The sequence below is a fragment of the Rhinolophus sinicus genome, chromosome 11 (assembly GCF_057876585.1).
Source record: "Rhinolophus sinicus isolate RSI-liver-muscle chromosome 11, RSI-T2T, whole genome shotgun sequence".
NCBI classification, from domain to species: Eukaryota; Metazoa; Chordata; class Mammalia; order Chiroptera; family Rhinolophidae; genus Rhinolophus; species Rhinolophus sinicus.
The window spans coordinates 17,147,049-17,219,137 of NC_142511.1; the positions used below are offsets into that span (position 1 = coordinate 17,147,049).

Sequence of the window (72,089 nt, forward strand, 5' to 3'; positions counted from 1 at the left end):
AGCCGGACAATTAGCTCTAATGTGTCTTTTGGAGAAAAGTTAATATAAGATTAACTTATATTAACTTTTATTATAAAAGTATTATATTATTATATTATATCATATTATATTATATTATATTATATTATATTATATTATATTATATTATATTATATTATATTATATTATACCTGGTCTTATAGTAAAATAAGACTGGGTCTTATATTAATTTTTGCTCCAAAATACGCATTAGAGCTGATTGTCCGAGTAGGTCTTATTTTTGGGGAAACACAGTAAAATCAAGTGCATGTTTTTCCCATGGAAAAGAAAAATGGCAGGATTAATTTTTCATGACTTCCTCTTTTCTTTTTTTCCTTTCAACACATGTCAAGAATGGAACTTTTGTTTTTTTTTTGTTTTTTGTTTTTTTTTAAATTTTATTTTATTAAATTTATTGGGGTGACAATTGTTAGTAAAATTACATAGATTTCAGGTGTACAATTCTGTATTACATCATCTATAAATCCCATTGTGTGTTCATTACCCAGAGTCAGTTCTCCTTCCATCACCATATATTCGATCCCCCTGACCCTCATCTCCCACCCCCCACCCCCCTTACCCTCTGGCAACCACTAAACTATTGTCTGTGTCTATGAGTTTCTGTTTCTCATTTGTTTGTCTTGTTCTTTTGTTGTTTTTGGTTTATATACCACATATCAGTGAAATCACATGGTTCTCTACTTTTTCTGTCTGACTTATTTCGCTCAGCATTACTCTCTCAAGATCCATCCATGTTGTCACAAATGGAACTTTTGTTTTTTAATGATTAATCCAGTCCAACTCATTTATCCTTCACCTGCTTTCGTAATGCCCAGACACGGAGTTGACTTGTCATTCATTGTACCTGCTGTGATCATTGCAGTTCAAGAAGCAGCAGGTGAAATTGAGCAGGACAGTTCTCCTGATTTACCTCCAACATATAAACAAATTAAAATGACTGCCATGCTTTTGAATGAGCCTTTTCTCAAGGAGTTTTCATCCAGTTTTAGCAGTTAGTTCCCGAGGATATGAGCAGTGATTTTTTTTCCTTATTAGAGCTCGTACTTTCAGTAGCTGTGTCTCCAAGCACAGCCCCACTTGCTAAGCCCCCCTCCCCCACCCCATCCAGCCCTGGGCGGGGGGGGGGGGGGGGGGGGGGGGGGGACTAAAGACAGGACGACCAACTAAACAGAAGAGCGGAGTTCTGGTACTCAAAGATCTTATCTCATTTGTTAATTCTGCAAATATTTACTGAGCACTTACTATTGGCCTGTCTCCCAGTTAGTCACTGGGGGTAGAGTGGTAGGCAGACACTGTCCCTGCCTTCGCAGGGCTACCTTCCTGTGAGGTAGGCAGAGCAAGTGTTACTAATATTGCCAGTATGAGATAAGGAAATGGAGTTAAGGGAAAGACACAGCCCTAGCACAAGACTGGAGTCCCTCTCTGTTCTCCTGAGGCGTAAATACTTGGCTCACTGTGCTCAGTGGCTCTCAAACTGTTCTTACTAATTCCACAAAGGAGCGTTAACAATGGACCACATGGGTTTCTGTTCCCCACCTTGGACATCATTTGTTTCTGTCCTTGCCTTTGAAGAAACAGCACATTTCTTCACATAACTTTAGACTATTGTTGTAATTATTAATACTGATAATACCTCAGCTTTAAAAAAGTAATTTGCTGAAGTCTTTAAATCCATCTTTCCCTAGAGTTGGGTAAATGAAAACAAAACTATAAAAAAAAAAGTCTTTCTTTTATAAAACGATCGGACATCCAGGTATTCAGATAAGCATGCTACATCTGGATCTCTCCTCGGGGAACTCTGAGGTCACCTGCCTTTCCTGTCTGAAGCTTTTTCAAAGGACAGCCCAGAAAGAAAGGGTGTTTTTCCTAGGAGGATTTTTCACTCATTTCAGCTGTTAGCAGCTGCTCTGTTTCTCCAGTGTGCTGAAATGCCCGCTGCTTTGTAAACATTCTCTCTAATACCGGCATTACTCATAGTTTGAAAATCACTTTGACTCCTGAAACATAATGATGTTAATGTCAGATGAGTCAGCAGGTCAGCACGCTGCTCCTATGGCAGCCGTGCCTCCTACCAGCCTCTCCACCCAGTGTCTGGGGCTTCAAAAGTAAAAAAATAAAAATAAAAAAGAGAGAAACCCCCTTTTGGTGGAAGGGTACAGACATTTTGTCCATGACTCAAAGAACAGCTTCAAAGGTGTAGTCAATTTCATTCTCAGGAACCATGAAAGGGAAAAGCAAAGTAAAATCCCTAACCCTGTGTTAATCGATTTACGTGAAGAATGAACAAGGAATTTAGCGAGTTTCTAGAGGATCTGTGATTTTCCCGAAGGGATAAGTCGACACTGACCAGTCTGGTATTCAGTATACAGTTGTGATCTGTTATTTCCAGGACTCCTCCGGGAGGTGTTTTCACGCCCGTGGGAAGTACACAGTGCAGGAATATTACCGTGAGCATCCATGGGAAATGGGAGGCTGCTTGTTTACACAGGATTCTAGACCCTGGCGGGGCTCCCCCACTGCCCTCTTTGCTTTGGTGCTGTGCCCATTCAGACAAGAGATTGCAGCCACTCTCCTGGACTGTTTTCAGCATCATTTACAACCTCTCAATATGTCTCCCCTCCCAGAAATGGTGGGAAATGACCAGGAACTGAGCAGGACACGGTTGGAGTATTTCATAGCCTGGCTGACCACAGCCCTCACCTCCTCATGCTCCCAGCCCCGGTCGCAGTCTGACCTGCCAATAAGTAACCCTAACTGTCCCCTTCAGCTCACCTTACCCCACCTTCCCTTCCGACCTCAGGGCATCATTTCAATACACTTACATTGTGCCTCCAAAAAGGCTTCCAGGTTCATTGTGTCACCCCTGTCTCATAATAATCCATATTTTGGAAGTGGGAAAACCTTGTGAAGGTCACATTGTGAGTGGCAGAGCCACACACTCAGACCTCAGGTCCTTTCTACTCTGCAACAACACAACATCAAACCCTCATTTAGAGGACAAGCATGCCAGTGAGGGTTGGAAGGATTGCAAGTGCACACACACTATTTTCACAGACAAAAGGAGTAACCAAAATCTAAAGAGAGGCAGTGACTTGCCCAAGGTCACATGGCTCGAAATGTGGCACAAACAGTTGCCAAACTAGGTCTCCTGACCCCTGGTCCAGGGCTTTTTCTCTCTTAACTTCTTCTTCCTCACTCTGGACTTACTCCAGTTTAGATACGAGTCTGTACTTCCCAGTTAACCCATGTACCTTACAATGCTGATTCAAAGCATTGTGTTCCCAAAGCACAAAGCCCCACAGAAATGCCAAGGAGGAGAACCAAATCCAGTGGCTTTCCATTATGATATGAATAATCAATACCCCAAATTAACGACGGCACCAATCAGTGGTATCGTCGAACTATGGCTTCATGCTGGCTAATTTCAAAGACTGAGATAACATCATTGCTTCAAAGCGGTGCTGATCTGGCCCCACGGTTGTTATGTAACCTGTAAGAGATAAAATGCCTACTGCAACCCAAAAATTCTGCAGCACCCTAACTCCAGGCCTTTTCAACCCCCCTCCCTCGGGCCACTTCTTTGGGTGCCATAGAGACATCATGTGGCTGGTGCACAGAACTTCTCACTTTCCCATCCCTCTACAGGGCATGGTAGATATTCCCCCAGCTGAAGGCTTCCTGAGCAAACACCTTTCTCCCATGACATTTTTCCTTCTTGGCCCCAAAGACAAAAAGTCAAGACTCACATTTTGAGGGGAGATGCCGAAAATCCTTAGAAAACTGTGGAACATCCTATTGAGAGGAGACTCTGCCTTTGTCATGTGTTACCGGCTGATTCTATTGAATTTATCCTGGAGGTATGGTTAGTCAACAAAAACTGACCCCGCCCCTGCCCCCTACAGCAACCAACAGCTGTTACTATATTGAGTGGCAATATGAAGTCATAGCATAGGTGACTAACCCACCAAGGCTTCCCTACGAGCCATCATCTAAATATGACAGCCTTCCATCATCCTGACCTTTTCACAGGAGAAAGCTGAGTGAGGGGCTTGACACTGCCTCCCAGGGCTCAAGTTCATGTTTGACCTTCTGCAGCCACCATCTCTGACTGAGCATTTGAGGACACATGCCCACTGCCACACACAAATTCCCTTTCTAGTAGAAGGTCACTTTACGCAAGACAGCTTTTCTCCACTGGCCTGACTTTGAAATGAGTAGCCATCAGAATGTTTAATAATCAGTCATTAGGGAGGAATCAGGATGGGGGTTTGTGTATATTTACCATGCTGTATATCCCAGGTGCTGGGTTAGACTCTTTACACATAGTTTTTCATTTAATTCTCAAAACGCTCTGATGAAGGCATTACAGTCCTGTGGGTTGAGGAGAAACTGAGATCAGAGGCAACTTGCCAGAAGTCACAGAGCTGATCACGATGGGACTCCAATTCAAGTCTCTGTGACTCCACGGTGGACCAAACCTACATGCAGAAAGCTGCAATCACTTCACCTGGATTTTGTTAAAAATAGAATTTAATTTGTAGAGCAGTTATAGGTTCCCAGCAAAACTGAGCAGTAGGTACAGAGATTTCCCACAGAGCCTCCTGCCCTCACAAATGCACAGCCTCCCCTATTGTCTACAGCGCCCATCAGAGTGGTACATTTCTTACAATGGATGAACTTTTATCGACGCATCATTATCACCCAAAGTCCACAGCTTACATTAGGGTTCACTCTTGGTGTTGTGCATTCTACGGGTTTGGACGAATGTATAATAACAGCATGTATCCACCATTATAATATCTTACGGCGTATTTCCACTGCCCTGAAAATCCTCTGTGCTCTGCCTTTTCATCCCTCCCCAAACCCCTTGTAACCACTGATCTTTTTACTGTCTCCATAGTTTTGTCTTTTCCAGAATGTCGTATAGTTGGAATCATACAATATGTAGCCTTTTCAGATTAGCTTTTTTCACTTAGTAATACGCATTTACGAGTAAGTTTCCTCCATATCTTTTCATGGCTTGATAACGCATTTCTTTTTAGTGCTGAATAATATTCCATGGTCTAGATATACTGTGGTTTGTCCGTTCACCTACTGAATCACCTGGATTTTAGAACTTCATTCTAGTGTGGTTTATAGTGAAAACAGAGATGGCCACAGAGCCTGGTTATCCTCTTCTGGACCTCATACCTGCCTCCTCACTCCTGCCACCTACACAGCACCTGTGACGGGGGGAAGGACACCCCTTTGGCATCCATTGCTTATTTCAGCAGCCTGGGAACCAGCTATTCCTCCAGGATGAGCTCTAGGGCCGATCTATGGAGAGCTCACACATGCACACCTACTATAAAATCAGGATATTCCCTTTTCCCTCTGTGCCAATTATACTCTCATGTTTCCCTCCAGCCCCCAATACAGTCATTCCAAATATGTCTCACGAGCTACCATACAGGTTTCTCTCTCTCTCTCTTTTTAATTCCATCCATCTACCTAGCCAGCAAGTATTTATTGAGCACCTAATATATGTTGGTCCTAGATGTAAGTCCTTAGAGGACACTGAATGTGTTTACATAAGTTTGCATGCAGAGTTACGCCCATCACAACACCTCACTCCATTAATAAATACTTTTGAGGGGCCAGGGGTGGCAGCAGTGGGTGTGCTAATGGAGATAAAAAAGACAAACATAGTGAGGGACTGAAAATAAGCGTGTGAGACCATCTGAATTATTACTATCATCAAATTATAATATTATATTTATTATATAACAGTATAATATAATTATTTTATTTTTTGAGAGTAAAGGAAGGATAAATTTAATCAAGGAAAAGAGAAGAAAGAAGCAGGCTACTCTGTAGACAGAGCAGCCTCGCTCTTGCTGGGGTTTGAGCCTATTATTGGTGCCCCTTTAATTAGGGACTTTACATTCAAATTTGTAGGATTATTATTATTAGGATTGTTATTATATTGTTTTATAATAATATTAATAATGGTATTAATATTATTATGAAAAACCCTTATATAGCACTTTCTGTGTTTTAGGACCTAAGTGCTTTTACATAAATGGTAAATCTACTTGTTGCCTGACAAGGCTGTATAGGCTGAAATATAAAAAAAGAAAGTTTCAAATACATTCCTGGAGGGCAGATCTATAACAAGTTATTAAAGTGGAGTTAGGAATAACCAGGGTGCATTCCTAACCAATGAGAATGATGTCATGAAGGCTGAGTGCTCTAATCCAGCCCAAGCCATCTTGGTGGCTCCATCCGAGGCAGGCACTTAAGTGGGACAGAGCTCAGGCTGACCCAGCGCTGATGTGCGGACCACTGCTCAGCCTCTGAGTTTCCACTATGTTGGAAGCCTGCCGAATGGCTTCTCCCCCATCCTTCCACCGCTGTCAGCAGCTGTGTGTGCATGTCCACCTCTCTCCCCCTGTAAAAGCAAAGCTTTGCTTTGTGTCATCCAGTGAGTCAGTGGCACAGTTGGGAACAGACCCAGGATTCCTGCTCATTTCTTTGCTGGGGTTGTTTGCTGGAGATCATAATCCTTCCACATTACTGGCCAGTTACATTTATGGCTCTTAACGATATTTAATGGGGCTTCTGGGATTAGAAACTGATGGGAAGTAAAGACTGGGAGATAAAAAATCAAAACCTGAAATGACACATAAGATCTGGATTACTGAAGGTTTAAAAATGGCAATCCAATTCATCGTGTCATTCCATTGGGAAATGATTCCTAGGTCTGAGGAGAAATAACCACCTCACCTATCTTGAGACTGAATAGGAGAGAGACGAAAGGGGAAGTCGAAATAGCCAGGGGTCCTCAGAAATTGTGTTCCCCAATTCTTCCCTGTGGCTTCATCTCTATATTTACTTCAAGTCCCCATTTTTCTTTCCTTCTATGACATGTTACAATTTACCATACACATTTATGCCCACATTCCACCTGAGACTTATAACAGAGGTGTGATCCATGGAAAGAGCAGTGGGCTGCAATTCAAGTGACTGGGGCTTTCTACCTAACAGGCCAAGTGACCCCAGGCAGGTTACCTCACCTGGACCTTACTTAGTCCCTTATTTATAAAACAGGGGCTGGCCTGGTTGGCTTGAAGTTACCATAGTGGTTTAAGCTCCCACGTCTGTGTGTCTAGCTCCAGTACAGAGAAAGAAGCCGCTGCCCCCACAGCTAAGGCTGCCTGTGGTTTTCTCCATTTCCTCCCAAGGCTGCGGTGGGGGCACATGCAAGGTGTTTGGGGACAGGCTCCAGAAAGCCTGGCAGAACAGGAAGAACAGTGGGTAGTGACTCCACTAGAGGGGACAGGAGCCAGGGGACACAAAGAAGAGAGCTCGGTGGTGGCTGGAGACTGGGTACAAGGGAAGAGGGGTCCGTTTTAAATGCCTCCACGAGGTGAGCCGAGGGAGGAAGGTACTCCTGGTAGACCTGGCATGTGTAGCCTGAGGTTGGGGCTGTGACTCTCAGCCAAGGACCAGTGATGATTGTCGGAAGATAACAGGGACCGCACCTCACCCACTTGGCTCCATTTCCAGTACACAGTCCCCATCATTTTGCTCAAAACTTTGAGAAGCTGTTGCCTCTCATTTGTTTTCGGCAGGACTATGCTATTCCAACTGGAAATTTTCTGTTGCTTTATAGAGAGGGGATAATAATGGAGGAGAAACACTTCTGCACTTGAGTAGAGCGGGCCCCTGATGTGCCAGGTGCGTACACTTTAATTAAGCAGGGTGGTCGCTCTAGTTTCAAGAGAGGAAACACCGAGTCAAGGGTAAGGCCTGGCATGGCTGGGACTAGGGTGGGGTGAGTGAGGTGCCTGGAGTGCCCACCTTAAAGACTTGTTCTCAGAGTTGGGCAAGTGCAGGAAGTAGCTGAGAGTGAGCATCCTCACTTGCCTTACCCTGAGGCCTGGCACCTCCTTCTCTGGGGGTCTTCTGGTGTGGAGTGGGTAACTTGTGCAGCGGCACTGGGCTTGTGTTAAAAGGGAAAAAGCTAATTCTAGGGGACTCCACATATCCAGAATAAAACGTACATTTCATAGCCCAACTTGATCTCCAAAAACAGAGACCTGGAGTCCAACTGATCTGGGAATGACTTCCAGTTTGCCATTCTTTAGCTGTGTAAGCTAGGGAAACGTACTTCACCTTGCTGTGCCTTGGTTTTTGTTCCTCATCTATACAATGGGGATGATAATACCAACCTCTGAGCTAGGAGGATTACACGAGGGGGTGTGGGAGGATAACGAAAATGTCTGCCCTATAGTAAACCTCAGTACATTTTCAGTTCCCTGTGAGGCGGTGATAATGCTACATTATCAGCTGTTGGACAGGGTTCCTGCCTCTGGAAGCTTCCACAGGCAATATTAGCATAAGAGGAGATGTTTGGACACCAGTTCACAAATTTCACACCCAGAGAGTTAACTAACTTGTTTCAGGTCACACTACTGATGACAGAGTTTGGACACAGTCAAAAACAGTGATAAAAAGGCCAAGCTGGCCCAAGGTGATGGATTATATAAACAGTCAAACCACAGCCTTTATGCAGTAGCAGAGGTACAAGCATGAGAGGAGGGGCTGTAAGTGAAGGGGTTGGGAGTCAAGGGCCATGGAAAAACTTTTTGAGTCAGGATCACACTTTGGTTAATCAAGGAGGGCTTCCAGGAAGAGGTTCTGGGGTTTCAGAGAGCCTCCAATGAGGCTCAATTGCTCTCCATTTTTCATCATCTCAACAGTCAACACTTGTCAGTAGAAAGGGATATAAGACGGGCTCTGATTCTATGGATAGGTGAGTGGAGTCATCGCTCAGATCTTCCAACAGAGGCCTGGGCCCTTTAAGGCATGTGAACGTTCTAGGGTAACCCTGCGGCCTCCCCCAGGCGCGCTTACGTCATCCTTCAGGGAAGCGGCTGACGTCAGTGCGTCCTCAGCGGGTGGGGGCGGGGCCGTGACTCACCCGGACCGCGCCCCCGGCCCTGCCAGACAGCGGGCACGTGAGCGCGTACCGCGCTGCTTTCTAATTTTAGCTCCGGCTGCTCTGGTGGGGTGAGGCGAGGTAAAGACGAGCAGAGGGGACTAGGGGGCTGGGGGTGCGGTTCTCTCGGTCTCCTGGGTGCTCTCCGTGCGTCCTCCTGGAGGACGGAGCTGGGCCAGATGGCGGGGCCCGCGGGGCTACTGGAGGTGCAGGAGCGGGGGCCTCCCGAGGCGCCCCCTTCGCGTGAGAGCCGGCCCCGAACCTGCCTGCCTCAGAGTAGGCGCTTAAGAAACGAACCAGGCTTCCCTCCTGGACAGCGACTGGGTACTTGCTAGAGAGGGCCAGGGTTCTGGAAAGTTCCCTGGTGGACCAGGAGTGGTGTGGGCTACAGTCGGAACAGGAGCTGGGTCAGCGAGGACTCGGCCGGCGGAATGGCCACGTGGAGCCCTCCCCGAACCCGCAGCCTCGCTGGCGTTGCCATCAGAGCGGGTTGGGGGCGGCTGGGACCCCCCGACTGAACCGCCAAGTCCGAATTGCGTTTGGCAGTGGGGAGGGAGGTGACCGTTCTAGGGTCGCGCCAAGCACAGGGGCCTGAAGGTCACCAGTTGAGGACCCAGTGCTGATGCCACAAAATCCAGGTGCTCCGTCCCGAGCCCGGGGCATACCAAGGTGACCGGCCAGGAACCGGATAAAAGCCAGACATCCTATGAAATCCACACTCACCCGATCTTTGCGGGGAGGGGGGGGGGAGAGAATTCTGGAAAGAACCTCTGTCAGCGTAAAGTGAACTGCAAGTTGGACTTTGCAGAGTGGGCTTCCCTGTCACAGTGACCTGCATTCTGTTGTTGGTGTGGTATCCTCAGGTTTCACGGGGTTTGTCTCCATAGGCAGCTTATAAAACAACATTTGGGGAGCCTTTGACCTTGTTAGATGAAGGGTGTTGGATGTTACAAAAGAGTTAAATATAAAGATAAACAGAGTGTCAAATGGTAGGATGGGTACGTTTTTTAGTGGTTGGGGTGTTAAAATTTTCTATTTCAAGGCTCTGAAGGCTATAACCTTAAAAGAAAAGTAAAGAAACGAAAAGAAAAACAAACAAACAAAAAACTCCTCCTGTGCCCTTAGAAAGAAATGATAGAAAGTTGTGGAATAAAGATACTTTGGAGATTATGACATGAGTGAATAACAAATCTGTCAGCCCAAACGCATAAGTTTTCATTTGTTTTTCAAAAACATCACACTGGCCTTTGTAAATTGGAGATTTTTCAGAGATAAATATGGAAGCTGCAAGTTTTCAGGGCTTTAGTCCTCATTCGGAATCCATCTTAACTGCAGTTCAAATAGAGGACTGATGGTTACAATCTAACAAATGTTACATTGTTCATAACAACAACAGAAATTTCTTATCCTAATTTTGTACAGTCGCTACCACATTTTCCTCAATGTAATGCCTATTTTGGGAGGGTTTTAACTTGGGCAGGTGTGAATGATGATGAATCATGTTCTCAAACTGAGCTAATTTCCCTTTGGGTTATTGTATGTGTATATGATGTATAAGAACTTTAACATGAAAGTCCTCATGTTCAAAAATTAAGGTTTTTAGTCCGGAAATTGAGTTTTTGCTTGAAAAATAGTTAACCTTGGAATGGGCCACCTGCATCCTGTAGTATTTCATTACAATCATCCTTGACCTCAAGTTGTACCTACTCTTTTTGAGCGACATCTGTTGCTCAGTTATTGTTCACTGTGTTGTGATTGTTTACTTACAGGCTAGTTTCACCCACTACACTAAGCTCTTGGGGCCCAGGCACTCGTGTCTTTATCTTTGTATCTCTGGCACCTGGAATTGTATTAGCATATAGTCAGAGCCACATTTTTTGGTAGCGGTTTGTTTCATTGAATAAATGTGGGTTACCAAAACCAGATTGCACGTTTTGGGAAGGGAGAGTTTTTTATAGTCGAGAGGATGAAGCTGCAGACGTAGATATCTGGGCTAGGGGAAAGAGTTTCCTTTTTTTCTAAACCCACCCTAATACCTCCCCCACTCCTTCCTTGAGGAAGAAACCAAGGAACATAAAAGCAACAACCAAACTAAATTTTGGGGGGATCTAAGTAGTGTGGTGTACCTTCAAATTTAAGATGGTGGAACTTTGTCCTGCTCTCAAGGCCATAACTGTAAACCACACACTGGTATTAGTCAGGTTCTTGTCACAGAGCCGTTGGCTAGTCTTCATTTTCTTAAAAAATAGGAATTTCGGGACCTCTGCTGATTCTATGACTAGTTAAAACTGGTTACTACCGTGTTTCCCCGAAAGTAAGACCTAGCCGGACCATCAGGTCTAATGTGTCTTTTGGAGCAAAAATTATAGTAAAATAAGACCGGGTCTTAACATTATTTTTTGCTCCAAAAGATGCATTAAAGCTGATGGTCTGGCTAGGTCTTATTTTTGGGGAAACAGGGTAAATGCAATGTTTACATTTGAACTAGAATCAGTTTCTTCTGCACAATGATACATCATGCCGTCCCTGAGAGAAGATTGGAGGATATAAAATGAAGAGATTGTATTTATTCTCTTCCTTAGAAGTTAACCATTGTCAGAGGGGGACTTTTACAGTAAAGCTTTTCCAACTAGAACTCTTAGCAAACTGGAATTGATGCCACACTTAATTTTATGAAAGGCTAATTAATGACAACAGATTAACTTGCTCTCAGAGACTTCATTTTGAAAATAATATGTAGTATGTTACAGTGATTAATATTTTCAGTAATAACCTAGTACCTCTGCAAAATTCCTGAATCACAAGGTCCGTATTTGTATACCCTATGTTTAATTAAGTCAAGACAGAGTGACGTGTGTTTGGAAGATGTCTAACAAAATTTTTAGTAGGGTTTTAGTTCCGCTAAATTTTCCCATACAAAGAGTTACATGCGTGTGATGAAACACAGAAAGTAGCTCTCATGAAAATAGGAGAGAAGACTAGAAGGAAAGAGCAAAGGACACTGCTGTTGGCTAGCTTAAGCTTTGACAATTCCTACTGACTTTCATACTGACTACCCTCTTCACCAAGAATACATATGTAGGCCCTGTTTCACCTGGATTTTTTCCTCAAAATAGAGCCCCCTATAATAATAATAATAATAATAATAATAATAATAATAATAATAAATAATAACTATTGAGCATTATGTGCCAGGCCCTGTGCTTAATGCTTCATGGAATTATTTCAATTAATCCTAGTTGCAATCCTATGCTGACTGGATTATTAATTATTCATATTTTATAGGTCCAGGCAGGTTAAGGAGCTTACTTAAGGTCACATAACTTAAGAAACAGCCATGATTTTCAACCCAGTTTATATGAGGGTTCTCCAGAGAAACAGAACCAATTATTTATCTTTCGCTTGATCGATCAATCGATAGATATAGAGATACATAGATATATAGATATATGGAAAGAGAGAGAGAGACTTATTGTAAGGAATTAGCTCATGTGATTATGGAGGTTGACAAGTCCAAAGATCAGTCCTGGCTGAGTCGGCAAGCTGGCGACCCAAGGAAAGCGATGGTGTAGTTCCATTCTGAATCCAAAGGCAGGAGAAACTGATGTTCCAGTTCAAAGGTTGTCAGGCAGGAAGAACTCCCTCTTATGTGGTGCAGGGTGAGCCATTTTGTCTCTTCAGGCCTTCAACTGATTGGATGAGGCCCACCTACATTATGGAGGGCAATCCACTTTACTGAGTCAACCAATTCAAATGTTAATCTCACCCAAAAACACCCTCACAGACACACCCACAATAATGTTTGACCAAACATCTGGCCACCCTGTGGCCCAGTCAAGTTAATAAATAACCATCACACAGATCTATTTGATTTCCAAAGATCATGCTCTACACATTATGTCACAGTGTCTCCCATAATGTCCCAGCTTTAACCCTGGGTCTTTTCCCCCCTCATCTGCAGTGACTGTCAATGTTCACACCTCACTCATACCTGACAAACACACCTAGTTAGTGTAGGTCTTCAAATATCAGTAACCGACTCAGAATCCCCTTCCCCAACAGCACAAACAGCACAGCCATTTCCTTCCTTAGAATAACTTCCCAGCTTTTTTTTTAAACTCAAGTTTATTGGGGTGACAATTGTTAGTAAATTTACATAGATTTCAGGTGTACAATTCTGTAATACGTCATCTATAAATCCTATTGTGTGTTCACCATCCAAAGTCAGTTCTCCTTCCATCACCATATATTTGATCCCCCTTACCCTCATCTCCCACCCCCCAACCCCCTTACCCTCTGGTAACCGCTAAACTATTGTCTGTGTCTATGAGTTTTTGTTTCTCATTTGTTTGTCTTGTTCTTTTGTTGTTGTTGGTTTATATACCACATATCAGAGAAATCATATGGTTCTCTGCTTTTTCTGTCTGACTTATTTCGCTTAGCATTATAATCTCAAGATCCATCCATGTTGTCACAAATGTTCCTATATCATCTTTTCTTACCGCCGAATAGTATTCCATTGTGTATATATACCACAACTTCTTTATCCATTCATTTATCGAAGGACATTTTGGTTGTTTCCATGTCTTGGCCACCGTAAACAAAGCTGCAATGAACATTGGAGTACACGTGTCTTTATGGATAAAAGTTTTCAGATTTTTTGGGTAGATACCCAGTAGAGGGATTGCTGGGTCATATGGTAATTCTATTCGTAATTTTTTGAGGAACCTCCACACTGCCTTCCATAACGGCTGCAGCAGTCTGCATTCCCACCAACAGTGTATGAGGGTTCCTTTTTCTCCACAGCCTCTCCAACACTTGTTACTATTTGTCTTGTTGATGATAGCCATTCTAACTGGGGTGAGGTGATTGTATTTGCATTTCTCTGATGATTAGTGATATCTCATTGTGGTTTGTATTTGCATTTCTCTGATGATTAGTGATGTTGAGCATTTTTTCATATGTCTGTTTGCCATTTGTATGTCCTCTTTGGAGAAATGTCTCCGGGTCCTCTGCCCATTTTTCAATTGGGTTGTTTGTTTTTTTGTTGTTGAGTTGCATGAGTTCCTTGTATATTTTGGATATTAGCCCCTTATCGGAGGCACTGTTCGCAAAAATCTTCTCCCATTCAGTTGGTTGCCTCTTTATTTTGTCGATGGTTTATTTTGCTGTGCAGAAGCTTTTAAGTTTGATACAGTCCCATTCATTTATTTTAGCTTTTACTTCCCTTGCCTTTGGAGTCAAATTCATAAAACGCTCTTTGAAACCAAGGTCCATAAGTTTAGTACCTATATTTTCTTCTATGCAGTTTATTGTTTCAGGACTTATGCTTAAGTCTGATCCATTTTGAATTAATTTTGGTACATTGTGACAGACAGCAGTCCAATTTCATTCTTTTGCACGTGGCTATCCAATTCTGCCTGCACCATTTATTGAAGAGGCTGTCTTTGCTCCATTGTATGTTTTTTGCTTCTTTGTCAAAAATTATCTGTCCATATTTATGTGGTTTTATTTCTGAGTTCTCAATTCTATTCCGTTGGCCTACGTGTCTGTTTTTCTGCCATTACCATGCTGTTTTGATTATTGTTGCACTGTAGTACAAGCTAAAGTCAGGGAGTGTGATACCTCCAGCATTGTTCTTTTTTCTTAAGATTGCTTTGGCTATTCAGGGTCTTTTGTGGTTCCAAATAAATCTGATGATTTTTTTGTTATATTTCTTTTAAAAATGCCATTGGGATTTTGATGGGGATTGCATTAAATCTGTATATTGCTTTGGGTAATATGGCCATTTTAACTATGTTGATTCTTCCAATCCATGAGCATGGAATGTCTTTACATTTCTTTGTGTCTTCTTCAATTTCTTTTAAAAATGTCTTGTAGTTTTCAGCATATAGGTCTTTCACATCCTTGGTTAAGTTTATTCCTAGGTATTTTATTCTTTTTACTGCAATTGCAAAAGGAATTTTTTTATTTATTTCTTTTTCTGAGATTTCATTGTTAGTATATAGGAATGCAATGGACTTTTGTACATTGATTTTGTAGCCGACAACTTTACTGTATTCACTGATTGTTTCTAATATCTTTTTTGTGGAGTCTTTAGGGTTTTCTATATATAGCATCATGTCATTTGCAAAGAGTGACACTTTAACTTCTTCATTCCTACTTTGGATGCCTTTTATTACTTGCCTGATTGCTCTGGCGAGGACTTCCAACACTATGTTGAAAAGCAGAGGTGATAGGGGACAGCCCTGTCGTGTTCCTGAACGTAGAACAAAGGGTTTTAGTTTTTCACCATTAATTATGAGATTAGCTGAGGGTTTGTCATATATGGCCTTTATTATGTTAAGGTATTTTCCTTCTATACCTATTTTATTAAGTGTTTTAATCATAAATGGATGTTGTATCTTGTCAAATACTTTTTCTGCATCAATTGATATAATCATATGATTTTTGTCCTTTATTTTGTTTATGCGATGTATCACATTGATGGATTTGCATATGTTGAACCATCCTTGTGCCCCTGGGATGAACCCCACTCGGTCATGATGAATAATCTTTTTAATGCATTGTTGCATTCGATTTGTTAGAATTTTGTTTAGGATTTTTGCATCTGTATTCATCAGAGATATTAGGCTGTAGTTCTCTTTTTTTGTGTTGTCCTTACGAGGTTTTGGTATCAGGGTAATGTTAGCCTCATAGAATAAGTTAGGGAGTACTGTCTCTTCAATTTTTTGGAAGAGTTTGAGCAGGACTGGTATTAGATCCTCTTTGAAAGTTTGGTAGAATTCACTAGTGAAGCCATCTGATCCAGGACTTTTGCTTTTGGGAAGGTGTTTGGATGACAGATTCAACTTCGTTACTGGTGATTGGTCTGTTTAGATTTCCAGTTCTTCATGGTTCAGCCTAGGAAGGCTATATGTTTCTAAGAACTTGTCCATTTCTTCTAGGTTATTGAATTTGGTAGCATATAGTCCTTCATAGTATTCTTGGATGATCCTTTGTATTTCTGTGGCATCCATCATAGCGTCCCCTTTTTCATTTCTGATTTTGTTTATTAGTGTCTTCTCTCTTTTTATCTTAGTGAGCCTAGCCAAGGGTTTGTCAATTTTGTTAATCTTTTCAAAGAACCAGCTCTTTGTCACATTAATTTTTTCTATTGTCTTTTTGTTCTCTATTTCATTTAGTTCTGCTCTGATTTTTATTATTTCCTTTCTTTTGCTGACCTTGGGTTTCATTTGTTCTTCTTTTTCTAGTTCTTTAAGGTGTAACGTGAGGTTATTTATTTGGGATTTTTCTTGTTTCTTGAGATAGGCCTGTAATGATATAAATTTCCCTCTTAAAACTGCTTTCTCTGCATCCCCAAAATTTTGGTAGGATGTATTTTCATTCTCATTTGTTTCTATGTATCTTTTGATCTCTCCTCTAATTTCTTCTTTGACCCAGTCGTTCTTTAAAAGTATGTTGTTTAATCTCCATGTATTTGTGGTTTTTCCTGCTTTCTTTTTGCAATTGATATCCACTTTCAAAGCCTGGTTATCAGAGAATATGCTTGGTATGATTTCAATCTTCTTAAATTTGCTGAGGTTAGTTTTATGTCCCAATATATGGTCTATCCTTGAAAATTTTCCATGTACACTAGAAAAGAATGTATAGTCTGATGTTTTAGGATGAAGTGCTCCATAAATGTCAATGATGCCCATTTCATCTAATGTGTCATTTAGGGCTGCTATTTAATTATTTATTTTCTGTTTGGATGATCTATCCATAGCTGTCAATGACGTATTTAGGTCCCCTAGTATAATTGTGTTTTGGTCAATTTCTCCCTTTAGTTCTGTTAGTAGTTGCTTGGTATATTTCGGTGCTCCCTGATTTGGGGCATAAATATTGATGACTGTTGTGTCTTCTTGTTGTATAGTCCCCTTTACTATTATGAAATGTCCATCTTTGTCTCTTGTTACCTTTTTCTCCCAAAAGTCTGTTTCATCTGATATCAGTATAGCTACACCTGATTTTCTCTGGATACCATTTGCTTGGAGTGTCAATTTCCACCCCTTCACTTTGAGTCTGTGCTTGTCCTTGTAGCTGAGATGTGTCTTTTGGAGACAGCATATGGTTGGGTTTAGTTTTTTGATCCAATCTGCTACTCTGTGCCTTTTTATTGGTGAGTTCAGTCCATTTACATTTAGCGTGATTGTTGATAGGTGAGGATTTCCTATCATTCTATCTTTGGCTTTCTGGTAAGACTGTGTCTCCATTGTTTCTTTGCCTTTTTGTTGTTGTCTGTTATTTCTATATGGTGGTATTCTATAATGTTTCCCTTTGTTTCTTCTTTTTTTACAGTATATATTTCAGTTCTTGATTTTTTTTTTTTTTTTTTTGAGTGGTTACCCTTAAGTTTATGTAAAAGAAAGTTTGATATTTAGAGTATTCAATTTTCTTCAGCATGCCTACTTTCTCCATTCCCATATTCCGGTTCAGGCCTTTACTCTCCCCCTTTTTATGTTTTGGTTGCCACAAATTGTCCCTGTTGATGGTGGTAAAATAGCCTCCTTTAGTATTTCTTGTAGTGCAGGTCGTATATTAGAAAATTCCCTCAGCTTTTGTATGTCTGAAAAGGTCTTTATTCTTCCTTCATATCTAAAGGATATCTTTGCTGGGTATATTATTCTTGTCTCATAATTTCTTTCTTTCAGTAGTTTGAATATTTGGTTCCACTCCCTCCTGGCTTGTAGAGTTTCTGTTGAGAAATCTGATGATAATCTAATGGGCTTTTCCTTTGTAGGGTACTGTCTTCTTTTCCCTGGCTGCCTTGAGGATTCTTTCTTTGTTGTTGATTTTTGACAGCTTCAATACAATGTGCCTCGGAGAAGGCCTATTGGGGTTGAGGTAATTAGGTGTTCTATTTGCTTCTTGGATTCGAGGATCTAGTTCTTTCCACAAGTTTGGGAAGTTCTCATTGACTATTTGTTTGAATATACTCTCTGTTCCCTTCTCTCTTTCTTCTCCTTCTGGTATGCCCATTATTCTTATATTGCTCTTTCTGATGGAGTCAGAAAGTTCTTGTAGAGTTCTTTCATTTCTTTTAAGTCTCAGGTCTCTTTCTTCTTCCATCCGTGTCATTTCCAGGTTTCTATCTTTGGTGTCACTGATTCTTTCCTCCATCTGGTCAACTCTACTACCTAAACTGGCTATTTCATTCTTAATTTCTTCTATTGAGTCCTTAATCTCCAGAAATTCTATTTGGTTCTTTTGTAAAATTTCAATCTCTTTGGTAAAATGTTCATGTTGTTCTTTGATTGTGTTTCTGAGTTCATTAAACTGCCTTTCTGTTTTCTTGCATCTCGTTGAGTTTTTTTTAGAACTGCGATCTTGAATTCTCTGTCATTTAAGTCACATATTTCCATGTCTTTAAGTTCATTTTCTGAAGACTTTTCACTTTCTTTCTGAGCTGTCTTGTTGCGTTGGTTATTCATGGCAATTAATGATTTATTATTTATCTTCTTAGACATCTACAGGAGTGGGTTCTATAACAGGTTGATAGGAAGAGGTCTTTCTTTTGTTTTCCAGTACGTGTTGGTAGAATGTTTGATTTTCTCTCCAACTGCAGCCTTTTTTTCTCTCTCATGCTGTAGTGTTATGTCTTCTCTGCACTATTCCAGCTTCTCACACAATGAGGGGGATTCCCTGGAAGGCGGGCTTCTCTTCTTAACAGTTTGCCTGCATCATAGGGCACCTCGTCCCTGTGGGGATGCGGAGAGCTTTTGAAGTTCCCAAGCTCTTCCTGCACCAGATTCAGAGCCGTATGTCTCAGCAGTTCTGTTTACTCCTGCAGGGATCTGCCCAGATAAGTGGGGACAGGGGCGGGGTGAGTTGTGAGAATTGGCCGTGACCACCACCACATCAGGGCCTACTTCCACAGCTCCCTCCCCTTTGCCGGAACTAGTTGGGCTGTGAATCTGTGTCTGCGGTCCACAGCTCTCAGAACACCAAATATTCTGTTCTTTTGATCTGACACTGCTACTGTTCCACTTCTAGCACCGGGCAGGTGGGGGCAGAGCGAGCTCTGGGAGGGTAAGGAGGGGGTGGCTAGTCTCAGTGCCTAAGGCTTCCATTCTCTGCTCGGCGGTGAGGGCTTACACCACCGTTTTCAGCCTTCTTCCCTCAGTCTTTTCTCTGACGTCTCTGCCGTGTGCGTTGGGTTCAGCCGTGTTATATGCTGCCCCCTCAGCCTTGGGGACCATAAACAGAGCCCTAGCAGTCCGAGTTCTTCCCTCTCCCACAGCTGCGGTAGCTCTGGGAAGCAGCGAGCTCAGAGCACTTAGCTAGGTCTGCGTCCTGCACCCATGGGGGCTCCATCTCCGCACTTCTCCCTTCCCACCTACCCTGCTCACATAATTTGCCCACCTTTAGGTGAATTCAGTGGTGAGACTCTTTGTCTTGCCTGTCTGCTGTGCAGGGAGTCCTTTGTGAAGTTATAGTTTTTCAATTTGTTGTAAATTCCAGGTGAGATTTCCAGAGGCTCACCTCACGCCGCCATTTTGATGATGTCTCTCCCCCAGCTTTCTAATTATACTTCAAGCTTTCTAATTTTCTATTCACATAACCCTTTGAAGTGACTAACCCCACATCAGCAAATCCTACCTGACTCCTTGTTCAGTACTCTTTGCTGACCTCTTTGAAGGGTGCCAAGCCCTGATGGTACAGTTCAGGGAGCCCAGGAACGTCCCTGCTCTGCCTTCTTAGCACTGGCCTTTCTGATTGCTTATTCTTGACTCTCACCTGCCATCACTGTCATTGTAGAACTCTACCCTCTCCCTCCACCAGAAGCAACTGTCATTGCAGGGACCTCACTTGGTTGAGTTCAGACTTGTCAACCCACCTCCCGGAGAATGCTTATTCAAAAACACTTCCGTGACCTATGTATTTTTAATAAATATTGTTTATTAAATTTATTAAGTTAGTTACAATTTCGGAAATAATAAAAATTCTTGAAGTAATTTTTGCCTAGTTGGCAATTGTGTTGCATCTTAGGACACCTTACATAGATACTGTGGATGTCATAATATCTCCTCTTCAGCAATTTTTTTCAGGAACAGCCTCAGCGCATTTGTTCTTAGTGGGTTAGTTGTCCTTTAATATCCAGAACATATTCATTCCCAGTAAAGTAATGCTTTGAATACTTTCTCAGCCTTTCAGATTTTAACAGTTTTTTCAGTGTCATATATTATTAAGGATAAAAACATTAGAGAACATTAAAAAAACACATGGACAAAATCAGATTTTATTGACACTCAAAAGATATGGTTGAACCTGTCTAGCTTTTAAAACTGAAAATTTTAAGATGGGTTTTGGAAGATGGGCTTCATTGGGAGAGGACAGTTGTTACAGCTAGTTGTCATATATTAAGTTATCACGTAAGGTATTTTTCATTCTTCTAAAAGTTAACTTACCAAGAACATGACACTTAAAGGGTATTTTTATTAAAGCCACAAGTAAAAATATACTCCTCTCCCACGTTAGAAGAAAATCAGGTGTGTATTTTTTGATTGACAGTGACATCTACCACAATTATATTACTTTAGTCAAGGCAAGAGAGTGCTCTCTGTTTACAGTACATTTGTTCCAGGGTTTCCAGAACTTGGAATTCCATTATGACTCCTAATTTAAATGGACTTGGTTGGCTTGGGTATGTCTGGTAGAATAAAAACAGGGTATGAAAGAAGAGACATCACTTAATTAACCCTCCCTGTGTTCTTAATTGTGTTGGTTTTTTTAAACCTAGTTTTGTTAAAAACAATCATTTTCCTTTGCCTTTTTAAGACACCGAGTTACATTTATGTTTTAGGATGCAATCAACTCTATCAATAATGACGCTAGCTAGTAATTCTTTGTCCCTAACTACAAGCATATTATGTAAGCAGAATTTATGGTAATAGTATGGAAGTTTAAATCATTAAAATTTTGAACAGACTTAGATTATTTTCTCTTTGAGTTTTTAAAAAAATACATAGCATTGCTTTAGCAACATTATGGTTATAATAAAGGTATCACCATACAAATCCTTAATTTTTAAAAAAATCTCATAACATTTTTCTTATGCCCTATTTTAAAATATTGATACTGATATATTGAATTGTATGATTGCAAATTGGATTATGAGCATTATAAAATAAAAAATTACTAGACCTCGTTCTCTCATGAAAAGAAAATTTGTTTTGCACCTAAATCATAAATTGTGTTTTAAATTTTATTTTATCTTTAACTGGGTAGTTAAGATTTCAGCCTTTCTGTTTTGTTTCTAAGTCATGTTTACTGAGGTAATTTACATGCAGTAAAATTCATCCTTTTAAGTGTAAACTTCTATGAATTCTGACAAACACAGTCATAATCTTTACCACAATCAGGTCAGAACATTTCTACTATCCCAGAAGGTTCACTTGTGACTCTTTGTAGTCAATATAAAATTTTAAATAAAATTAATAAAATAAGACTTGTAAAAAGATGCCTAATACACTGGCCTTGGGCCATTGTTGTAAACTGGATTATAACTTTACAGGGAAGGAAATGTAATTGAAACAAATTTAAGATTTTGAATATATTACTCTAAAATGATTGGGTAGAAGTGTTACAAACAAAACAAAGTGAAGGATTGAATTTATTATGTTTTATCACATCTCCCGATGTGTGTTTATGATGCATGTTTCTTCACCCTACGTTCATCTCCCCCGATATCTTGATATGATTAAATCCTTAAGGCATTTTCTCTTGCTGGCTTGTATTTCAGTCTTTTCAGTGAATATTAAAAGTGGAATTCTTTTTCTGCCTTCCTGAAATAAGCAACTTAAGGGCAAGGACCATGTCCTCATCATTTGTTTATTACCATCTAACTTTTCCGTACAAAGAGGCCTAAGTATTTGTTAAATGAATGAAATTTTCTTTCATTTGAATGGTTTCAGGCTGACCGGAGAGGAATCTGACAATAACTTGGATTTTCTCAAACATTGAGAGTATTGGTCATACTAGGTTAAAACAACTTGGTGAAAATCCTAGTTTTAGAGTTGGGTCTAAATTTGAATACCAACTTTGTCATTTAGCTGTGAAACTTCAGGCAGATTTATTTCTCAGGGTATCAGTGTTCCTCTGTAAAATCACAAAACAAAACAAAATGCATGTCCTATTAGAACTGCTGTGAGGAGGAATTTGAGGTTAAAGCACTTGGCACAGTGTCTTGCTCACAGCCCAATTCTTTCAACTTGAAATCTTCAGAAGTTCCTTTAAAACCTAATCCCACAGGTGTCCATGGTGGAAGAGAAAACTGTCTCTTAAGACTGCACGTGCAGGTGTCTGGCTCTGGCCTGTGGGCTAAAGGGGAATAATTACTCTCCTAATTTATCTTTCAGTTAATTAGACGTTTTCATTTATTGGGTTTTCTCAGAGGAAACAAAGAAGAGTGGCAACGCAGAAGAGAAAGGAAACGATGAGGAAATTGAGAAAGGGAGAGATGTTTATTGAATAAATGATTGTACGAATGCATGAATGAATGAATGAATGAATGAATAGCAAAACACCAAAAAAGAGTAGTATTGTCCTATATAAGCCACCTTGTCATATGACACCTATAATAAAAAAGGGAAAAAGTAAGGAAGTTTTACAAACAACACACAAACAATAGGTGTCTAAATGTTTTGGAAAAATAAAGTAAGAATGCAAAAGTTTCTTTTTATACATTGTTAATTTGTATCTATTACATAGTATTAAAGTTCAGAAAACAGTGGTTCAAAGTTGCTTGCTTTGATTTCCTAAAGATGTTAAATAATTTGACCAGTATGATGATATTAGAGCAGCTAAATTATGAATATAATGAAACAAAAAATGCCACTTTTTTCTTCCCCAATGAGCACAGAAAAAATAATTTTCTATGCTCAGCCAAACTATCAAGTTTGAGAATAGAATAAAGACAATATCAAATAAACAAGATCTCAAAAAAATTACATCTCATTTGCTTTTGTCTCAGGAAGCTACTGGAGGGGGTGACCTATGAAAATGAGGGAATAAACCAAGAGGAAGGTGTGAGATGCTGGACTCCAACTAGTTGTTACAAAGGAATAGAGGTAACTTTAAAAAATATTCATAATATGAAAGATTGAAATAAAAAAAATTGAGGGAGTGCAGGTGAGAGAAAAAATTAGATAAGAAAATAGAAGGTAGAAATAAAAAAGAGAGAGAGATGTATTCTGTGAGCCTCTACAGTTTCAAGAGTGGGATGGCAAAGCTGGCTGTTAAGTTTCCTAGCATCCAAAGCAAAAGGGAAAATGTTCTCAGTTGTAAGTCGCATAATGCTCTTATGATAAAAAACAAAGCAGTTGTTTCCCAACAGACTTATTGTATATATTGTGAAAGGATCTTTTACTCTTAATTTTATCCCTACAATAGACTATTGTGTTTCATGTGACTGTTTCTTACAGTGTACCTTATGGCCCCAAGCATTATTAAGTGAAGGCAATTCTATAGTACTTTCCAAGGTCAACCAAGGGCATGTGATTAGCTGGTTAGGTTATTATTAATTGGCACCCCATTGAACTTCATGGAAGGCTAGAGGCTGTTGGCATGTTAGTCTTTCTATTATCCTGATCAATTTAGCTCTTGCCACACAGTAGCTCCCTTAAAGCCAAACAAGATCTCTTGACTACATTTGTCCCTGCTTAGGAGGCAGTTAGCAGCTCTGGTTACTGGAGCATGTTCATTTAGGGTCTCATGCCCCACCCCAGTGGCTCATCAAAGTATGATGAATCCTACCTTAATTTCTGAAAAAATCTTGGTAAATACACTCCTATCTAATGCACTACATTTTCAAAAATGTTTTCGTATCTTTAGACTGGATTTTCTGGCCCTCTTATTAATCTAATTCTGAATGTAATCTAGATATAAAACTTTCTGATGGCCCTGTTCCTTCAACAGGTAACATTTAGGATCGCATGTCCCTGAAATAATCTTTCATAAGGATTTATTTCCTACCACCAGGTTTATATTAATAATTAAGACTGCATTTGGTTAGAAGCTATAAAGTTTGGACAACTAACTAGAATTTTCAGTTGTCTATCATATATCATGCCCCCGACCAATGATAAGAATTTATTGTACTACCTGTGTAGTTCTCAGTTTTGAAAAATTCAACCCTTTATCCTTTCCTTTGATATATTTTCCATTAATAATAATTCTTAATGGAAAATGAAGTATAATTTTTATAACTCAGTGAGTGTTTGCCACTATAACTAGTTCACTAGTTATTGAATAATGATTGGAAAGAAATATATTTTTAACTGGCTTTTGAACTAATCTTTAGAAAAATAAAATTGTGTGTTATTATCTCTTCTGTGTCTAATAGAATATTTTTATTTACACATAAATGGCTAAGTCTCTCCGACATTCTAAAATTCAAAACCTTAAGAGTAGTTTGTATAGTATTATTAACTGCTATTTTCCAGGAAGCTTATTAATAGGATTATTTTTCAAAGTTATAAACTCCCTGCGTGCCACTTACAGGTCAGTTATTACTATGTTAGCATTTCTGTTGTCTGTAATAAAAATACTTGAAATCGAAGCCTAGAAAATGCCTTATCCTGATAGAGTCCATGGTAACATTTTTATTTTGACCTAAAGTAATTACCATATGTTAAATGAAGATGCAATGAAATAATATTTCCTCACAGTTAAGTCTACATTTAGCATTGCCGTAAAATTAGATTTAGCCAGTTCTTTTATTTTTCATAACTACTGTTATTTTTTCATTCTTTTAAAAAACAGAAACATGTTTTTCTCAAAATTGATATGATTTATAAACAGTGGTCTCTGAAGTACTGAATGTTATAGTCCTGTAAGTAGAACTGTCATAAATCTAGAAATAATTTTTCTGAGAAAATAATCACAGATGAAGTTTTTTCTTTGTAAAATTTTTTCCAAATTTAGCAAACTATTTTGACATTAGAAAATTCTATACAATAAGAATTTTCAGGAGTGACATCAGCAAGGTGGCAAAGTAGGAAGCCCTGGAGCCTTCTTCCCCACAAACACAACAATTCAGCAACAATTCATGAACAAATTAACTTTGTGAGAAATCCAGAAACTAATTGAAAGGTTCTTGCATTGTGGGCAAATGTGAAACCAGACTCACCAAAGGCAGTAGGGAGATTCAGGATACCCTCTCACCAGAGTCCCTGCCCCTCCAGCTCTGCGCCATATAATCAGGGAGACACCCCCAGCTCCCAGTTTCTCCCAGAGGAGGGAAAAAGTTGTTTCAAGCATCTAACACCCCAGCTTTTCCAAGGGGGTTCCCCAGAGGAGTGGCTTCTGCCTTGTAAGACTTGGAACTCTGATGGGTCTGGCATAATCTAGCCACATGTGGGAGAATGGAAACAATGGCATGGGCTAGTAGATATCATAGATCCTCCCTCCTGCTTAGCACCTCTCACTTACCCCTTGGGGAGGGAAAGAGTTAATCCATGTGTCCAGAGCCCCAACTTCTCTTGGGCTGACCAAAGAACTAGAATCTGTCTTGCCAGGCATGGAGCTCTGTTGACTCTGGTGCAGTCTAACTACCTGGGGAAGAGTGCAGACAGTGATTTGGGCTGATAGATGCAATAGTGACCCCACCCCTGGCTCAGCACAGGGCAAGTGGACAAAACCACAGATTCTTGCTTCTCCCTGGGAAGGGAAAGAGTTGGTAGAGGCCCCCAGAATCTCTGGTGAGGATGAATGATAGGAATCTTTTCTTATGCAAGGCCAGCCCATGAAGATTGGGAGAGGGGCCTGCTTTGTCTCATGCACAGACACCGACATAGAGAGAGACAAGGAAAATGAAGAATCAGGCAAAGGTGTTCCAGAGAGCAAGATAAATCTCCAGAAAATGACCCTAATGAAACAGTTATTTACGTGACAGAGAATTCAAATAACTGTCATAAAGATGCCTACTGAGGTTAAGAGAAAAATGGCATGAACAAAGTGAGAAATTCAACAAAGACACAGGAAATATTAGACTACCAAACAAATCATGGAGCTGAAGAACAAAATAAATGAACTGAAAAATTCACTAGAGAGGTTCAACGTTAGACTAAATCAGCCAACTCAAAGACACATTACTGGAAATAATTCAATCAGATGAGCAAAAAGAAAAAAGAATGAGTGAAGAAAGCTTAAGAAACTCATCGGACATCACCAAGTAGATTTAATATATGCCCTATGGGAATCCAAGAAGGAAAAGAGAGGGAAAGAAAAAGGACCAGAAACCTTATTAAAATAAATCATGTGTGAAAATTTCACAAATCTGGTGAAGGAAATGGACATGATCCAAGAAACCCCAAAAAATACCAGTAGAGATGAACACAAAGAAATCCACTCTGAAGCACATTATAATCAAATTGTCAAAAGTCAGAGAGAATTTCGAAAGCAACAAGAAAAAAGCTATTTGTCATATACAAGAGAACTCCATAAGACTATCAGTGGATTTTTCATCAGAAAACTTGCAGGTTAAAGGGAGTAGAATGATATATTCAAAGTATTAAAAGAAAAAAAAGCCAATCAAGAATACTCTAATCAGCAAAACTGTCCTTCAAAAATGGAGAGATAAAGCCTTTAGCAGACAAAAAAAAAACCCAAAAAACAAACAACCGAGGAAGTTCATCACCACTAGATGTGCCTTACAAAAAGTGCTAAAGGGAATTCTTCAATAACAACATAATAGCATAAGAAAGTATGAAACTTTGGTAAGTATATAGAGAAATACAGAATACTGTATTACTGTAATAGTGATTAGTAAATCACTTAATTCTAGTATAGAAGTTAAGAAATTAAAGTATTAAAATGAATATAACTTAAAAATATGTTAAAAGATACACAAGATAAATAGATGTAAATTAACATAAAGTGTGTGGGGTGAAGTTAAAATGGAGTTTTTGTATGTGATTGAACTTAAATTGTTATCAGCTTAAAATATACGCATAACTATAATATTTTATGTAAGTTGCAAAGTAATCACACACGCACACAAGCACACAACACACAAAAATATTTCTATAGGATTTACACAAAAGAAAAAGAGAGCCTCCCTTTTGCCGCTGTGGCCACAGCCCTGAGTATGCTCAGGCTTCAGAAGAGGCTTGCCTCTGGTGTCCTCCGTTGTGGCAAAAAGAAGGTCTGGTTGGACCCCAATGAGACCAATGAAATCGCCAATGCCAACTCCCATCAGCAGATTCAGAAGCTGATCAAAGATGGGCTGGATCATCCAGAAGCCTGTAACGTTCCATTCTTGAGCTCAATACTGGGGAAACACCTTGGCCACAGGAAGGGCATACGGGTGGGCACAGGTAAGCGAAAGGGTGCCTGAGAAGGGAACCTGGATGAGAATTCTTCACCGACTGCTCACAAGGTACCGTGAATCTAAGATTGACTGCCACATGTATCACAGCCTGTACCTGAAAGTGAAGGGTAATGTGTTCAAACACAAGCAGATTCTCATGGAACAAATCCACAGGCTGAAGGCGGACAAGACTGGCAAGAAGCTTCTTGCTGACCAGGCTGCGGTGCCTAGGTCTAAGACCAATGGGTACAATAACCTCATAGGTTGTTAGGAGAATTACATGAGGTCTTAGTTGTAACATGCCTGGTACATTGTTAGTGCTATGTCTACGCTTGTTACATAAATAATTAATAAAATTAACAAAAGAAGTTTTTAAAAAAAGAACTGGTCAAATACATTGCTTTTTTAGATCTTTGCTTTCTAAAGACCAGTTGACCAACTGACTATAATGTTAGCATGTGATACCAAATCTGCTTGCTGCCTCTACTTACTCATCTCCTCTTCTAGACGGTTTCTATATTTGAAACCTTAGAGTTTAGGAAACATAGTAAGTGCCTCGTAAATTCTCATTGAGTGAATTTGAATGACTAGCAAATAACTACAAAAGGTGAATTATTATCACCAGTGTTTTGGAATGAATCATAAGGCTCTATTTACTCTTATCCTTTCTCCCACAGTCTCTATTTCATACCCTTGAATAGGCATGGTCCGTCTGTGTGTGTGTGTTATGAATGTTTCAGTGAGGTACCCACCTTCCCACACCCTCCATCTCTGTAACCTCAGATCAGAAAGATTTGAGGGATAGTCATAACTTTTGCACAACTTTCATAATGGAAGTGTCTTTACATAGTTTATATGTCCTTTAAACACCTTCCCTAAGTAAAGATATATGATTCCTTCGTATTGGTTTTACAATTTTGTACAGTTAGTAGAGGGAAAAGATAAACATAAAATCATTTTTAAAGGAGGACGTTGGCATAGGATGGGGTAACGTCAGACCACCAGAACACTGTGTGGGAGGAAGAGCAGTGGTACAACCAGGCACTGGCTGGAGAGACCTGGAGTCTAAGCCTGGAGGTCCTCTGACAGCCACGAGACCTAGACTAGTCCTTGGGTCCCTCTCTGTTTCCTCATCTGGAAAATGAGGGGGCTTGGTGACCTTTAAGATTTCTTCCAATTCTGTGGTTCTATGCTTTGACTGACTTTTAAATAACAGAGTCACTCAAAGCAGAGTCACTCAAAGCAGAGTCACTCAAAGCAGAGTCACTCAAAACAGAGTCACTCAAAGCTTCATTGCCCAAACTGAAGCCTTAGTTCTTTTTTGATTTGCTCTTTTGTGCCTTCACTATATCATTGTGATGTAAACACGAGTTTTTCAGAATTTCCATTTTTCAGATGGGAGTCTGAACGGCTGACTTTGAGTCATGTGATGGATTGCCTAACCTCATTTTAGGCAGCGTCCTTGGATCATCATATGTTTAGGAGGAAAACAAGTTAGTCTCTAGAACAAAAGACCTTATTCTACACCACTATTATGTTGGCCCACTCAGTTATTCCCTAGTTTTTCCCGTCAGACTAAATTGAGTAGTTTCACTTTTAACATCACCCCTCTCCCCCCCCCCCCCCCCCGCACCCAACCTCTCTATCTTATTCACAAACAAACCAATGTTTTTTAGAACAACTGCAAAGTGAAAATCACTGTCCATGCTTCATGGGCTAAGCTCCTCTCTTAATTCCCTTTATCCTTTACAAGGAACTCTCAATTTCTGTTCCCTTTTCAACATTAGAGCACTCTCCTGGATTCTTTTTTTTTTTTTTTTTTTTTTAAGATTTTATTGGGGAAGGGGAACAGGACTTTATTGGGGAACAGTGTGTACTTCCAGGATTTTTTTCCAAGTCAAGTTGTTGTCCTTTCAATCTTAGTTGTGGAAGGCCCAGCTCAGCTCCAGGTTCAGTTGCCATTTTTCTAGTTGCAGAGGGCACAGCCCATCATCCCTTGTGGGAGTTGAACCGGCAACCTTGTGGTTGAGAGCCCACTGGCCCATGTGGGAATCGAACCGGCAGCCTTCGGAGTTAGGAGCATGGAGCTCTAACCGCCTGAGCCATCGGGCCAGCCCCTCTTCTGGATTCTTGATGTTCACCCCTGCACATTGGATCTCCACTTTAAAAGGGTCTGAGGGGTGGACCCCATTTTAAACATAAGACACCAGACATTCTCAACAGCCTACATACAAGGTCAGACAATTAAGTTTGCAAACTCATCCTAGAGGAAGTGCTACATACCTCATTGCTGAATATCACTATGGTCACCTTTGAAGTACTGCCCTTGGGAAGCTATGCACTGACACCAGAGCCTAGTCTACCCTTGAAAGCAATTTTGGAACTCTTTTTCTGAAATGGCCATCAGAGCTCTCATTGTATTACCCTTGATGTCCTGAATGTCATCAAAATGTCTCCCTGTCAATATTTCCTTTATCTTTGGGTAAAGAAAGAAGTCACTGGGGGCCTGATCAGGTGAGTAGGGAGGTTGTTCCAATACAGTTATTTGTTTACTGGCTAAACGCTCCCTCCCAGACAGTGCCCTGTGAGCTGGTGCATTGTCGTGATGCAAGAGCCATGAATTGTTGGTGAAAAGTTCAGGTTGTCTAACTTTTCCATGCAGCCTTTTCAGCACTTCCACATAATAAACTTGGTTACCTGTTTGTTCACTTGGTACAAATTCATAATGAATAATCCCTCTGATATCAAAAAAGGTTAGCAACATACCCTGTTTCCCCGAAAATAAGATCTAGCTGGACAATCAGCTCTAATGCATCTTTTGGAGCAAAGATTAATTAATATAATACCCGTATATTATATATATTATATTATATTATATTATATTATATTATATTATATTATATTATATTATATTATACACAGTTTTATATTATAGTAAAATAAGATCAGGTTTTACATTAATTTTTGCTCCAAAAGACACATTAGAGCTGATTGTCCGGCTAGGTCTTATTTTCAGGGAAACACGGTAGTTGCAACAAGTTCATGAATTTAATTGTCAGCCCTCGTATATTAATCCTGTTTTTTCCAACAGAAAAATGAATGCATGTGCAAACAAATTCAGACAGTATAACACGTAAGTCTTTCAACTCCAAACCCTGAGTCCTTCTTCTCAGAAGTAATACTTTTGAGTTTTTTGCCACAATTTATATTTTTCAAATAAACCATATATCATCTGGTTTGAGCTACCTTCTCTAAATGAAAATTACTAGCTTGCTTCTTTTGAGCAGTATACACATACTGATTTATTACCATTGTTGAACACCTTTATATGCTTTAATTTTTAAGATGAACACTAGGTAAAAAACCAAAATTATATTAGAAATGGAAAAGGATTAAAGGAGCACCAAACTGAAAGCCAAAGCTTGGTGTTGCTATGGATCTACTACCTAAATCAAGGAATCTCTGAGAGGGGTTTCCTCAGAAATTCTGTAATTCTGTGATTTTCTCCACCTACATCTGCATTTAAATAATAGAATCCTCTAGAATCACAATCATAAATCCAGCTGATTCTTTTGTTATTGAAAGGAAGAAAACTAACATTTTTTGAGAGCTTAACACCCCAGATCTGGTGCTGGTAATGATATACAATTACCTTACTTAGTTTTTAAAGAACTTTAGGAGATAAGCTTGTTCTATGCGTGATGAAATGGAAATAGCTTCACGATAAATTGTATGTTTTATTAAAAAGGTGAAATGCAGAGGAGCATGTGTGGCATAATCCCATTAATGTTTTTTTTTTCAACATTTCTTGTACATACCTAGAAAATTCCTGGAAAACTACATAAGAAAATGTTAACAGTGGTTGACTCTGATAAATGATACTGGGGTTGGGAATAGAGTAAGGAAAAAGATTTTTACTCTTTATATTCTTTTGCACTTAAAAAACAAGGGCAGGTATTAATTTATTAGGTTGGTGCAAAAGTAATTGCGGTTTTTGCAATTATTTTTAACCTTTTAAACCGTAGTTCCTTTTGCACCAACCTAATAGTTCTTATATCCCCTTTAGGAGAAAGGAGTTAGGAGGAGATTTTGAAGAACTAAGAGAATCAGTATCTCTAGTACAACTTATTGTTTTCTTTATGTGGAAAAAAATGATATTAAAGTAGAAGAAAAAATAGTTGCCTACGTATAGATAAACCCATAAGGTTTTCTTTCAGAAGGGTGAGAGGGGAGATCCTACATTGTATTTGCTCTGCCTTTGGAATCTAACTTCCAATTTTTTTGGCAAATGCAGCTCAGAGATAAACGGAAGTGGCATGAAACAAAGACTTGCGTGTGCACTATGATGCAATTACAGTGATTCAGTTCTTGTTGCCCAATGTAAGACTTATTCCTTTCTTTATTCTTCTTTGCTTTGGGCAATAAAACGTGTTTTGCACTTGAATGAAATACCCTCAAGTATAAGAAAAAATTCTGAACCTCTACGTGGTACTCATATCCTAAGACAACTCTGAAACACAAAGATAATAATCCAAGTATAGAGTTGGCTGAAAGACATAGTTTTGGGGTTAAATAAAATTGCAGTCCCACCCTCTGCCCTGGATCCTGGGCTTCAGGGGACCCTGCAAACACACACATGCACACACACACACACACACACACACACACACACACTGCACTAAAGAACACATGGGCAGCCTGTAAATCCTAAACATCTGCTGTAGTGACTAACACAATTCACATCCCAGGGAAGTACTCCATCACATCTCTTTGCTATGGAAGTTTTGTGAATTACACTGCCACCGTCAGTCAGACATTGTTTTGAATATAGGGAGGATTTGAGTGGAGGAAGCACCTAGGCAAGAGAAAAGACTTGCCAAAGTCACTTGTCAAACCCTTCTCAGATACCACTGGTATCTCTTCCTCTATAAGTACATCAGCCCTATTGGATAAGGTCCCCACTCTTTTGACTTTATTTAGATTGCCTCCTTCAAGGCCCTGTCTTCAAGTGTAGTCATACTGGGGGTTACGGCTTCAACATAGGAATTTGAGGGGGGGACACAATTCTATCACTACAGGTGTTATGAAGGTGTAGTTGTCAAGGTAGAAATATAGAACATGCTTTCCTTAACAGTTTGTTAGCTTGATTTACAACTATTTAGACGTATAGCATGTGGTCCTCTGTGTATACTCTTGCCCTTGACGCCACACGTGGAAGGGGTAGACCTACAACAAAGAAGCATATGCTGCCATTTGTGGCTAAGAGTGGCTTCCAATCAAACGTAGCCAAAGGAGTATTTGCAGAAGAATTTGCCAATGAGCGAAGCTGTCTTTCAATGGAATGATCTATATTGCGAGTAGTAAGCTCCCTGTCACAAGACCTGTAAAAGCAGAGGATGGGTGACCCAATGGCAGGAATGTCGGGAGGGAATGCCCATGCTGGTGGAAGGTTAAATGATAAGGCCCCTCCAACTTGAAAGTCCTGTCAGACTCATTCTCTGGAAATACAGGCTCTCAGGTCTTCTTCCGTAACTATGTGTCTTTTAGAAAGCAAAGTAGCTTTCTAAATGCTGGCGTCAGAGTTTTCCTCAGGCACTTAGTTTCTTCTGAACAGTCTGCATAATATCTACATAATCTCTTCATCCACAAAAGCTGTTTTCAAGTTGCATGTGCTTTCAAAGGTAGGTTTTTGGCATTTAATATTTCAGGTTAAGCTGTAAAACTGTTAAACAACAACAGCGTAAACCCAAGTGCATTACTTTCTGTGAGTGTAGTTCAGATAACCTCTAAATAAGGTATTTGAGTCAGATAAATCACAATCATGAGGGAACATTACAACAGAATTTTACCATTCTCTCAAAAATAGCTGATACTCAAATATAGGGGAACTGGGCAGTATTATTTACCAAGATCTAACTATGGAAAGGCTGTAGTTACTGGTAGTCTTCCTTATCCCAGAGTGCTTTCTTTTAATGATGAGAATTTTCCAACTTTTAATAGGAAAAGGAAAATACGGGTTGTACTAATTGTAAAGTATGAAAAGACCTTAGTGGTAGGTCACCTAATCCTGTCAACTCATTGCACTAGTGAGCAAACAGACTCGGAGAAGACAGACTACTTGCCAGGGTTCTACAGCTAGTTATCTAATCAGGACTGGACCCAGTCTCCTGCTCCCCATCCAGGATTTGCTTCCATATACTACGCAGCCACAGCCAGTTCATCAAACCACTTAGAACCTAGATTCCCAATGATAAGGATCAAAAGCACACTGGGTAGAATAATGTCCCTGTTTCTCAAGAAAACAAAAATTACCTAACAACATACTTCGTGTTGTGATGATAATTTCTTTTTCTGAGTTCTATTATTCTAGGTACTGAAATCACACAAACAGTCCAGAATTCTCCAACTAGAAGACCATGAGTAGAGGCCATCAAGCTCTCCCTCTCTGTCTCGCTCCCTGCATCTCAGCAAGATGACACATCCCTCCATCCCTGTTCTTTCTGTCAGTGTTTATCCTTTCTTTATAAAAATAAAACTTATAGGCATTTGTAATCCTCTTCAGTAAAATGTTCTAATACATTACAGTATTTAAATCAGATAATTCTTTTTGAAGAGGCTTCCAAAGGAAGTCCCTTTAAGATAAGTATATATATATATATATAAAGAATATAGAAAAATTAGAAAACCTTCAGTGGAAAAAAAGGGATGGAAACCATAAAAGGTAACTTCACTTGTAAAACATAGACTGTAAGGAACTGAAACATGAAGGAAAAGGCACCAAAACTGGAACTTCGGTCAAATCCACCAAGAAGAGGAATGAGTCAGGGCAGTACGAAAGGTTCGGAGTGATAAAAGCAGAAAACCCCAAACAGGAAATGAAAGTCAAATGACAAAAGACAAAGGGAAATTAAGAATGATTTGTATAAGGAACTAGAGCAGGGGTGTCCAAATTGCGGCCCGTGGGCCGACTGTGGCTCGCAATCCGTTGTTAATTGACCCGCAGCAAATTCCAAAAATATAGTTTACTTAAATAAACTAGGTGAGGCAATATGTACGTTACCTCGAGTGAGTGGCCTGGCTGTTGTGTATTTTACCACAAATGGCCTTTGGTAAAAAACGTTGAAAAAAGTTTGGACACCCCTGAACTAGAGGAATAAAAAGGAAAATACTGCCTTATTAGGTGTTGGAGGGGGAAAATGCATGACTCACTCTCCTGCTCAACGCAGAGAAAGTCCAGGGGAGTCAGTGCGGCTTTGTGGGAACAGGTGGCCACCTGTCCCCCAAGAGGCCTCCCCGCCTGACCCTTGTTACTCATGGGGGATTATCCCCAAAGGCCCAATTTCCTGAACTGTAAGTTGAAGGTAGTAATAGTGCCTTCCTAAAAAGACTAAAGCACACACTTCAAATAACGCCTGGGACCTAATAAATGCAGGAAAATGGTAGGTGTTATTAATGTCATTACAAAGTTATTAATCCACATTTTTATTCTTTCCTTATGCTATTAATTATTTATTGCAGATAGAGTATGGTAGTTATATGACCTTCGCATACACAGATAACTACCCTCCCAGTAGATAAAGCCATTGTTTGTAATCTGTTTTCATCAGCACCCTTGACAATGGGCCACTAGTGACAAATTTTAAAATCTCAAATTTATAAAAATGGAGTAGATGCAGCTTAAGCAATTTCTCCAGTGTGATACAATAGTAAGTCAGTGACTTAGATGAACACAAGACCTGCATCTCAGAGTTCTGTACTCTAGCCAGGATGTCCTGCTAGGATAAAAAGAAGCCAGTTTGCTTATTTATAAGCTGTATCATGGAACATAATCCTATTTAATTATAGAAAATCTACATTTGCCCTGTGATACTAATATTCTTTTTTTTAATTTATTGGGATAATATTGGTTAATAACATTATATAAGTTTCAGGTATATAATTTTATAACACAGCATCTGTGTACTCCATTGTGTGTTCACCATCCAAAGACTAGTCTCCTTCTGACACCATATATTTGACCCCTTTTACCCTCTTCATTCTCCCCCCAACACCCCTTCCCCTCTGGTAACCACTATATGTCTATGTCTGTGAGTTTGTATGTTTTGTTTGTTTGTTGCTTTCTGTTTTATGTCTCACATATGAGTGAAATCATATGGTTCCTGTCCTTTTCCGTCTGACTTATTTCACTTAGCATAATCCTCTTAAGAGCCATCCAAGTTGTTGCAAATGGCAGTATTTTATCATTTTTTACAGCTGAGTAGTATTCCTTTGCATACTCGTATAGGTACCACATCCGCTTTATACAATCATTTTGGTCAGTGGACACTTAGGTTTTTTTCCATGTCTTGGCTAATTGTGAGTAATGCTGCAATAAAATAGGGGTACAAATGTCTTTAAAAACAAGTGTTTTCAAAATTTTCAAGTAGATACCTAGAAGAGGGATTGCTGGATCATATGACAGTTCTGTTCTTAAATTTTTGAGGAACCTGCATACTGTTTTCCATAGAGGCTGCATGAATTTACATTCCCACCAGCAGTGTACGAGGGTTCCCTTTTCTCCACATCTTCTCCAACTTGGCTTGTTATTTCTTGTCCTATTGATGGTAGCCATTCTAACAGATGTGAAGTGGTATCTCATTGTGGGTTTGATTTGCATTTCCCTTATGATTTGCATTCCCTAGTGAAGTTGAACATCTTTTCATGTATCTGTTGACCATTTGTATGTCTTTGTAAAAGTGTCCTTTCAGGTCTTCTGCCCATTTTTAAATTAGATTGTTTGTTTGTTTTGTTGTTGAGTTGTATGAATTCTTTATAGATTTTGGATATTAGCCCCTTATCAGAAGTATCATTTACAAATATCTTCTCCCTTTTGGTTGGTTGCCTTTTTCTTTTGTTGATGGTTTCTTTTGCTGTGTAGAAGCTTTTTAGTTTGATGTAGTCCCAATGATTTATTTTTTTCATTTATTTCCCTTGCCTTTGGGATCAAGTTCACAAAAACTCCTCTATGACCAAGTTCCATAAGTTTAGTTCCTATGTTTTGTTCTGTGTATTTTATTGTTTCAGATCTTACATTCAACTCTTTTATTCATTTTGAGATAATTTTTGTGATGGGCTCAGATAGCAGTCTACTTTCATTCTTTTGTGTGTGTCTTTCCAATTTTCCCAACACCATTTAGTGAAGAGGCTTTCCTTTTTCCATTGTATGTTTTTGGCTCCTTTGTTGAAAATCAGTTGCTCATATATATGTGTGGGTTTATTTCTGGATTATCCATTCTGTTCCATTGATCTGTGTGCATTTTTCTGCCAATACCATGCTGTTTTGATTATTGTATCTTTGTAGTATAATTTGAAGTCAGGGAGTGTGATACCTCTGGCCTTGTTCTTTTTTCTCAGGATTTCTTTAGCTATTCAGGGATCTTTTGTGGTTTTAAATATTTCTTAAGAGGAATGTTTTATACTTGCAAACTGAAGACAGCAAAAAAAAGGGGAACAGATGCATTTAATATTTAATATATATTCATATTATTACAAAACAAATGATTCACAAGTTGATATGCTTATTAGGAAAACCTCCTGATCTTTCATACTTATAGTAAAAATGTATATATTTTATGTGGCCTTATTTTCTGTCCCTCTGCAATACTAATGTAAATGCTAGTAATTTTACTATTAATAGCTAATATGTGTTCCTTAGCACACCCCTCCCTCCCTTGCAGAGTTCCAGCTCTCAGTTATAAGATATTGAATAGAAGAAGATATAAGTTGGTGAAGAGGCAACAGAGTGAGCATTTATCTATCCCAAATACTATATAGTAGGGACCAGAGAAGTCAGACAACTAGAGGCTGTAAACATCCAGACTAGGGGTTCCCAGATTTAGGGTTCCGTGCTCAGTAAATTCTCAAAAAATTGGGGCAATTGACATTGAGATGCCACCATTTAATTTGCCAAGTAAGGACATTTAAAATAAGAACCACTCCCATATACTAACAACATACTTTACTAAAAGAAAGGCCATGTAAATGTTAAGAAAAATCTGGTAGGAAAGACAAATTTCAGAGTAAAGGCAATCAACAAGAAGTGATAAATGATAACTTTCAAGTTTTTTCTCAGTTTGCTGGAGCCCAGTGAAAATGGACTGGCCTAATTCTGTGGCCTGGTCTTTGAGAGCTGCTCCAGGGACTTGCAAAGAATCCTGTTGGGGAACCATATAAATGTAAAACACAGAAATAACCAGCTGACGTTTATTAAGGGGTTACTCTATTCCAGGCTCTGTGCTAAGTGCTTTGCTTGCATTACAAGTGATGACCTCCTAATCATGTAGATGACCTCCTAGTTATGACCTCCTAGTGATGCCCCTGCTTCTTTCTGATTCTAATCACCAGAAAAACCATTAGGACCCAAGATCTCATTGATGATCTGCTCTTTCCAAAAAACACGATCACTATATGAAAATTTAAAACTCCAACATAACAAAAGCTTGAGCAGCCCTTTGGAGGCTGTTGCAGCAGGGTCTGGCCCCAAGTGGGATTCAATGTTCTTCTTTCACAAAGGGACAGAAAATTGCCAGGGTTTTTTGTGTTTTTTGTTTTGCCACAAGCTTCTGTGCTGTAACAGAGCACTACTTTGACCAGTGTACTGGGTCTGGTCTGAGACCACAACAACCAGCCAGTTATGACAAACCCAAAATAGCCCTACAGTCTAAATCAAGACACATGGAGAGTGACCACCCTGAGTCACCCAGACTCATTTGTTACATACTTATTTTTGGATAACTTTGGTGGGGACTGAAAGTGTTTCATTTGCTGGTTTTTCTCTCCAAATAAGAATACAAAGAAAGGAACTAAGTCATGTGGTTTTGTTTAACTTTCCATGAATGTTGCAACTAGTATAGATGATATGATTCCTCAGCTTTAGAAAGCCCACGGCTAATTGATTGAGATGATGTGTCTCTCTGCCTAAACTGCCAAAAAGATCTTGGCTCGCAATCTGTTGTGTAAGAAAATTTTGCTCCCAGGAGTGCATGTTATTCCAAGATCTTCACTGCCACTCAGGGCAGCAAAACCCAAGTAAATGCAAGTGTTGATGTGGAATAGAATGTAGTAGAGCACTTGCTTGCCTTCTGTAGGCTTATTTCCTGTTTAAGATTTGGGTTAAGTTTATGTGTTTATAATTTACATTGTAAATCTTCTAAGTGTAAACATTTCCTCTTCGCAAATGTGTTCTTATTCTCATCCTTAAGAGTGATTTCCATGAGTACATGTAATCCAGACTCTTCACCATCATCTGGTCCTCCTGTCACTCCAAATTCCTGTCCTATTGTTCTCCTTCCATTTATTACTCTTCAGCCTTCTCTCTGTTCTTGCAAAACACCACGGTCATTCTCACCTTAGGACCTTTGCATTTACTATTTCCTCTGCCTGCAGTGCTCTCTCTGTCATATTTACATAGCTGGCTCATTCTTGTCACTTAGGTCTCTGGTCAAGTATCATTCCATGGAGAAGTCTTCTCTAACCATCTTGGCTGAAATAACCCACCTCTATCAGTCAGTCACTTTCTAAAATGTCACCTTATTGTATTATCTTTATAGCACTTATGAATATTTGAAACTATCTTGCTCACCTATTTGTTATCTTACTGTTTACCTTCTCTAGAATAAAAGGCCTATGAGAACAGGAGTTTTTATTATCTGTTCCTATAGCCCAGCACTGGAATAGTGTCTGGCACATAGCAGCACTCAATAAATATTTGTTGAATGAATGAATGAATGAATGAATGAATAGAAGAATTCACTAGCATTTTTATATTTTTTCACCTTTATTCCAGAGAGTCCATGTCTAAAAGATACAAAGGCTAATGCATGTTCATCAATTCTCTTGAAAATTCTATCAAAAAGATAGGCCAAATGATTCATAATTTATCTGATGTGGCTGTCTGTAATTGTTCATATCACTGAACAGTTGCCAAATCTCCACTTCACTTAGGTTTTATAGCTCAGTCTGAGAGAGCAAGCAGATAAGAACACAAATACAATTTTAATATAAAAAAAGAAGGTTAGATGCAGTGATTTAGGATAGACAAATACGTCTTAAAATAAAAATATTTAATTTAAACAAATAGCTAAAGTAATTATTATTTGTAGAGAAAAAGCTACGAAAAGCAAAAGGCCCATTGTTTTCATTCTTTCAATATTGTTCTGGAAGTTCCAACCAATGCAATAAGATAAGAAAAAGAAAGACATGATATAACTTATTTTATTTTATTTATAGCATGGCTGTGTGCCAATAAAACTTTATGTATGAACACTAAAATTTGAATTTCATACCATCTTCATGTGTCACACAATAGGATTCTTCTTTTTTTTTTTTAATTGGGGAAGGGGAACAGGACTTTATTCAGGAACAGTGTGTACTTCCAGGACTTTTTTCCAAGTCAAGTTGTTGTCCTTTCAGTCTTAGTTGTGGAGGGTGCTGTTCAGCTTCAAGTTGTTGTCCTTTCAGTCTTAGTTGTGGAGGGCACAGCTCAGCTCCAGGTCCAATTGCCGTTGCTAGTTGTAGGGGGTACAGCCCACCATCCCTTGCTGGAGTCAAACCAGCAACCTTGTGGTTGAGAGGACACTCTCCAACCAACTGAGCCATCCGGGAGCTCAGCAGCAGCTCAGCTCAAGGTGCTATGTTCAATCTTAGTTGCAGGGAGCCCACCATCCCTTGTGGAACTTGAGGAATTGAACTGGCAACCTTGTGGTTGAGAGCCCACTGGCCCATGTGGGAATCGAACCGGCAGCCTTAGGAGTTAGGAGCATGGAGCTACAATCACCTGAGCCACCGGGCCGGCCCCTTCTTTTGATTTTTAACCATTTAACAATGTAGATCATTCTTGGCTCACAGGCCATACAAAAACAGGTGGTGGGCTGGATTTGGCCTGTGGCAATTATTTTCCAGTCCCTGGTTTAACTATATATTGTTTTGACATTTATTTGCTGGCAATTAGTTCACTTCTTCATTATTAAGTGAGAACAATCATACAAAATTTGCTTAAGGCTTTGTCTAAACTGATGATAGAACTATTTTAAAGTGGAGACAAATTATCTTTATAGATTATGATTACCTACTAGGAAAAATTAAGATAATTTTTTTAAAAAGGACTAATAGTGGCATTCAGTGAGGGTCAGTTACAAAATAAGTACATAAAAAGTGATAGATTTCTTACAGCAGCAATAATTATTTAGAATACATAAGAGAAAAATAGCTAAAGAATGTCATGGACATTAATAAACTAGCTGCAATTGTTTTTATTTCCCTAGTGTCCAAACATGACATTAATCTTAGACTGCAGAATGTCTATGAATTTTAATATAATACTGTGTTTTCTTATGAAAAAGCATGACTTGTGACTTATTTGTTATGTTAACATTTGCACTCCTCCTGTATTTGTAGTTCTGTAGAAAACTATGTAGAAAACAAAAGGAAAGGGAGAAACCTCTCTTGAAGACTTTATAATCGTGTTGGAAAGAAATAATGTACACATGTGAAACTACTAGAACATTGTTTCTAGTAATACGTATTTCGTAAATACTAAACGTATAGCATCAGTAATGAGAAGACCCCCTTTGCAAGTCGTATATGGAGCATTTACCGTAAATATGATTAGAACTCAGTCATGACCATCTGTGCAAGCTATCAGGGAAAATAAGGCACACACCTTTATAATGATAAAGCAATTAGGCTGACCCTTGGAAGAAGAAGGAAGGTTTTCAGTGAATACTGATAAACCAGATGGCATTCCAAGTGGAGGGCATGACTTCAGGTAAGAAAGGAAAACATAGGACATGTTCGTGAATATGAGTAGTCCTGTTTGGCTGGAGGACAGGGATGCATGAAACGGGAGTGAGAGATAAGACCAGGAGAGATTGGAGCTGAGGTCTCAGGATGGGGGTCTTGAATTCCTAATTGCAGAGTTTAGATCATATTTGTTGAGCCTTCAAACATTTCAAAATAAAGAAGCCACCTTAGGGCTGTGTTGCATATTTGTCTGATAGCGGCACACAGGCTGAGTTGAAGTGTGGAGAGACAGAGGATGGAAAGGTAAGGGAACAAACAAAATTTTAATATAAAAAGAAAAAATTAGACATGATGATTTAGGATAGACAATACTGCTTAAAAGTATCTATGTTATACCAATAGCTAACATGGTAATTACTAGTGAAAAAAATAATAAAATACTAAAGGCAAGAAGCTGATCCTCCCCATTTAAAAAATATTGATCTGGAAATGATCTACCAGCTCACTACCAGACCTGACCTAGTCTGGAGCAGGCTTGAGAAACACTGCAGAGGTGGGACCGGAGGACTTCGGCACCCAGATCAGTACCTGGCTTTTCGTAGGTATTCAGTAAACACTCATCAAATGAATGAATGCTTTTCTGTCCTCTTGTAAGGTCTCAGGGGTAAGATCTCTCTCCCTCCCTCCCTCCCCTTTGTTTTTTTCATAGTAAATCTCCAGAGTCTGGCATATAGTAGGCATTTAATGAATGTCACTTCAATAAAGGGTTGAGAGAGGTGGAGGAGTGAAAGATTATTCAGTCTTTTTTTTTTTTTTTGAACTTTAAATTTTTATTTGCTATCTTTATATTTTTAAATGTTGACCACAAATTCAAACTTGCAAAGTGTGAAGAATATTCTGTTTTGTACTTATTTAAATGTTTTCTTTCACAAGTCTTAGGAATAGGGAAGTTAGGAGGTGGGGCTGTTTTGGGGAGAGGATGAATAGACACTTTTAAACTGATGCATTTGGAAGAGTAGGAGGGGTATCTAAATGACACAATCCAGCAGATGGTTGAAAACATGAAATTAGAACTCTGTAGCTACATTGGGCTAGGGTTAAAGGTCTGGGAGCATCTGCGTAGAGGTGCTAGTTGAAACAGTAGGAGTACTCACGTAACCAAAGAGGAGGTCTAGAAAAGCAAGAGAAACTGACTGGAGGACAAATCTTGGGACACACCTGTGTTTTATGTGAGGCACAAGAGGAGCCAACATGGGAGACGACGTCAGCCAGCCAGAGCTGAGAGGCACACTGGATTCCAGTCACTCCAAAGATGAGGGAAAAACATTTTCCAAAGGCTAGTTAACAGCTGCATCCAATTCACTAAGAAGATTAGTGAGAACACGATTCAAGAAAAGCCATGACATCTGGCAGTTCAAGTGAATGCTTCAGAGTTTGCTAATGTATGGAAGGATTGGGGGAACTGAAATCAGATTTAAATGGACAGGTACAAGACAAAAGGAGTAGATACAGTTACTCTCTCAAGAAATTTGGTGGGAAAGGGATGGAGGAGAGAGGAAATAGCCGTTGCTTTGTAGACGCCCCACTATTAATTGAATAGTTTGCCCAATGTTTTCAAACTACACACCACGTCAGTTTGGCGTCTATCTGTCTCATAGCGCCCTGTGGTACATTCTGTGTCCGATGTCCAAGTCACCACGTGGTGGCTGATGAGCTCCTAAAGCAGCAGCATGGACTGGAGTTTGTAGAAGAAGATGCAGAAGAAGATGTAAGTATAAGGGGTAGCAAGAGGCAGCTAGTTAGGAGACACTACATACAAAGCAGCAAAGTACCACACAAAGAGCAGAGCCAGAAGTAGTGAACTTGATTCACGGACGTCACTGGCCCCTGTCCTGTGCCAGGCACTGGGATCCAGTTAAGGGATGAGTCTGGGGGCGAGTAAGGTCTCTGCTTAATGGTGGGGTGAGCTACCGATGGCTTCCATGCTGGAATAGTGAGGGGTGTCCCTAAACTGAATTACAAGGATGGTTTTCTTGAGTCCAAGTGGGGAAGAGAAGGCAGTCTTCAACCTGTAGGGCACATTTGAAGGCAGCAAAAGCATGAGGACCACCTTCCTGTGGGCCAGTGACATCCCCTCCTGACTGCAGTGGATGTGGAGAGTTTACGGAAGAATAACATTCCAAAAAGGACCCTGAACTCTATTCACTGACTGTGGAGGGAGCTAGCTACCCCTCCTGAAAGCCTGAAGAAAGTTTCTGTATTGCTTGTTTTTTTGTTTTTCCACCACTATTTCTGAGATGTAAGCGGAACTATGCGTCTGTGTCATGATCACGCCACTGGTTAGGAAAAACATTTTCCACCAAAATGAAAAAATAAATAAATGCTTACAATCTATTATATCCATGTGAAGGGCTGTCTCAAGACCAGGCTAAGCTGGGCCACTCACCTTTCTGGAACAGGAGGAAGGAAATGCTCACCCACTCATTCACCCCCAACCGCGGGGCGGCTATAAACAGCCTCCCCAAATGCTGTCAGCTTGTGTCATCTTTGTCATGAGACCAGGGACTGTGCCCCTGAAAGACCACGTGACTCCAAGATCCTCTCCTGCCATTTAGCCCCCATCATCACAGTTGTAGTTCCAAAGAAGTTGGTTGAACTTTATCCTTGTTTGTATTAATATTATACAACCTGATATCAGACCCCTTTCTTAAGGGCCCCTTCATTTTTAATACTGGGGTTAGACGAAGGAATCTCTAAGATCCCTTCTGAGTTGAAAGACATTCAGGGCTGTGGTCTTGTCTAGTGAACTCTGTCAGGGGGCACTATTAGTTTGTGTACTCCACTGAGGAAAGTCTAAAGCAACAGGGAAATAAGGCTTCCAAAGCTTCAGGAGAGCATGGTTGTGAGGCATTGACTTTATAATATTCTACCAAGGGCTGTTATTTCCTCAGGATAAAACAATGGGAAGCAAGACATGTGTGCTGAGATAAAACTGTGGGTCTAGGCAGTAATTTAGAGAACTATTGGGAGTTCCTTTCCCTTTTGATATTCCAGAATGACTGTCCTTCAATTTAATGCAATACTTTATACATCTTTGATTGAAATTCTACCAATAAATATCAATTTTTAGGCAAGTGCTGGGGGCTTGAAAACTGAAATTGGTATGAGATAATCACCAAAGAGTGGCAAAGAATCTGGTCATACGACAAGTTTTTAATATCCATGAAATGGGTATGCTAACAGTTGCTATCTAGAAAAATCATTGACCATCCTAATGAAGGTGCCAGGTTAATGAGTTTTGAAGAATCTACAACATGACTTTTCTGTTCAATCTGGCTCTGGTAACAAACCTTTGGAATTTCTCTGGGGTCACTTGGGAATTTTAGTGTATAAAATCAAGGGTGGATATGGGCAAAGGCCTAATGTCCAGGAGCAAAAACAATGTAGTCTTCTTAGGCATCTCAGCATAATTATCTCAAATGGCCTCTGGAGAAGGGGCTCGCTAGGTGTGTGTGTGTTTCTGATCTTCAGTCTTACCTAATAATGTATGTCAAAGAGTCAAGAGCAGGTGGTGTAGTTGTGCTATGGTGATAATTAAGTACTCCGGAGATGGATACAAAGTAAGATTTCTTGTTGGCACCATTGTTTCTGGCAGTTATTGGCTCATGGCTCAGGTATGCAGGTTGCTGTGAATGAGATGAATGATACACTTTGTTCAAATTGGCCACTGTTCCGGAGTAGAATCTAGATTCCCTTAGCAAAGACTGCAACCAGGAAGAAGTCTTGCTTTCGTCTACAATGTGGCATTTCCTGATTCCTTTGTTTATTTTTTCTTTCTCCTTTAGGTGTACAACAAAACATGTGGCTTTAGTCAACCATAGTATAAGGATTCAGAGCTCTCACTCCCTGTGTTTGGGGTTTCTCATAGTCTGCGTGTTTTACAGAGGAAGCAGGACCAGGGAAGGGCCACCCGCGCGAGAGAAGGCTGATATGTAGATGCAGCTAAATCTTCAACCCTCAGTTACTGCTGACCTTATGGTATTTATTTTCTCCCCCACAATTGGTGCTTGGAGTTTACTTTAACTCAGTTTCACCTGGATACAAATGTTAATGAGAAAAACTATTTCTAGACATAAGAATTTGAATTTTTCATGCAGAATATAAGCACTAATGGAGAGGTGGCAGGGGACGGGTTCGTTCTGAGTGAAGCTTTCCCTGTTCTCTTAAAAGAAGGTGACTCTTGGCTTTGCTCAGGTCACCTGATCAAGTCTAAAGTCCTGGGGTTTTGCCTTACCACTTACTTCAGTAGGAGCTTGATACATCCTCAGTAATGAATTCTAACAAGTTAGCAAACTTCTCAGACACTCAGTTTCTACCTGGGGAAAAGGGGGAATGAGGTTGCCGCTCTCGGGGGTATTATGAGAATCATGAGCTAAGATATCCGAGTGGCTGACACAGTGCTCCTCGAGACTTTGTCTCTTTGTCAGCTTTTACTTGAGCTGCTGAAAGCACTCTTTCTCCTGAAAAATGCTTGGGAATGCAAGTGCAGAGTGACGCATTGTCTTAGTATCATGAGGAATATGGTTCATGGGAAATGACTTCAGTTTACCGCATCTACTAGTAATCCTCTGATGCCATCGCAAAACAAAAAGCACATGACTCCTCGTAAGCCCGCTGTACCTGGAAAAGAAATTGGATTAGACCCAGAGAATCAGGCCGTAAAGCTAATCGCTCTGATCCAATAATGTGGCTCTGCAGAGTGGCATCATCAGCCCTGAGACACAGAGAGGAGGAGGGAGAGTGAGCAGCTGCCCAGCTCTCCAGACACTCAAGCCAATGAAAAATTCATAAGGAGATGTTTTATAGCCAATGTCTAATACCACTGCTGGGTCACAAGCTGATCTGAGCCAATCAATAGCATTCATCATCCTGAAAGGAACTAGTGATTGCATGTTTATGAGAACTGGGAGGTTCTCCAAGTCAAGGCCAGTTTCTGGTTACTTGGTATGTGTCACCCTTAAAAATATAAAACGTATTTTGGAAATGGAAACCAAGACCTTTTTAAAAATTATGCAAGGGGAGGAGGACAGGTACTTTTCAAATATAGGGGGGAAAATGTTTGAATTCTTTTTTAAGTCAACCCACGGAGTAGTTTTCAAATTGAAGCTACTTTTTTGTTTGTTTCATTCTTTGGTGGCCATTCTACGTGATTTCCTTTTACTGTGCTCCAGAATTTTTTTTTTATAACACTTAGCATATGTGTCAAGCTCCTCCAAATACAAATAGACATTTATGAAAATGAAATCATAAAAGGAAAAACAAATGGTGTCAACTTTATCATTATATATCACTAAGTTCCAGGTTCGTTTGATTTTTAAAAGCTTGTCAAGATCACAGGAATTTCACTTGAGTTTGAGGATCTGCCTTCTCTGCAGGCAACGATTTAAGGGCAGAGGGAGGCACAGAGAGCAAGATGAGCCTTAAGGGTGACGTGTGCAGAAGTCTGCTGAGGATTTAAGGGGAAACTACACCTCAGTTTGATTAGATAAAGCTCTGAGACGACTAGGGCTGTGTGTGTGTGTGTGTGTGTGTGTGTGTGTGTGTGTGTGTGTGTGTGTGTGTTCCAGGTGTGGCTAAATTAGCTCTCCCTGAGGTCTTTAAAGCAGAGTCCATTGAACGCCATCTCTCCCACCCTCACAAAAATTGTTTTCGAACAAGCAAATTAAACATCAAGAGATTACAGGTGAAAAGTTTTGGAAAATTGACTTGTGAAGTAGGAAGGCAAGAGGAAGAGGGTCAGAAAGGGATAAGGCGTTTCATTCTCTTCCCAGTAATGGTGTCAGGAAAGAAGTTATGCCCTTGCATCTTTGTGAACAAGTGAGATTTCTTTAATGGTTGTAAAACTTACACAAGATCATTGTGTTTGAAAAATACAGGCAGGAAAGTACAAAATAAGAAAATAATTATTCATAAGACTCCTGTCCTGAAAAGCCCAGTTAACAAGATGGTGTGTTTTCTCCCAGGTTGATGCTAAATTAGAACCTTAGTGTGTATAGTTTTATATTCTGAGTTTTCCATGTATATTTATTTTGTAATTGCTTTTGCATGTCAAAATATTCAGATGTGCTATTTTATTGCCCAGTTAGTTGTCGTTAAAAGAGTGTGCCCTTATGTGCTATTCCTCTATTGACAGATAGGTCTTGCATTTGTAAGCCCCATCATTTTGTTCATGCAAGCACATAGCCCTTCTGTCTCTGTTCATTGAACTCTTACTTGACTGTTTAGTTCAGATGCCACCTATGCTGAAGCCTGCCCACTTCTCCAGTTGCATTTAATCACCTCTGGGAAGCGGAGTGGTAGAGAGAGGGGACTTAGAGGTTTGGGGGCTGACCAGCCTGGGCTCCATGGCTGGGGCAGCACTTACCAGTTGTGTGACCTTGGGAAGCTTTTTAACTAAGCCTCAGTCTCCTCACCTATGAAATGGGGATAAACACTGCCTTCCTTAGAGTGTTAATATAATGATCGAGAAAAAGAATATATGTATTATTTCCTCCCGTCTGCCCTTTTTTGGTTTTCTGGCTTTTCCCAAGACCAACTATAGAGTAGTGGTTAAGAACTTGTGTGAGCTTGAGCAAGTAACCTAGGCTTTCTGTGCCTCGATTTCTTCATCTGTATTATGGGCATAGGAGTACCCATCTCGGCATTCATACGTTTTTAGGGAGGATTAATCAGATGATTAACAAAAGGCACAAGTAGAAACACAGTAAATGTTGGTTCTTCTTCTTTTATAATCTTATAGGACCTCTCACGAAGTCACTTTCTTGTCATCACCAGAGTGGGAGCTCCTCTGAGGCTTCACAGTGGACAAAAACTCCCACTGTTGGCTGCCTCTTGGAGGCACTTTCTGGTGAGCCTGCAAGCAACCCGACGCCTGGGGCTGGGCCCTGCCTCACCAGTGGCCATATCCTGTGGAGGGCTCTGGCCACCCCGACTTCCTCAGCAATCCCTGCTTGATGGGTACTGGGAACAGAGTAGCCCTTCAGAGTGAGGGGCCTGAGAGGGGGAGACCCTCCTTAACCACTGCTCAGCATCCAAGTGTCAGGCCAGAGGAAAGAAAGTTTGGCTGTGAGAGAACTGCCTGAAAATTGACTGAGGTTCTCAGAAAAAGGCTCTGAGGGAGAGAGAACCTCAAGGAAAGGCCTTAGCGTCCTCATGCTCCTGGGGGCCTAAGCCTCTTGCCCGGAGCTCTCTTTCTGACAGGAAGTAGTAGCATCCTGGCTTTGGTGCCAGCAGGCAGGGTCACAAGGAGACAGTAGGATTCACTGGGAAACCAGGGTGTGGTAGCCATCATGAAGGGTGTCTGCCCTGCCCCCAGTGGCCATGTTGTATCCAGCAGTGGTTCCCTGGACCAGCGGCATCTGCCTCACCTGGGAATGCATTAGAAATGCGAATTCTCAGTCCTGCCTCAAACCTGCTCAGTCAGACGCTTGGGGAATGGCTTCCCAGCAGCCGGTGTTGTAATGAGCCCTGCAGATGATTCTATTCTGATGCACTCTCGAGTTTGAGACCCAGTGCCCCACTGGCACCGGCACCGTGCGGGGAGGAGGAGGGAAAGGAGAGAAGACCAGAGAGTATTCCTCTCTCCAGACCCTCTCTGAGGACTGGCTACGTTCCGGCGTGACATTCTTCTCTCCATTTCTTTTAGTTGTTTGAGCTGGTTTCAGCAGATTTCTGAACTAAAGAGTTCTGATAATAAAGCAGGGTTGTGGGGGCAGAGCCTCAGAAAGTAGTTTCCAGGCTCTCGGCCTCACATAGACAGGTGCTGGCTCAGGTAGTAAATGGCCATCGACTGTGATTGCATGGCCATCAGCTGTGGCTAGTTGGCCGTCAGCTGTAACCAGTGAGCCATTGGCCACTAATATAACTGCTGTGGCTACACCAGCGAGAGAAGAGAGAAGAAGAGAGAGGAAGAATGGGGGCTAGCAAGAAGGTGGCGGCTGGGCTGGCAAGCGTGGATGGTGGTTTGAGGACAGTGTGGATCCAGCCTCCAGTGAGAGTATAGTGCCGCCAGAGAGAATATAGTGGTATGACTCCCCTACCTATGGCTCCGTGGGTGTTCCTTTTTGGCCTCACTATATCCTGCGTTCTTGTATGGGGAGCGGGAGCAGAGACCCCGCAGGCCTCCCTGCATGACAAGGGTCCTTCAAAGAAAAACTGTAAGAGAAGTGAATCTTTGGGGTGCCTGTGGGGACAGAGCCAGGAGTGCAGTTTCCAGGCTCTCGGCCTCACGTGGAAAGGTGCTGGCTCAGGTAGTAAATGGCCATCAACTGTGATTGGATGGCCATCAGCTGTGGCTAGTTGGCCGTCAGCTGTAACCAGTGAGCCATTGGCCACTAATATAACTGCCATGGCTACGCTAGCAGGAAAAACAGGGGCTAGCAAGAAGATGATGGCTGAGCTAGCAAGCACGGATTGCAGCTAGCAAGCACAGAGTGTAATGGAGTGTGGATTGCGGATTCTGTGGCTCCTGCTTCCTGTGTCTCCAACCCAGCCGCCAGCGAGACTGTAGCGAGATGACTCCCCTATCTATGGCTCCGTGGCTGTTCCTTTTTTGGCCTCACCATATCTTGCGTTCTTATGTGGGGAGCAGGACCAGAGACCCCACATGACACCCCGCACGACAGTGCCCATGCCTCCTGCTTCAGCATCTCCCCTTTGGGTACCCCCAAAGCCCCTGCTCGGGAAGCCTAGTGGTAACTAGTGCCCCTCATCCCTCCTTTGTGGGCAGAGAGAGACAGACCGTGCCAAGGTGCTTTGTTACATGGTGTCCCTTAGAATTCAGTCCAAGGAACAAATCAGATATGTGCCCAAATATTTATGTACAAATATGCCCATATCAGTATTATGTATATAGGACCAGCTTGGGGAGAGGTAGGGAACAACCCACATTGCTAAGAGTGTAAGTCAAATAATTATGGCACACCCACATAATGGAATACTATGCAGCCAATTAAAATGATGTTTTCATTAAACAGTGTCAAGGGGGGAGTGGTATCAACGTTAAGAGATAAAAGATAGATACAAAATAATATGTATAGAATAAATCCACATATGTGCATAGGAAAAATCTAGAGGTAAACACACAGAATGTTAACAGTGGTTGTCATCTCTCGGCAATGGTATCACACAGTGTTTTTGTTCTTTTCTTTATACTTGTGGTATTTTCCAACTTTCTTCCCTTTTTCTTTATTTTCTCTTTTGTTTATACTTTTTGGAACTTTCTAATTTTCCAAATGAATGTGTGTTACTTTTACAAACAGAAGCAGGGCAATAACTTTGTATAAACTCAGGTTGGTCATTTTACCCCTCCAAGTCTCAGGGTCTTGTACCTCCATGGCACCCCTCCAGGACCCCCACCACTCAGTGAGGAGAGTGTGATTATTGACAGCTCGTCTCCCCGCCAAAAAAAAACTGTTCTTGTTTAATCTCTACATTCACCATGTTGTTTATCAAGAATCAAATGGATCTAGTGGCTGTTTCAATTCTTGCTCATCTTTTGACCACCTAAGTTTGATGATAGCAGTGACTAGCTTAGTTACCATAATCGGAACAGGCTCAAATGTGACCACGCCAGACTGCATTTGCCAGACGGGTCTGGCAAGAAAGGTCAAAAAGCAAGGCCAGAGTGGGCCATGAATGCACAGAGGAGATGGAGAGGGGCCCAGCTGTGCCACTGGGGTTGGTCTGAGCTGGCCACAGAGAGCTCCACCGCGGTGCTTTGGTGACAGAGCAAGCTCTGGCAGCCGATGTCCTTGGAGGCCAGCGGGCCCAGCTATGGACAAATTCAGGCAGCCAGAAAATCATACAATGGCCCAGCATAGTGCCTGGCATATATGGGTTACTCAATAAGTATTTATTGAGTGGAGAAATAAATAATGTTGCATCATGGTCTCTGGCAATCACAACCAGAGGATGCCATCAGGGCGAGGGGTGGGAACAGACAAGCTTGCAGGGCAAGAGGACTGGGGAGTGAGCTCACCTGTGTACAGAGAAATGCTATAAAACAGTAGGGAAAGCAAGGGCCTTAGAATCTAATTCAGGTTTGAATCCCACTTCTACCGCTACGGTGCTGAGTAATTTGGCAGTTTACCTATCCTCCCTGCACCCCCTTTCCTCCCAGACTACCTGGGAATAACTCCCCCCACCTTTTGGGTTTGTTTTCTGATGCTTCCTTGGGATAATATAAGGCACGTGAGAGACAGATATAGATCTGCTCCAGTGGCTGAGCGCAGCCTGAGAGTGGATTAAGGCAGGAGCTGTCCTGTGACCTGGGCCAGCACCCGTGAGGCGAGGTAGGACATGCGGCCGCTCGCCCAGGACTGGGCAGGTCATTGGCAGCAGGCACTGGCCCTGGTTGGCAATGGAGGCTGCAGCCTCTGCACTGCCTGGCTCAGAGCTGGCCAGGCCCGGCCCGGAGGTGGATCCAGCAACTGAGCTGGGGAAGCAGAGAAGCTGGGAAGCTGGGAGGTGAAGAGGAGGTGCTGGCTTTAGAGGCCAAGGAGAGGAATCAAGAGTAAGGAGAGGGCTTGGGTCCCCAACAGCATCCTCAGACAGAGGATGTGGCTCTGCTCTTCTCTTTCTCATAGGCGAGCTGGGAATCTCATCTATTTGACGCCATGTCTCTGTGTGGCATTCTTACAGCTCTTTGCTGCGCGTGCTCCATGGTCACTCACACCTGCTCTGCCCTCACTGGTGTCACCGTGGGTCCCTAATGCCGTTGCAAGCACCCGAGGCCCCCAAAACCAGGTCATCTTCAGAGATGAGAGGTACTCACCCCTACACACACATCCCTTCTCTCACACCCACTGGCTCTCCTTCCCGGAGCTTTCCTGGCGCCAAGTCCTCCCCTCACATCTTTGGGTTTATCCTGACTTGGAAGGTGCAGAGTGTTCACTGTTGCCTGCTAATCCACCATCAGCACCTGCTGGCTGTTGCTGCACCCTCACCTCAAGCCCTCCCCCGCTCTTACCTGCAGGACTTCTGCGGCTGCTCTGTGTGCTTTTCAGCTTCCCCTGGTTGTTTAACCCCTAGTGGTCCTTCAGGCCTCAGCCTCACTGACTTTAAGGAAATACGGTTAAAACAAAAACATCAACCAAGTTAGCTGAAGAGTGATGGTGCATTTCATCATAATACACAGAGGGTGCCAAAAAAAATGCATATACATTTTAAGAAAGGAAAAAAACTATTAAAATTGTAATACTCAATATATACTGCTAATAGAAGTTGAATACAAGTCACGTTTGACTTCTGCAATTATTACAAGAGGTGTTCAAAGTGGTTACCATCAGTGCAATTTTTAAAAAATTTTATTGGGGAATATTGGAGAACAGTGTGTTTTTTAGGGCCCATCAGCTCCAAATCATTGTCTTTCAATCTAGTCGTGGAGGGTGCAGCTCAGCTCCAAGTCCAGTCGCCGTTTTCAATCTTTCATTGCAGGGGGCGCAGCCCACCATCTCATGCGGGAATTGAACTGGAGACCTTGTTGTTCAGAGCTCGCGCTCTAACCAACTGAGCCATCCAGCCACCCTAACCTCAGTGTAATTTTAATACAGTTTTTTCCTTTCTTAAAATGTGTATACATTTTTTGGTACCCTGTGTGTGTGTGTTTCAGTTAATCCATCAATCATTCATTCATCAAAGAATCATTATTTCTGCTCAGATTTATAGGCATTGTACATCTATTGGCCCAGGGTGCCTCTGGTTTTAGTGTCAGCCCATATGTCCCTGTAGTAGGACTCTGTTTTTGCAGATTCATTCATTCAGTCAGTCTGCATTTCCATCTTTCTTTTGTATCTGTTCAACAAATGACTGTGCAAAAATTAACAGGAGGGAGTCCCTGTTCTCGAGGGTCATGATGTGGTAGAGAACCCAGGCTTATGCCCACACCATCGTGGCACATGATCAGTGCCACAGGGAGGAAGGAAAAGCACTGCAGGGGTCAGACTCCATCACACAGCAGAAGTAAGATTGAACTGACAGGTGTGAACAGGTAAATGGGGCATAAGAAATAGGGGAACAAGGAAGCAAGCAAGGGAGGTTCTTTCCAGAAGAGGTTATAGCAGGTATAAAGGCTCAGAGATGCATTAAAACCTGGCTATGCCAGGGCCCAGGTCTGTGTGCCGGAGGCCCAGAGTGCAGGGAGTGCAGAGGGGCTGATGCTGGGAACCCCACATCCCTACACACTGCCGGCTGCTGCCACTTCATCCTCCACCAAATGGGGACCCTTTCTCCTTCCTCCCCCTCCAAGTCCTACCCTTTCTCAAGGCCTACATCCTCATGAAGCCTTGGACTGGATACCAAACAGATAGGCACTTAATGCCTGACTTCAAAGATTTCGTAATAAATCTCACCTTCCTACCAAATTGTAAACTCCTTGAAAGTGGGGACTATGATTTACACTTATTCTTAAATTCCTCTGGGCTGCAGCCTGGTGCTGCTGTGTGAGTGCTTGTTGAAGCAACACTAGCTGGGCCTGGAATCTCTAAAAGACGCAGTCCCAGGAAGTGCCCACACACCTAACCTTGAGCGATGCCTGGTGAGTCTCCGTCTTCACACAACACCTGCTATGATGTTGGATGTGATATTTGTGGTGAGGGTTGATTAGATGTTGTTAGCCTGATTTTGTGATTCTTGGAGAAGAGTTAAGTAATCATGTTAGAAGGATTCCCATTAGAAGCTTTAATCAACCTTTGAATTTACTGCTAATTAAGTTCTTAATAGAAAGTTCTAAATAGTTCTAATAGAAAAGTAAAAGATGTTAAGTTCTAAATAGAAAGTAAAAGATGTTGCCATATGTGAAGTCCTGAACGTGTAGCTAGAAGAACCAGGTCTATGTTCCATCTCTACTATATATCAGCCTTGTGACCGTGGACAAATCATCTGTGCACTTTTAAGCCTCCGTTTCCCCCATCTTTAAAATGGGAATACTAATACCTCACAGGGTTATCATGACTCTCACAGGACTGTTGCAAGGATGAAATGTGGTAATGGATGTGACTTGATTGGTAATATGCAAAGTATTATTTAAAAATCAGAGAGCACTTAAACTAAAGTTCTCGTCCCTGTTTTTTTCCTCAGGATTCAGAATCCAGACACAGGCTCTCCACAGGGAGGTAAGTGAACTGCACTTATTTTAAGGAGAGAGTGTCCCTCGTCTCATATCTAGGAGATGTGCCGAAACCACCGTCTCAGGCGACTATAGCTGTGGAACAGTTGTGTCCGCCTTACGTGGGATTGCAGGTCCTCTGGGCAGGCGTGGTCCACACCACGTAAGGTGCCCTTCCGTGCCCAGTTCCCCAATGGAATAGCACCACTGAGGAAGTCGCCTAGGCTCTGCTCTTGGAACATTCGCTTTTCCCCAGCAGAATGCTGTATTCCAGGCGGTCCTCTTCAGAAAGAGTTCTGTTTAGATTTGTCAGGGAAGGTGGTAAAGCAACGCAAACAACGAAAGTGGGCCCCAACCCAAAGACCCTAAAAAAGAGAGGGACTCTGGAAGGAGAGACAGCTGTGTCTACAGAGTGGGTACCAATCTAACCTGCAATCTGAGGCCTGGACTCAAAGACTATTTCTGATACAAACTGGCTGTGTGACTGGAAAACTCACCCAACCTCTCTGAGCCTCTAAAATTATGCCCTATAACATGAGCATGATAATGCCTATCTTCTGGGGTTGTTTAAGGACTACATTTGTATGAGTTTTGAAAAATGGAAAACGCCATATGATTATGGGCTGACTATAAATGTATCTGCCTAAAGAAATCATTCAGAATAACCCTATGAACTACGCGTCTCTGGGCCTCCATGGGGCTGTTCATGAAGGAACCTTAATCAGGCTTCTAGGAACCATCCTGAGGTCTGAAAAGGTAGCTCCCGCAGATGAGGGCTGTGCCATCAAGTGACCCTGGTTACACAGGTAATTAAAGGTCACCCCCAGGTGGTTTGCTGTTGTTTCCTAGGGACAGCCCCCTGGGGGGGAGCTCAGCTGCACCCCTCATGCCTTCCTGTACTCCATGCTTTATTTACGGTTCTCAAGCCTCTTCCACTTTCCCCATCTTTTTGGTTCTCCCAGCAGCCCCATTAGGTTAGCAGAACAGATAAGCCCTCCGTTCACTCACATACACTTTTTATGGATGATTTTCCCGAGGCTGCAAAGCTCAGGACAGTGCCTTTGGGCTCTGCAGCCTGGAGCCCCCAGCTTAGAAGGGAAGCTGGCATTTGAACCCAGGTTTCTAACAGCCTTGCTCTACCCATAACCCAGGCCATGAGCCCACGCTTAATATGAACCCTGTGGGCTGCAGCTTTGGGGGTACACAGACACCTTCTCCCCATTAACAAAAAAATCCCTGGCAACCCTGGCTAAACCTGGACACCTGCTTCTACCCACAGATTTTTATTTTCTTGCATTTGTTTCCAAGGGGACCAGTAGGCACTTGCTTGCCCCGCTTTGGTCCTCGCTTCCTGTGTGTAATTGGGGAGTGCCCTGTTGGCCCCTCGCTGTAATGAATGGGCTTCCTCAGGCAGCCGGCAGTGACTGAAGCCCAGCCAGCCTGTGGGCTGCAAGCCCACAGCTCCGAGCTCAGATGCAATTACCCATATGTCACAATGCTTGGCAACGTGACCAGAGGCAGCGAGGCCTTTTGTTCGTGTCATTGCCCTGTCAGCCGGCCACAGCTTCATTCGGCTGCCAGGTTGCTTGGCCTTTTGCATCACCCTGTCCTGCTCCCTCCTCCAGCCCCTAATGGTTAGTCCATCATCGCTGATTTTTCAGGGAAAATCAGGGTGTGCGTGTAAAGTTCCTGCATCTTCCCCGTAAGGCAGCTTTGGGATTCTCACTATAGACAATGAAAAATGCTGCATGGTTTAGGAGGGGACTTCCCCCATTCCTGCTGGTGCTGAGGAAAAGGGACCACGTGCGGTGGACTTTGGCCCCAGCACCTGGGCATTCAGAGCTGTATAGCAAGGGGGTTCAGACATTCGTCGCCTCAACACATTTTAACTAAGCACATACTATGTGCCAGGCCCTGGGATTAAAGCAGTAAACAATACAAATGAAAGGCCCTGCCTTATGGGGCTGACATTCTGAGGCAGGAGGGGGAGTGAGGAGAAGAGACAGGCAAATAAATTTAAAAATAGGTATGTTAAAAGATCCTATAAAGAAAAATAAAACAAGGAAGAAGAACCTGGCCAGAGGGAATGCTCGTCCCAGCACCCACCCAGGGCCTAGCCCAGAGTAGGTCCCTGGCTCTGATCTGGCCAGCTTCTCAGGGCTAGGTCTAATTCCCACACCCCCAGCCACAGCAGGTGGGAGCTGCTAGAATGGAAAGACCTTCTGGAATCACCCACCAACCCTGCTGGCAGGGGTACTCCCCATGAAGCAGATTTTACCCAAAGCAAGCCCTTCTCCCCAATCTTGCCAGAAAGTCCTCTTCTCCCATATTTTTTCTTCCTCCCTCCTCCAAATACTGACTGCCTGAACCCGGCCATTCAGATGTGCACAGTCCAGTGGGAAGACCAGCTGGCGAACAGACCATGACAGTGCAGAGATGCACGATCTGGTGAGGCTTGGGCAGGGGCCGCCCTGTGCTTTGTAGGCTGATAAGCAGCAGCCCAGGCCTTGACCCATTAGATGCCAGTAGCACCCGAGCCCCAAATTAGGACAACCAAAAATATCTCCAGATATTGCCAAATGCCCCCTTTTACAAATGTTACCCAACTTATTTGACCACGGTACACCTTTTATTTGGGGGGAATACCTATGAACACTGCAAGTAACTTACCTGTTCATTCTGAACACTCTGGGAAAGCCCTGTTTCTGGATGAAGCCCACATTCCCTACCCCCGAGTCCAGGCCCTTGGGATCTGGGTCCTGCCTGGCCCTCTGGCCATACCCCACACCCCATTGGTCTCTACTATTTGCTCCAGTAGAGCCCAACAGTTTGTAGTGCCTTATGTACACTCTGCATTTTGTCTTGGGCCTTTGCTTGGGCTGCTCCCGCTGCCTGGAATGCCCTTCCCACCTGTCGCCACCTGATTCATTCTTCAAGATTCCACTTGGGCACCATCTCCTGCGGGAAACTTTCCCTGAAGCCCAGACAGGGCTGAGCGCCCCACTTGGCGCCTGAGCTCCCAGAGCAACGGATGTCTCGGTTCTCCCTGCCTCTGATACCTTAGACAGGACCTATCGTCCTCTAGTCCTCTAGCCTGGGTAGTTCGGGGTTATGGGCCCATTTCTTCCACTCAACCTACAAGGCAGAGACTCTTGGCTTTTTATCTCTAGAATCTGGCAAAGTGTCTGGCACAGAGTGGGTGTTCAGTAAAGGTCAAAATGAATTGACAAGTAGAACAAACAGGTGGATCAGATAAAGGGAAGGAGGACAAGAGAACACAGGCTTAGGGGAAGGGAGGACCCAGGGGGAACACTCGCTTTCCAACACAGGAAGGGATGATTAAGTTGCTGGCCCCTCATTCCTTTGTCTCCTTCAGGCTAAATACTTCAATTGCCTTCACCTTTAATCTCACATCCATCTCATTTTCCAACCCTCTAATCATCTTTGTCACCCACATCCCTCCATGCCTTCTCCACAGTTTCCAGAGGCTGCTTCTGTGTTTAATGTGATGTGTTCAGAGCAGCAGGAACACAAAAAACCTGTTTCCCCAGAGCATCTTCCACTTAATTAGCTGGAGATTCCACAATTCCCTGAGCCTCCCCAGCCCCCTGGCCTGGCTGACTCTGGGCGCTGGCAAATTATTTCCACAGAGAAGGGAGTAGAGAGAATTAAATTGGTGACTATGCTAATTATTTCCTTTTCTGTGTCAGGGACTGCTCCACAGGGAAGCCAGCTTCTGTGTGTGGGAGGGTGGGCAAGATGGAGGTGCAGAATTTGGAGGTAGAAGCCCAGGGTCCAGGCCTGGAGAGGCTCAGTGCTCTGAGCTGGAGTGTGGACAGTCTGCCCTTGAGGAGACACCTCAGGGATGTGGCATCTTGGCAGAGTTAGCACTTTCAACTGTGCCGGGGTGGGATTGGGGTCCAGGTTCTATGCAAGTTCTAGGCTCTTGCATCTACACAATCCTAGAAGGAAGATATGCTCTCCATTTGACAGATGCAAGCAGAGCTTTGAGGAAACAACCCATAGATGAGGGGACAGTCCCAAGGTCAACCACCAAGAGGGAAAACACAGCAAGCAGAAAGAGGGTTGTTCCAAGCCAGGTCTGTAACTCCCAGTGCAGACAGTTTCCGTTATCCCACAGCCTCTTGCTGTGGAGGAGTCTCGTATCAGTGATGGCAGAGGAGGCAGTGTGGGGCAGAAGCCCGTTAGCAGCTCTGACAGCCAATGACACAGGCCTGGTGTGTGGCCAGGCAGCCTTGGACCACCTGACCGCAGCAGTCCTGGCCAGCCCATTGGCCTCTCTAGTTCCGGTGTGAACCTCTGCTTTCTGGAGTCCTTTGCAGGGTCCTTGCGTCCAGCCTGCCTGTGCCCCCCCCCAACCTCAGCTCCCACGGGGCAGCCCTGGGGAGCCATCTAGACCCCTCTCCAACAGCCCAACAAACTCCTGCCACCCTGGCTTCTGTTTGTCATTGCAGCTGGTGGGTTTCGTCAGTCATTCCATCATCTGTCAGTCGCTTGTCAAGTATCTGTTGAGGGACAGGCACTGTTCTGAGTGATGGAGAAACAAAGAGGAATGGGGTCGAGCTCCTGCCCTCAGGCAGATTGCCCCAAGCTCGTGGGGGGATGGGGGTAGGGGCAAGTTTAGTGCAGGGGAGACAGGGGACACTGTGGGCTCCAGGGCCTGCTTTGCTTTTTACTGAAGTTCAGCTCCATTGCAGACACACACAGGAAGCTTCAAGGGGGGCAGTTCTGAGGAGGCTGCTGCCTGGGCTGTTGCCACCTGGGCTGCCACCCCCAGGATGCATGGAAGCAGCAGGAGATGCGTCTCACTGACCTCTCCACGCCACCACAGGAGGGCTCAGTGAGAGGCCTGGGAGACCCCGGAGGGAACACAGGGCCTGCCAGTTCAGCCCCTGGCGGTGGGTGGAGGTCATTCTGCCTGGATGAGGTTTCCAAACCTGCTCCGGCTGAGCTTTATGCCACACTGGCAGGAGGCAGGAGGTGGAGAGATTAATAACACAATTGGACATCCAGGTATAAGCTGGGGCAAGTGACCTGGCCTCTCTGCCTTATTTTCCTCTGTGAAGCAGAACCTGCTCTGAGCCTGTTCACAGGTTGTGTGTGGAGTAGAAGGGACACACAACGTTAGCATGGAGGGCACGTAGTGAGGGCTCAGTGAGTGACACATCGGCTGCCTCTCCGCTCCCTCCAAAGGAAGCCCTCTTTCTCCCTTCTTGCTCACACCTCCTTGGCAACTCTCCAGAGTCCAGAGAGTGAATTGCCTGGGAAGAATGCAGTGACAAAAATACTTGGCTGCATTCGGAAGTTCCCTGATGGCAGCTGGTCCTTGATCACGGGCTTCCCCTGTGAGCTGTTGTGTTGAAGAATGAACTTGGAGTCAGACCTAGGTTCAAACCCTGATCTGCCACGCCCCTAGTGGTGGTCTTGGGAAGTCACTCGAACTCTCCCAGCCTCAGTTTCTACCCCTGTCAACTAGAGATAACAATGTCTCCTGCAAGTGCTAGTTGAGAGTAAGTGATATCATGTAGGCGTGGCCACCTTTCTTATTCTAAAGGAAGAATGACCGGACACAGTACCAGAGGTGAGGACAACAGTAAGCCCGGTGAGGGGGTCACCTGCTGAAGGGAAGCATGTGGCGCTTACTGGGGCAGTTCTACCAGCTGCCTCACTTATGAGCACTTGCTCCGTGCCGGCGCCGTGCTGAAAGCCCTTTACCTAACGTAGTTCACTGAATCTTTGCAAAAGCCTCTCAAGTTGAGTGTTATCCCCCTTTCACAGATGTCGAAAGGAGAGGCTAGAGAGATTAAGAAACCTGCCTAGAGTGGCCCAGCTTGGAAGTGGCATAGCCGGATTCAAACCGCAGCTGTTTGCCACCAAGGCTGCCTGCTGGGGGGCGGGGAGTGAAGTGCAGGGTCTGTCCCAGCTGGGCCTGAGGGGCTGAGTCACTACATCCCTCGTCTGTAAAGCGGGCATAATCATTCCAGCTCCAAAAAGGAATGTGTGACTGACGTGGTGGTCCTCGGCCCTCTGCAGCCCTCGGTGGGGAACAGTTTATAAACAGACGATTACCTATTGGCCCTGCTGCCTTGAGCCAGGTCTCTTGCAATGCCAAATTCTTGGAATGGTTCAGTGACAAGTGTGTTAGTAGGAGGAAATTTATGGTGCCTTATTCAGAGTGAGTCACCGAATCCCTGTGCTAAGAGGCACAGGGGAAGGGGGCCTTCTGCAGAGAGGCTTCACTTGGGAACCCTAGCCCCCAGCTGTCCTGGATCTGGCTACCTCCCCAGGCCCCTGCCAGATGGTTTGCACCAGTGACGAGGGTAGGTGAGGGCAAGGGGGACGGGAGGCAGCCTCCAGTTGGGGTGGATTTGTGGAGACCTCACACTGGGCATGACAGGCTCCAGAATTTTCTTTCTGCTTGCCACCAAATTACCCAGCATGCTTTTGAGTCAAGCTCTAGGTCACTCCCTAGCTCTTTTCCAAGAGTTTTGAACAAGCACCTTCCCAGGAATGGGTCCGTCAGCACATATTTCACAGAGCTTGGGTGAACCTTCTTCTCTCTGCCCTTGAGTCGCAAAAGAAGAAGATGATAAAGAATTCAACTTCAAAGGAAAGAAGGCTTAGCTTAGCTGTTACAGCTCTGCTGGGTTTGTTTCTTTTCCATAAAAATGATACAATAGCACATTCATTCATGAGAAAAGCTCCAGCCTTACAAGTTGACTCTTTTGGTCACAAATGTGACTGTATTAGAAGAACCAGTCAAGGACTAGCAGGTGATTTTCTTAGACAGATGTCACTGCAAGTCACCAGATAAGCTCACCTTTCCCTGTCTGCTCCTGGGTGCAGTGTGAGGGGTTTCTCTGCTGTACCCAACCCGGGAGTTAGGATGGAGCACACACAGGGGGTTCAGGACACGTGGACTGCCTGGCAGAGAGTACACATGCCCACAGCATGAACAAAGTGAAAACCAGCTCACTTCACTAGTAGTCACTTTTCCAGTCATGCAAATTTTGCAAACAGCTAGGCCAGCCTGGACGCAAACGCAGGCCACTGGGCAGCAAACGGAATCCGTCATGTCATTCGTCCCCAGTGGGAGAGCCCACGTGGCTCCTGCCGACCTACTTCAATTTTATTTCTCAGCCCAAACCACATTAGAAGCACACATGTTGGAAAGGAGGGCAAGCGTCTAGAACCGAGATGTTCAATATTTGGGGGGTTAGTGACTTCTCTGAAGATTTGGCGAAAGCTGTGATCTCTAGATCACAGAAAAATGCATATACACCCATGTGCTCCATGCAATATCAGGCAGTTCTGAGCCCCCTGAAGCTGACCCATGGAACCCAGGTTAAGAACCCTAGCTGTAGAGATAGGCACACCTGTAAGCTGACTGCGCGAGCCCTACAGAGCAGACACAGTGACTTTTAACTCTCCTGCCTGGTCCTCACTGTGTGGAGCAAACCCCTCCCCCCGTTCGCCTGTACCTGACAGGTGACATCCATCAGAATGGCCCTGTCAGAAGCCAGTATGCTGGTGCCTCCACCTCAGAACGCAGGATCTACACAAACACTTACTGAACACGTGACATACCAGGCACTCTTCTAGGTGCTTTATCTATTTTAATTCATTGGATCCTCGCAGCAGCCCCATGAGGTGTTTATGTAAAGAGCCTGGACTTAAATTAGACTCTTTCTCAAATTCCATCTCCAGTGGTTCAGTTATTAGAGAGGTGATATTTTCCCGGAAAAATCACTTATTTGCTCTATTGAATGCTGCTTTGTGTCAAATATTTTGTGCTAAGTATGGGTTTTACATGTGTTAATTCATTTATTATACACAAAACCATACCTTACAGTGAGGAAACTGAGGCTCACAGAGACTAAGTAACATACCTAAGGCAATAGGGCTAATAAATGGTGGAACTGGGATTTGATCCCAACTTCCTCCTGTACTAAATGCTTTGGTAAGCGTTATTAAGCTCTACTCCTCTCCTCAATGTGGGGTTATGCTGTATGTCCTTACAACTACCTGGACCATGGACATTTGATGAGCAGAACTTAGATTAATGTCCAGGATACAGATTCTGGTGGTGTGGGGTGACACAAGGAGCCTGGAAAGACTTCTAGGTAAAGGTGATGGATGGCTCTGCATTTATGTCTTCTCCCTCTGGCATTGATTTTTTTATAAAGAAGGCTGCAATGGTTTCTCCTATCCCTATACACGTACCCCTCCACAGTGGGACTTCGCCACTCCTCCCATCAAGAGAAAACTGACTTGCTTTGACCAATAGAATTCAGTGGAAGTGATGCTGTGTGACTTCTTACAGACCTTGCAGCTTCTGCCTTTAACCTTTTGGAACATTACCCTGACATCACCCTTTAAGGAAGCTGGTCAATCTTATTGGAAGATGAGGGGCCAGTGGAGAACTGAGACACCCCAGCCAACAGCCAGCACCAACCACCAGACATATGAACAAGGCTAACTTGTATTTTCCAGCCCAGCCAACTGCTAAATGGATGCAGTTGCGTGAGTGAGCCCAGGTGAAACCAGCAGAGGAACCACCCAAGCTATCTACAGCATCATGAAAAATAATACATTGTTGTTGTTTTAAGCCACTAAGTTTTGGGGTGATGTGTTATGCAAAATGGATAACTGATACAGTTATAGCTGGTAATTCCACTTCACTCACCCCTTTCCCTAGATAACCACTAATAGTGGAATTACAAAGGCCTTAAGCCAAAAGGATGAAGACAAGAAGAGAGAACAGCAGTGCAAAGGAAAGACTTCCAGACATTTCTGTAGATGAGCTGGTGGGGAAACGAGCAGTCTCTGATTGCATGGAGTGGAGAAAACCAAAATCCATGTACATACAAGAGAGGAAAATGATGAGAAGTGGACCAAGAAGCCCCACAGAATCTGCACGGGTTGGTGCTTAAAGGTACCAGGTAACTGGACACAGGAGTGAAGCCCAGGGCTACGAAACGGGAAGCCACCCCCGCTTCTCTTTCCATGGGAGAGATCTGAAGTTATTCTCTAGAGAACTTGAACTGGAGATGCTGTGGACTCCAGGACATTAGTCACAGCGGAGAGTGTCAGTGAGGTAGGAGTTTGAAAACTTGGAGATTAATTAAAAGCTTAATAAATGATGGACCCTCAGATTCCCTGTAGGCTCTCAGACCGATAGCAGCTAGGTGTCACTTCCCTTCCAGGCGGGCATTTGGAAGATTCTTCTCTGGAGAGATTGAGCTGCTTCTCACCCCTCCCCTGCTCCTCAGAAAAGACCTCCATAAAATACTATTTGAGGATTCCCAGTAAAACAGCCTTCCAGTCACCTGGTCACCCTCCTGTGACATCTGCTAGACTCTAAGCCTGCCTTGCTCTTACATGTGAAGGGTCACCAGACATTTGAAATGAAAGAGAGAGGTCCACATAACAGAAAAGAAGGAACTTGGAAGGAACAGACACCATATAACAAGCAGAAAAACCTTAAAATAATTTTTAAAAAAGAACCTATAAATTAGTAACCTTGGGAAAATATGACATAAAAATAGAATCCCATGAAAAAGGCACAATCAGGAAAGAAAGAGGTTTGGGAAATTTCAAATAAGAGAACTAAAATTTAAAAATCCAATAGAAGGTGCCCGGCACAATGAGCAAAAACACAATTCACACCACATAGTATCCAATTCTAGAACACAAAGGATAAAGAGAACATCTGGAAAACCCCAGAAAGAAAAAGGAATGGAAATTAGAAGGGCAGCAGACTTCTCCCCAGAAACACTGAGTGGAACACAAGGGAGAAATGCCATCAAACTTCTGAGGGAAAATGGTTTTCAACCCAGAATTTTATATTCAACTAAATGATCCATCAAAATGTGAAGGGAAAATAAAAACATATTCAGACATGCAAGACTTAAAAACTGCACTCCTCATGAAGGAGGAAGCCATGACATCAAGAACAGGGCTCTAGCAAAGGGAATGGCAAAAGGAGGTCCCTGGGGGGGGGGGGGGGAGTGAAGGGGGGGAGGGGGAAATGGAGGGGGGGGGAGGAGAGAATGTGGGCGGGCAGAGCCCAGCCTGAAGGAGTGGGACTGGGCATGGGGAAGATAATACGGCCTGGCTGAGTAGTGAAGAAGTTATTGCTAGGCCTTTGATAGATCCATTAAAGGAATCGGGGGAACTTACAATAAGTAGAAGAAACTAAGAAATGGGAAAGAGGGTAGGGGGCTGATTTATTCAAGGGGGAAAATGTATAAGAAATGAAATCTAGAGTAAAGAGTAGAAAAACGCTGCTGCTGAGTTGGTTGCTTCTCGGGAGCAGGACAGAGGAGCAGAGAGGGTTGGGCCGTGGGCCGCTGCTTTTTGTTATCTTTTAGCCCCATTTGATTTTTAACAGTGGGCATAAGTCCCTTCAATAATATAAACATTAATTTTTATGCAAAAATAAAGGGCATGGACTCTGGAGTTCGATTACCTGGGTTCAAATCTCTCTTTACTCTCTTACTGATAGCATGCCCTGGGCCAAGCCACTGCCTTCCCTGACCCTATTTCCTTATCTGCCTTGTAAAACTGAGGTGCGGATTAAACATCATTTCTGTCAAGAGCTTGGCACAGAATCTGTGCTCAATAAATTATAGCCATTATGATTTGTAAGATTTCTGAGAAATTCTATGGTAGAGAATGAAAGCAAACTCCACTCCCCCCGGGTTTGCAAGGAGTCCAGAAAGCCTGGGTAAATGTCACCCTTGAATTTGCCAGTAAGTTCTCCAGCTGTTGTTGAGCTGCATCCATTCTGCGGATTCCCTCCCCACCCGTTCGGTGTCTTGGTTATTAGCAATGTCCAATGGGTTAAGAGGAGCTGGGGTGCGGCTGAGAGTGGCTTTTCACAGAAAGGCCAAATTCATTCCCAGGGGCCTGCTTGTGGGTTTTCCTTCTGACACAATTGTCCCATACAGCAAGTTGCGTCCGTGAAAAGAATCAAAAACAGCTCCAAGATGGTCATTCCGTGCAGAGCAGGGGGAAGGCAGCTCCAGGCCCAGCTGGGGCCGGGGACCACATTGGTACCAGGCAGAAAGGTCCTGCCCCCAACCTGCCAGGGTGCTGGGCTCAGAGCCTCCAACAGTGCCCTGGTTCCTTACCTTCCTAAGGGGGCCTCCAAGGAGGGCCTGAGGCTGAGCATGCTGACCACAGGCCTAAATATATACACGTATTTATTTAGGCAAATATATTGAATGCAGAAGAGTCTGGAGCGAGAGTCACCCTAAAATGTTAACGATAGTTCTCTCTGAATGGTGGGATTTGAAGTAATTTTAATTTCTTCTTGCTTACCTGCGTGTTTTAATTCTTGTACAATGATTATACATTCCCTTTGTATTTTAAATGAACAATCTCACTAATAAAGAACAAGGTGATGAGTCTGAACGGGGAGTGGGAAAGGCAGGAGGGAAAGTTCTGTGGCCCCTGAAAGACAAGTGAACTTCAGCCTGAGCAGGGACTGTGTCCGTCCCTGGCCAGCCGCAATTCCTAGAATTCGGAGAACCCCCTTTTTGGGGGGAGGGGCGGTGTGTGCAGGCAAAGCAGAATGATGGAAAAACAGCTAAAGCTTGGCTAACAGTGCATGCACTGTGCCATTCTATAATTAATTTGATCCTCACAATGACCTCATGAGTTAGAGTCACTTATCATCCCCATTTGACAGATGAGAGACGGGGACGAAGGGAAGTTAAGCACTTGCCCAGGGAACTTGAACCCACACATCCAATTCTGGGGTGTGGGCTGGGAACCACTGCTCCATAATGGCAGGAGCAGTATAACTGTAATCCGAGAGTGAGAAAAATGCTCAAATTCCAGGGAGCATTCCTCCTTTCCTGAAAAAAAAAAAAGGCAACATTTTATTTCCTGGAGGTCTTCCAAGTTACTATTACCTTACTGGGTCCCCTCCTCCTGCTCCACTACCTGAGCCCCCAGAGAGAGAGCCAGGTCGCAGCCATGAACTTAGAAATCAGCCAGTACAGCCTGGAATCCAGGCTCCCCTGCTATCTGCCGGGCATCCACCACCAGACACGTTTTGCATGCTTTCACAGTCGTTGTTGCTTAATCCTTACAAGGGTCCTTGATCCCCTTTCTTACTGTTTGTTTAGTGTTTCCCTTCCCCCATGGTGCTGTGAGCTCCTGGAGGGGGACCCTCATGCGTTCAGTTGACTTCATCTCACCAATGTTTAGGCCTGTGTCCTGCACTTCGCTGATTATTTGGGCCCCATTTTGCCAGGAAGGAGACTGAGGTGCAGAGAAGCTAAGAAATGTGCTCAAGATCCCACAGCTGGAAAGAAGTTTGGGTTCTGACCCAGGAACTGTGGCTCACAGTGGCCCTCCTGGGAGTCCTGTGTCAAGGTACAACACGTCACAGACCTGTGGCAACCTGGGAGCAGCCATCCTAGTGGGCAGCAGTCGGGGGCAGAGGAGCGGGCATCTGGGCCATGAGAGGACAGCACACGATGAAGCCGAGAAGTAGAGTCACTGGCAGGACACAGCATGGAGTAGTGGTCAAGGGCACGGACTCGGGGCCAGATGTCCAGATTCTGGGCTTATTTAGTGACCACGTGACCCTTTGCAAGTTAATCTGAGCCTCAGTTTCTCTTTTGTAAAATAGGGGCAATACCTTATGTGAGGATTAACTGAATCTATACTGATGGAAAACTTAGAACAGCGACTGGCCTGTAATAGGAGTATGGGGCGGGGGTGGGAGTGGGGGAAGACGTGTGATAAACAGCTCTAAGCCGAGTAATATCTACCAGACTGAGCGTCCATGCTTGAGGATCCAGCCACCTGTACATTCCTGTGACAAAGAGTGAGGGCATGTGCAAATACGCACAGCAGCGGACCACCATTAGCCAAGTATCCTGTATCTGCTGCATAAAAATCCACCCCAACGTTTAATGGCTTCACACCATCACTACCTTATAGCTCACAAATCTGTGGGGCTACAATCTAGGCTAGGATCAACGGGCCATTCTTTTGTTGGTCTCACCTAGGGTAAGTCATGGGACTGCAGCCAGGTGGGAGATAACCTGGCGGGAGCAGGGGGTGCAGGTTGGTTGAGGGTAGGCTTTGTAAAACTCAGCCCCATTGACATTTGAGACAGGGTAATTCTGTGTTGTGGCGGGCTGTCCTGTGCATTGTCAGATGTGTAACAGCCCCCTGGCTTCTTTCCACTAGATTCTAGTAACACCTCCCCTCCCAATTAGGAAAACCAAAAGTATATCTAGACTTTGTCAAATATTTCCCAGGGGGGCAAAATTACCCTCTGGCGGAGAACCACTGGGCCAAGGGAACTCAGCATGAAGACTGGTCTTTGCTCCTGTGATTTCATCTTCCAATAGGCTAGCCCACTTCCTGATAACAGAAGGGGGGCCAGCAGCAGAAGAGAGCAAGCCCCAGTGCACAAGTGCGTTTCAAGCCTCTGCCTGCATCACGTTTGCTGATGTTCCACTGGCTGAAGCAGAGGACATGGTTAAGCCCAGGGCCAATGTGGGCAGGGACTCCATCCTGCACAGAAAGGGAGGTGTATAGGTCCGGAGCCATCACTGTAACCGTCTAGCACAGTAATTCGTCCACCGTGACACTGATGAGTGTCGCCAGGGTGCACAGTGCCAGGAGGGGAGCATGTGACCTCAGGCAGGTCTCTTTCTGTGAGCTCATCCATACAACGAGGGAGGGGCTTATTCGGAGTGGTCATTGGGCTCCGGCTCAGGCAGTGCTAAGAGCGATGGCTGATTTCATGCAGACAATGGGTGTCACTTCAGGGGGGCACTGGGGACTGGTGTGTTGGGAACTCTCCTTGGTTCTAGCACAACCCAAACCAGCGTCTGCTGGCCTTCCCGGCCCTTCCAAATGGCCCTTCCTAGACTAGAAAATCTGAGGTTTAAAAATAAGAACAGGACAAAATGTTTTACAGGCCAATGTGTTGTGATCCACAGGGCTTCTCCATGTTCTGTTAGTAAGGTCATGCCCAGACCCCATGTTTCGGTGGCTTACCACCGTAAAACCTTACTTAGTTAGCTGTCCAGTGGGGTGTTCCTGGTTGGAGGATCACCTGGCATGCAGGAGCCCACGCTGAGAGGATGCTCCTCTCTCCATACAGAGGTCCCAGGTCACCCTGGGCAATGACATCCTCCTGGCAAATAAGTGGGAAAGGCAAAGAAACACACGGAGGAAGTTGCCGGCCAGGCCTGGGAGTGGCTACCTCCCTCTGCCCCTGTCCCAGAACTCAGGGGACCTGGGGAGGGGCAAGGACTGGAAATGAAGGCAGCTGTGATCTCAAAAGGAAAGGGAAACAGGCCTAGCAGCCTCAGAGTAGTTTCTGCCACAAAAACACACTTCCTCACAATGTCCCACAAGGTTCCTGGAAGGAAAGGAGGTTTTCACATGTCCCCAGCTGGTCCTCTGTGGACAGCGACAGTAAGGACACGGGCCCCCCTTTGAGTCCAAAGCCAGAGCCAGAGCAGCTTTCCTTTGACATGTCACCTGAGTTAAATTATATACTATTATCTGCATATATATAATTTAATAATACATATATTATATATATTTGCAGACCCTGTGTGATGTCTTTTATTTCTGTGCCCTGGTTTTCTATTACCCTAATTTCTTGTATACTCTGAGGCAAGGCTTGGTTTGATTCTGGGGAATGTGGTGTGGCTGGAAAAGGCAGGGTGGGGGACTCCATTTCGCTTAGAAGCGCTCCCTTCCTCCCCTACTCAGGTTCAAGATGCCAGCACTGTTTTTGCCCCCTCCCTCTTCTCCCTCACCCTTTAAATTTGGTGTTAATTTCGACTGATTCCATCTCTTCAATACGCCCCACCCCAGCCTGCCTCCTTCATTCACATCACCGCTCTTCTGGTCACACCACCATTACCAATTCCAGCCTACCCTGCTCCCAGCCTTGGATTGGAGCCCAGCCCTGCTACTTACTATTATCGTGAGTTTCAGCCAGGGAGCCATGGCCAACCCCTGTCCTGGCTTCAGTTCTTCCTCCCTGAAAGGCGGGGCTCTCCAGGCTCCCCTCTAACTCTGATAGCTGTTCTTATAAGACGCGGCATGGACACAGCCTTCCTGGCTGATTCTTCTCTGTCCCCTTTGCTGGTTTCTTCTCATTTCCCAATCTCTAAATGTTGGCGCGCCATCTTGGGGTCACCCAGGCCAGTGGCTTTATGTGCCATACAGTATAGGTACCTGCTGACCGCTCTGAAATGTGCCTCTCCAGCCCAGACTTTCTCCTGAACTCCAGACTCATCGATTCAATGTCCCACTCAACTCCTCCACTGGGATGTGTAATAGGCGTCTCTCTCCTCACGGGTTCCAGACTCAGTGCCTCATCTTTCCTCCTCCCACAGTTGTCTCCATTTGAGTTCGTGTCAATTCCATCATTGCTCAAGCCAGAACCCTTGGAGTCACTCTTGGCTTCTGTGTCTCTCAAACTCATGCTCGGTCCATCAGCAAACGCCTCCACATACATATGGATTCTGACCACTTCTCCCCATCTCGCCCCCTCCCTGCTCCAAGCCACCACCGGCCCTTGTTTGGTTTGCAACAATCTCCTTAATAGTCTTTCTGCTTCCACCCTTGTGCCCTGCAGTCTATTATGAACTAACTCAGCAGCCAGAATATCCTGTGAAGAAAAGAGACAGCTGAGGTTCCGCCTCAGCTCAAAGCCCTCCGGTGGCCCCTCATCTGAGCTCCTGCCGACTCCACTTCAGCCTCAAACACACCAGGCACCCTGCCACCTGAGGCCTTGCATTTGCATCTCCTTTGCTAGGGCCACTTCCCCCAGGTGTCTCTTCCGGGGCACAGCTCACTCTATGTCTTTATGCAAATACCACCTTTTCAGAAAAGTCTTCCCTCACTCCTTAATTAAAGTTGCACCTCTCTCCATTCCCTGTCCCCCGCTTTTTACTTTATTTTTCTCCTTGACACTTATCACCATCAAATATACTATGCATTTGATTTCTTTATTTTGTTTATTATTTGCCTCCCTTAACTAGAATGTAAGTTCCCTAAGGGTAGAGATTTTTATCGGACAGCTAGTAAGTGCTCAATAAATATTTGTTAAATGAATGAATGCTCAGGAATCGATGGTCCTGGAGTATCTGTGTCAACTTTTCTGACGACTACCGTTGCACTTCACCAATGAATGAAGAGCAAGCCTGAGATCATCAAGTTCAATTCCTCCTTCAGTTGAGAGACACTGAGGTCTCGCAAGGAGAAGGGGATCCCAGGACATCACAGCACACTGACTTTAGAGCTGGGGTTGGGCCTGTTCCTCCCCGTCTCCCAGACAGAGCCTGTCCTCTCTGGTCCCCCCGCTGCCCATGGCCACAGGTCACTCCATTCTGACAGCAATTTCCAGTCTTCTGAGCTGTAAAGTCAGAACAAGGGACCTACAGAAAACAAAGAAATGAGGTATGGGGTGGGGGTATTTTTAGCCGTGTTGGTTTCTAAGGGCACATATACAGAAATGTCTATACGTATGGCTATATATAGGTATAAAATCAGGAAACATGTTGAGTAGTGGGCCAGCTTTTCTGGAGGTGGCTGAGTGTGACTGTTGCAACATGGACAGTTTCCAGCCAGAATGCCTGATTCCAAGGAAACTGGCCCTGCTGAGTCATCTGGAAGCCTCACACCTCACATGGGGGGCTTCAGAAAGCCTGAGGAGTGAGAGCTTCCTTTTTCTTTTCCTCAATCAGCCAGAAACATGTGAAACTCCAACGCCCACCCAGCTCAGTGACTGGCCAAGGCTTTGATGGTCAACACTCCCCAGGGCCGGATTGTGCTCTTTGGGGGCAGATGGGGATTCTGATGGGGGAGCCTAAGCAGAAATCGAAGATGAATGTTGGATTTCGGTTTTTGGTCTGAGCAACTGAAAGAACAGTGGTGCTTTTTACAGTGGGAGAATGAAGGGAGTAGAGTGGGGAGTTTCTAGAAGAGGAAGATCGCTTCCATCCAAATAAGATTTATAAAACGAGGCAAAAACAAAGATTAAGGAGACGGTGTAGTCCCGGTCCTAGAACTCAGTGCCTGAGGGAGAGAGACTCATAATGCCAATACAATGTATAAAGTAGCTTCCCACACGCAGCTGTGGGTGTGACTCCGGGGAAGTTGGACGAAAAGGAAAGGTTTTTGTTCTGCTTTTTTAAAATAATTTCAGACTTACATAAATGTTGCAAAAATAGTACAAAGAATTCCCAAATACCCTTCACCTCGTTTCCCCAAATGTTAACATCCTACAAATTTACAGTACAGTCATCAAAACCAGGAAATTGACATTAGCTACAAACCTCACTCACATTTCGTCAATTGCCCTCACTAATATCTTCATCTGGTCCAGGAGCCAATCCTGGATCACACGTAGCATTTAGCTGTCATAGTTTCTCAGTTCTCTCTAGCATGGGATAGTTTCTGAATCTTACTTGTTCATGACCTTCACACTTTTGAAGAGTACAAGCCAGTTATTTTGTAGAACGTGTCTCAGTTTGGGATTGGAGGGTGTTTCCTCAGGCGGTGCATTTTGACAAGCACACCATGTAAGCAATGTTGTTCCTTTCTCAGTGTGTATATCGATACGTTGTGTTGTTATTTTGACTCTAATCACCTGGCTAAGGTGGTGTCTGCCAGGTTTTTCCACTGTAAAGTTACTGTGTTCCCCTTTGCAATTAATAAGCATCTTGTGGGGACAGAGCCAGGAGTGCAGTTTC

General features: G+C 43.0%; 1 long non-coding RNA gene and 1 pseudogene across 1 annotated transcript; both read left to right on the top strand.

Moving 5' to 3' along the window:
• The first annotated feature begins 8,991 nt into the window (after nt 1-8,991).
• LOC141569358 (uncharacterized) lies at nt 8,992-58,814 on the top strand. The gene is made up of 4 exons (XR_012492900.2): nt 8,992-9,103; nt 23,037-23,133; nt 51,855-51,979; nt 54,291-58,814. It is a non-coding gene; the product is annotated as an uncharacterized LOC141569358 (long non-coding RNA).
• Nucleotides 23,180-27,971, top strand: LOC148756624 (large ribosomal subunit protein eL19 pseudogene; annotated as a pseudogene).
• Nucleotides 58,815-72,089: the final 13,275 nt, after the last annotated feature.